Source organism: the organism of the source record quoted next, unplaced genomic scaffold (genome assembly GCF_019419815.1).
Source record: "Pyrus x bretschneideri cultivar Hongxiangsu unplaced genomic scaffold, Pyrus_bretschneideri_v1 Contig9, whole genome shotgun sequence".
Classification (NCBI taxonomy): domain Eukaryota; kingdom Viridiplantae; phylum Streptophyta; class Magnoliopsida; order Rosales; family Rosaceae; genus Pyrus; species Pyrus x bretschneideri.
The window spans coordinates 4,228,236-4,300,324 of NW_025999831.1; the positions used below are offsets into that span (position 1 = coordinate 4,228,236).

A 72,089-nucleotide genomic window follows, 5' to 3' on the forward strand; every position below is an offset into this window, starting at 1 on the left:
TTAGGATCACCGGGCCAATCAGCATCAATGTATGCTTTTAAATGAAGGGAACCAGGTGTAAAACATAAACCGAAATCCATAGAACCCTTAAGATATCTCAGTATACGTTTAACTGTAGTGAAGTGTGATTCAAGAGGTTGGTGCATAAATTGACAAACTTGGTTCATTGAGAAGGCTATATTGGGCCTAGTAAAAGTGAGGTAATGCAGAGCACCTACAAGACTTTTGTAAGTTGTAGCTGAAATAAGATGACTGCCATGGTTCAAAAGTTTTTGATTAGGATGGCAAGGAGTAAGACACGGTTTGCAATCGTCCATATGAGCCTTCTGTAACAACTCCTTCACATACTTATGTTGATGAACAAAAAGACCCTTTGCCTGATATTCAATTTGTAACCCAAGAAAGAAATGTAAAATACCAAGATCTTTCATATCAAACTCTTTGGTCAACTAGGATATCACAGACTGAACAGCTACATCATTATCACCAGTTAAAATGATACCATCCACGTAGAGAAGAACAACAACAATGAAGTTACCAGTAGACTTGACAAAGAAAGATGGATCTGCATAGGATGTCTTGAATCCTAACCAAAGAAGAAACTTAGAAAGTCTTTCATTCCAAGCCCTTGGAGCTTGTTTGAGACCATACAAAGACCTTTCGAGCTTGCAAACATACTTAGGATGCATTTGGTCAACAAAACCTTGAGGCTGAGACATATATACCTCTTCATCAACAAATCCATGCAAAAAAGCATTCTTGACATCTAATTGCTTGAGTTTCTAACCAAAAGAAGCAACCAATGCTAAAATCAACCGAACTATAGTAGGTTTCACAACTGGACTAAAGGTCTCATAATAGTCTAAACCGGCTTCTTGAGAAAAACCTTTGGCTACCAATCGAGCCTCATATCGTGCCACTGACCCATCTGAATTTTTCTTGAGTTTATAAATCCACTTACATCCAACACAATTTTTGTTTGCAGGTAAAGGAACAAGTTTCCATGTATAATGTTGTAAAAGAGCATTCATTTCTTCCTTCATAGCAGCTTGCCACTGCACAGACTTAGAAACAGCTTGAAAAGTAGATGGTTCTTGGAGAGACACTGAATCAGAGCACTATTGAGCAATATAAGCTTTCTTTTGTAAATGCCAGACTTAGACCTAGTCTGCATTGGATGACAGTGAAGTATCACAGATTGAAGATCAGCAACCTGAGAAGTAGTAACATCTGAATTGTCCTCAGTATGTATCACTGAATGAACCAAAGACTCCCTTATTGCAAAAACAACTAAATCACAAGTGCTAGAACCATTTAATGAAGAATAGACAAGGTCACATTGTTGAGTTGATGAAGGACTGGACTGAGTAACATAGGAACCAGAAGCAATGAAAGATGGACCCACAATAGGATAAGGAATTGGAATAGAAGTAATGGGAGTAAATTTGGTAGGATGACCAACTAAAGAAGATTGTTTAGTTGTAGGTGAAGTGGGCTGAGATGCAACAGAAAATCCAGGAAACTTTTGTTCATCAAACATTACATGTCTTAACACAATAAGTTTATGGGTGTGGATATCGTAACATATGTATCCTTTATGCTAAGATGCATACCCAAGAACAAGCACTTAGTAGTTTTGGGTTCCAACTTAATGGATCTATATGGTTTCATAGATGGATAACAAGTATACCCAAACACTCTGAGATAATGAAGTGTAGGTGAGGATTTGTATAAAACTTTAAATGGAAAGTTCACGTGCAATATAGCAGTTGGCATCCTATTAATAAGAAAAATTGCAGTGGCACAAGCATGGAACCAAAACTAAGAAGGAAGAAAAGCTTGTTGAAAGAGAGTGATGGCAGTTTCTATAATATGTCTATTCTTTCTCTTAACCAACCCATTTTGTTCAGGGGTATATGGACAAGACTTTTGATGAACAATACCCTTGTCTTTTAAAAAACTTTGAAATTGATGACTGATATATTCCCCAACCCCATCACTTTGGAATATTTTAACTTTGGCATCAAATATATTGGATATGAAAGCCAAGAATTGAACAAATGTATGAAAAACAGCTGCTTTATTCATCAATGGAAAAATCCAAGTGTACCTCGTACATTCATCTATGAAGGATACATAATACTTAAATCCTTCTATGGACATATTAGGTGATGGACCCCAAACATATGTGTGAATGACTTCAAAAGGAACAACAAATTTTGAAGCAACACTAGGCAGTTTAGTGAACTTTCCTTGCAAACATACAACACAGATTTTGGATGGTGAAGTACTAGGTACAGACACATTACATTTATTTAAAATAGTTGACACAACGAGATTAGTTGGATGACCTAATCTAGAATGCCATAACTCCAAAGAGACTTTCTGACCAAGAAAAGCAGCAGGGAAGGAAGCTGGAGAAGAAATGAACGTTAAGGGTTTAAAAATGAGAAGAGGATATACAACATTATTAGTCAGTCATTTGTAGAGGATTTGCCCTATGACCTTGTCCTGTATACAAATGGAAAATTCATCAACAATATAGCAACATTTGTTATCTTGACATAACTGATACATTGAACATAAATGTTGTGATAATTGAGGCACGTGCAACATAGATTTAAGATGAACTTATGTTGTGATGTAGAAATACAAGAATTGCCAATATTTGCAATGACTAAACCTTTACCACCAGCGCCAGTGACAGTCTCAGATAATGGATAGGGAACTGCTTCTTGTAAATTTGAGAGATTAGAGGTCATGTGATTGGTAGCACCAGAATCGACCAACCAAAACTCTTGTTGAGGTGCTGAAGAAGATGCCACAGTCCTGGCATTCATAACAACAGGTGGTGATGGATGCTGATAAGAAGTGCTAGGTTGTTGTGGATGTGATGCATAAGTTTGTGGAGAAGTAAACGGTTGAGAAGAAGGCATCACAGAAGACTGATAGTATTGAGGATAGTTATAAGACTGCGGTGAACACTAAGTAGAAGCATTTTTCCGATCAAAGCAAGTGGCAGCAATATGGCCAACCCTGTTGCAGATTTGACAACCCCATTGAAAATAGTTCGAAGCAGAATGACCCTTTTGATCACATATTTGACATATTTAAGGACACAAAATAAGACCCAGTTAACCCAAATTGTGACTGGAGAGGAGTCTGAGAATTAGGGTAAAATTTCTTCCCTTTCCCTTTGGATTTGTAATTATTGACTCAAAAATTGTTATAGGAACCAGAGGTATGTTGAGTAGCATAAGCAACTGGTGCGGGAAACATCTGAGGATATGAAAAAGCTTACAGGTTTTGCATGGATTGCATAGGTTGCAGGGGTGATAGATTTGCATAGGAGGCATAGACTGCATAGGTGATAGGAATGGCATAGACTGCATTGGATACTGAGTAAAGCTAGAAGGAGGCATAACAGATGATCCAGAAGAAGAACCTAATTCATACACCAAACCAGACCCATATGCCAACATTGCAGTCATTAATGGAATTTGTTTGATAGCTTCATCTAGAGTAGATTCTTCAGCCTTCAACTAAGAGCGCAATTTAGTCAAAGATACCAAATTCTCTCTGCCCCTTATAATAGCCTTAATGGTATTGTATTCAGATGGAAGTCTTCTTAATGCAACAATGACAATATCCTCATCTGATATAGTAACACTAACTGCAACCAATTGATCCCTGAAATCTTTGATGTGCTGCAAGTATTGATCAATGGTTTCGGGTCATTTTTTAATATTCTGTAGATTAATCTTCATTTGAACAATACTAGTACGATTGGTACTAGCAAACCGCTGACGCAAATTAATCCACATCTCTTTAGAGCTTTGACAGCCAATTATACAGGATAATGCAGAGGAAGACAAGGTTGCAGCAATAAGAGTCATCAAAGCCTTGTCATGAATTTTCCATACTTTGTATGCATCAGAAATCGTTGGAATCGTATCCACAATCCCATCTTCAGAATCAGTCTCACCAAATTTCTCTGGACATGGAATACTGCCATCAATGAAACCCATAATTCCATTTCCTTCCAACAAGTCCATTTGAAAATTCCAAGTAACATAATTGGTGTCATCTAATTTCACAGTTACAGTGTTCCCCACACTTGGAATGAAGGACGAAATCGATGATTGAGTTAGCGCCAACAAAGTAGGATTCACCATTGTAAAAATCAAATTGATAAAGTGCGAAGCAATCGAGAATCAACAAAGAAATACAATAGTGAACGGACACAATCAAGAAATTCAATCAAGAACAACAATCAACAAATACTCGCAAGGTAGAACCAATAGCAATCCCCAATCAACAACTGTGAGAATCCACAGCTCTAAGCAAGTAATCAACAAATAGACAAGATGTAGAAAGAAAACACCTTGCAATCAACGAAACTTGGAGCGACGAAAGCAAGTCACAGCAAGCATCGACTTTGACGAAAAATCCCCAAATTGGTTAGGGTTTCAACCACCGACTGCAAACAGAAAACTTAATCACCGACAGAAATCACCAACGAACAGGAACGACGACGTCACAACCAAAGAACATAGGTAGCGGAAGCACAAGGATCTTCAACCGATGGCGGTGGCCATGGTCGACTCTGATACCATGTCAACTCTTCAAGCAATCTTACACTCTAAGTAATCTCGAAAGATGAGAGAGAAGTTAGAGAGAGAAAAATCTATGAAAAAATGCTTTGATATTTCATTAACTGTGTATTGTGATAATTACACTTAGGTATTTATAGTTTACACATTATAACACCACTTCACTAATCTAAAAACACATGGCACTATCCTAGTCATCCATTCCATCATATAATCTATCAACCATAAGTTCATAACCAAAATTTCTTTTTCTTCTCACTCTTTATATTCTTATGGAGGATGGAGAGTCCTATTCTTGTGGACAATGAACTCTTTGTTGTTCTACATAGCTTTTAGAGTACAACGGTGTTTCACAAATATGAATTTTGAGCTATCTGTTATCCGAGTTCCAAATTCAACCTTTCTTTTTGGAATCATTCAAGTATGCAACATATATACCTAATGTATCTGTTTCAGTTTATCAAACTGTGGATATAGTCTTAAGGGGATGACTCGTTGAAGATGTAAAGTCTTGTGATGGAAATCTTACAAAATAAAATACAATTTATGCTTTTGACCAACAAAAAAAAAAAAAAAAAAAAAAAAAACAATTTATGCTGAGTACTGGTTCCTCGACTAATTGAGTGGAGACATTTTGTATAAAACTCCACACCCTGTTTACATATTTTTACCTAAGTTTTCTTTGTCATTTATACGTTTTTTATTTTCACAAGTTTCTGCAATTTTAAGTACAGTTGTAAATTGAGCAAATATATAGGCAACAAGGTTGATCCAATCATGCAAATTTGAAGCCTTTTTTTTTTTTTTTTTATCCTAGACAGTATTTGTGACCATAAAGAATGACAATTCTTTGCAGTTGAAGCCGTTGTACAAACCGTTCATTTTAACAGAAGGGTTAAAAACTCAAATATTTTTTCTATTATCATGAAGTGTGGGGTTGATATTAGGAAGAATCTGTATGGAAATATTGTACCAGTGGAGGCTCCACTATGTTCCCTGGAATTGCTGATAGGATGAGCAAAGTTATTACAGCCTTGGCTCTAAGTAGCACCAACAGATTTTGTATTACAGAAAGGCTTCTTCTATTTAAGCAGTTGCGGAATTTCCTTTTGTATTCATTTTCAAATTCGATTCATGTCAACTCCTCTGTGTTATGAGGCAACACGAGCATGCAGGCGAGCAAATTATGATTAATATTCATTTTTTTCGTTACTGATTTAGTTTGGTTGAAATAAAAAAATCCCCTTCACTATGCCTCATCTTATAGCTTACCCCTTCACTAGGTTACCTTTCAATGTGTCCGAGTTTGTTTCTCAATTTCCTTTACAACTTTTACATTCTGATGTGTGGTGTTCTCCAATTATTTCTAATGAAAGTTTTCGTTATTACTTGTTGTTTGTGGATGATTATTCGTGATATTCTTGGATATTTCCCATGAAAAAAAAATCGAAAGTCTTTCAAATATTTTTCAAGTTTAAGGCTAAAGTTGAAAACATATTTAATTGCTCAATTAAAACCCTTCAATGTGATGAAGATGGTGAATATAAAAGTCATGCTTTTCAAAACTTTCTTGCCATTCATGGGATTTCACAACGTTTTTCTTGTCCCAAACACCCTAAACAAAATGGATTGGCAGAACGAAAACACCGACACATTGTTGAAACTAGCATTGTTATGCTTTCTCGGTCTCATATTTCTAACAAGTTTTGGTTTGGTGCATGCTTAACTGCTACATACTTGATAAATTGTTTGCCAACTTGTGTTTTGTCAAACACATCACCTTTTTAAAAATTGTTTCAACAAAAACCTGATTATGACGTGTTAAAAGTTTTTTGAATACAGTATCTTCTTTTGTTATCACAAAAACTTTCTTACCATGAGTAACGATTGATAAAACACACTCATTGGTTGCCATTGCTTACTAAATAAGCAACATCACGTCTTTCTGCAAATTTACAAAAGACCCCCAGACTTTTGGTGTCTTATTGTTCTCAAAGGACTTGGCTATTAGTCTTGACCATTCACGATTTATGGCAAACCCAGTTTTGTGGTTTCCATTAGACATAGTTTCCATTCATACGGAACTATCTTGTACAACTCAAAGGTCATATTAACTCACTTAAAACTTTGAGATAGTTCACTATGGCCTTGAAGCCTTCGCGCATCTGCCTAATAGGGATTAACAGCATCAATTATATAGATGAAATTCCTTTCTGCAAAAAGAACTTTTCCAAGAACTGCTACGAGTTGGCAGAACCACATCTAACATCCAATCTAAACCCAATACACCACAATGGCCGTTCTGCACTTATTGCAGATGATACAAATTTTTAAACTAGAAAATTTCACTTGGTAACAAGCAATTCTCTTCTAGAAAGAGTCAACGTCAAACATGGATTTTAGATGGATCTCCATGATATGCCTAACATAAGTAAAATCTTACTTGTAGGGATATGCTTGTGCCTATGCAGTGTCAACGAACAGTCATATCGTTTCATCTATCTATGTGCGAACATAACCGATTCACACAAAGATAACTCAGATTACATGAAGATCTTTAAGCATAAAAGCATACAAAGAATATTATATCATGGCATTTTCATCATTCCTAATTATGCGATTAGTGACATGTTTGCAATATATCTTTCAGTATCTCAATTAATTACTTATGAATGAACAGTCGTACATATAACATATTATAAATCATGCCGACAAATTCTTGGCCACATACTAATATAAACAGATGATTAATGCACATTGAATTCAAACAATTCCTCTTCTTTTTTTTTCAGAAGAAATTGAAAACACCACAATTAGTTATTTAAAACTTACTGCACATTTGTATATAATTGATCATGTTTCACATAAACATGTATCTAGAATCATACTTCAGTGATCTAGATTAATGCATAAACTAACTTTATAACACTACTACAAAAGGGGGCTATAGTGTCGGAGGGTGGTGTCGCTTTAATCTAATATAATAGCGGATTAGGCAGTTGCGACACTAACTGAACATGACGTCGGATTTACTGTCGCTTATAAGCGTTATTAAATGTTTATGTCGCTTTTAAACCGACGTAAACATATATTTTAATAATTTTTAAATATTAGTGTCGCTTTTAAACCGACGTAAACATTATTTTAATAATTTTTAAATACTAGTGTCGCTTTTAAGCGACATAAAGTGTGTATATATATATATATTAAATTATATATATATTAAATTAAATTTTATACCCCTAAAAACTATAATAATTATATATATATATTAAATTAAATTTTAAAAAATTGGTGATCATTGGATTGGCTTAAATATACATACGATTCAATTTCTTAAGTGTTATACATACAAAATAAATAAATTTAAATCTACTTAATATATATATATACACACACACACACCATTGAACTTGATTGGATACGAATTCTATGAAACTAATTTCGACAGTTATAAACGAAAAATCACGATTTAACGGTTATTTTAACTCCGATTTTGATGATTTTTTACAGCTACACTCCTGACCCTATATGAATACAATGAATGGATTCGATCTTCAAATTAAAATATTTACACAAGTGGATACCACAAAATCTTATGTTATACTTAATGAAAGTATAAATAAACTCTAAGTGTTAGTCAATCTATTGTTTTGATGGGATACAAATTCTCCGAAACTAATTTCAACGATCCCAACCGTCAAACTTGTTTGCATATGCTTCGAGATCACATCAGCAAAAAATCACAAAAAACAAACATTCAGAGATCAAGTAACGGGACAAAGCTTTTCGACGGTTATAAACGAAAAATCACGATTTAACGGTTATTTTAACTCCGATTTTGATGATTTTTTACAGCTACATTCCTTGACCCTATATGAATAGAATGAATGAATTCGATCTTCAATTTAAAATATTTACACAAGTGGATACCACAAAATCTTATGTTATACTTAATGAAAGTATAAATAAACTCTAAGTGTTAGTCAATCTATTGTTTTGATGGGATACGAATTCTCCGAAACTAATTTCAACGATCCCAACCGTCAAACTTGTTTGCATATGGTTCGAGATCACGTCAGCAAAAAATCACAAAAAACAAATATTCAGAGATCAAGTAACGGGACAAAGCTTTTCGACGGTTATAAATGAAAAATCACGATTTAACGGTTATTTTAACTCCGATTTTGATGATTTTTTACAGCTACACTCCTTAACCCTATATGAATACAATGAATGAATTCGATCTTCAAATTAAAATATTTACACAAGTAGATACCACAAAATCTTATGTTATACTTAATGAAAGTATAAATAAACGCTAAGTGTTAGTCAATCTATTGTTTTGATGGGATACGAATTCTCCGAAACTAATTTCAACGATCCCAACCGTCAAACTTGTTTGCATATGCTTCAAGATCACATCAGCAAAAAATCACAAAAAACAAACATTCAGAGATCAAGTAACGGGACAAAGCTTTTCGACGGTTATAAACGAAAAATCACGATTTAACGGTTATTTTAACTCCGATTTTGATGATTTTTTACAGCTACATTCCTTGACCCTATATGAATAGAATGAATGAATTCAATCTTCAATTTAAAATATTTACACAAGTGGATACCACAAAATCTTATGTTATACTTAATGAAAGTATAAATAAACTCTAAGTGTTAGTCAATCTATTGTTTTGATGGGATACGAATTCTCCGAAACTAATTTCAACGATCCCAACCGTCAAACTTGTTTGCATATGCTTCAAGATCACATCAGCAAAAAATCACAAAAAACAAACATTCAGAGATCAAGTAACGGGACAAAGCTTTTCGACGGTTATAAACGAAAAATCACGATTTAACGGTTATTTTAACTCCGATTTTGATAATTTTTTACAGCTACATTCCTTGACCCTATATGAATAGAATGAATGAATTCGATCTTCAATTTAAAATATTTACACAAGTGGATACCACAAAATCTTATGTTATACTTAATGAAAGTATAAATAAACTCTAAGTGTTAGTCAATCTATTGTTTTGATGGGATACGAATTCTCCGAAACTAAGTTCAACGATCCCAACCGTCAAACTTGTTTGCATATGCTTCGAGATCACGTCAGCAAAAAATCACAAAAAACAAACATTCAGAGATCAAGTAACGGGACAAAGCTTTTCGACGGTTATAAACGAAAAATCACGATTTAACGGTTATTTTAACTCCGATTTTGATGATTTTTTACAGCTACATTCCTTGACCCTATATGAATAGAATGAATGAATTCGATCTTCAATTTAAAATATTTACACAAGTGGATACCACAAAATCTTATGTTATACTTAATGAAAGTATAAATAAACTCTAAGTGTTAGTCAATCTATTGTTTTGATGGGATACGAATTCTCCGAAACTAATTTCAACGATCCCAACCGTCAAACTTGTTTGCATATACTTCAAGATCACATCAGCAAAAAATCACAAAAAACAAACATTCAGAGATCAAGTAACGGGACAAAGCTTTTCGACGGTTATAAACGAAAAATCACGATTTAACGGTTATTTTAACTCCGATTTTGATAATTTTTTATAGCTACATTCCTTGACCCTATATGAATAGAATGAATGAATTCGATCTTCAATTTAAAATATTTACACAAGTGAATACCACAAAATCTTATGTTATACTTAATGAAAGTATAAATAAACTCTAAGTGTTAGTCAATCTATTGTTTTGATGGGATACGAATTCTCCAAAACTAATTTCAACGATCCCAACCGTCAAACTTGTTTGCATATGCTTCGAGATCACGTCAGCAAAAAATCACAAAAAACAAACATTCAGAGATCAAGTAACGGGACAAAGCTTTTCGACGGTTATAAACGAAAAATCATGATTTGACGGTTATTTTAACTCCGATTTTGATGATTTTTTACAGCTACACTCCTTGACCCTATATGAATAGAATGAATGAATTCGATCTTCAATTTAAAATATTTACACAAGTGGATACCACAAAATCTTATGTTATACTTAATGAAAGTATAAATAAACTCTAAGTGTTAGTCAATCTATTGTTTTGATGGGATACGAATTCTCCGAAACTAATTTCAACGATCCCAACCGTCAAACTTGTTTGCATATGCTTCGAGATCACGTCAGCAAAAAATCACAAAAAACAAACATTCAGAGATCAAGTAACGGGACAAAGCTTTTCGACGGTTATAAACGAAAAATCACGATTTAACGGTTATTTTAACTCCGATTTTAATGATTTTTTACAGCTACACTCCTTGACCCTATATGAATACAATGAATGAATTCGATCTTCAAATTAAAATATTTACACAAGTAGATACCACAAAATCTTATGTTATACTTAATGAAAGTATAAATAAACTCTAAGTATTAGTCAATCTATTGTTTTGATGGGATACGAATTCTTCGAAACTAATTTCAACGATCCCAACCGTCAAACTTGTTTGCATATGCTTCAAGATCACATCAGCAAAAAATCACAAAAAACAAACATTCAGAGATCAAGTAACGGGACAAAGCTTTTCGACGGTTATAAACGAAAAATCACGATTTAACGGTTATTTTAACTCCGATTTTGATGATTTTTTACAGCTACATTCCTTAACCCTATATGAATAGAATGAATGAATTCGATCTTCAATTTAAAATATTTACACAAGTGGATACCACAAAATCTTATGTTATACTTAATGAAAGTATAAATAAACTCTTAAGTGTTAGTCAATCTATTGTTTTGATGGGATACGAATTCTCCGAAACTAATTTCAACGATCCCAACCGTCAAACTTGTTTGCATATGCTTCAAGATCACATCAGCAAAAAATCACAAAAAACAAACATTCAGAGATCAAGTAACGGGACAAAGCTTTTCGACGGTTATAAACGAAAAATCACGATTTAATGGTTATTTTAACTCCGATTTTGATGATTTTTTACAGCTACATTCCTTGACCCTATATGAATAGAATGAATGAATTCGATCTTCAATTTAAATTATTATTTTTAAATATTTTGAAACCCAGTGTCGCTTTTAAGCGACATATTGATTTAAATTAGTTTTTCGTTTTATAACCATCGAAAAGTTCCATAGAATTTGTATCCCATCAAGTTCAATGATGTGTGTATATATATATATATATTTATTAAGTAGATTTAAATTTATTTATTTTGTATGTATAACACTTAAAGAAATTGAATGGTATGTATATTGAAACTGATCCAACGGTCACCAATTTTTAAAATTTAATTTAATATATATATATATAATTATTATAGTTTTTAGGGGTATAAAATTGTTACATTAATATATATAATTATTATAGTATTTTTTAGGGTTATAAAATTAATATATATAAAATTATAGTATTTGAAATATTAGGCGGGAAATTTCCCGCTTGTTTGAATGGATGGAGAGACTTAGTGTCGGTTTTAACCGACGCTAGTGTCATTAAAGCGACGCTATGTGAATTTCAAAAAGTGTGTCAGAAGTTGGCGTCGGTTAAAAGCGACGCTAGTTTCATTAAAGCGACACTAGTTTCATTAAAGCGACGCAAGTTTCATTAAAGCGACGCTATGTGAATTTCAAAAAGTGTCAGAAGTTTGTGTCGGTTTAAAGCGACGCTAGTTTCATTAAAGTGACGCGAGTTTCATTAAACCGACGCTATGTGAATTTCAAAAAAAGTGTCAGACGTTTGCGTCGGTTTTAACGGACGCAAACTAAGTACCCATATTTAAACCCCTCTCTTTCCCATTTCAACCGTGCTTTCATTTCTCCCCCAATTTCAGACTTTCTTCTTCTCCTTCCCCATTTCATCTGTGCGTCCCCTTCTTCCTCCTTTTCATTTTTTCCTCAACTCCTTCCCCGTTTGCTTTGGATCACCAGTTTGAAGATCAACATTCTGAAGAACTCCAATTCGAGGAGGAAGAGCTTGAAGGTGGTTCATTTTTAAATTATTATGATTATTAATTTTAGTTTCTATTTTGTATTCTAAATAGTTTTATGCTTAAATTGAAATTTTATTTTTGTTTCTTGGTTTTTAATTGTTTTTTTTGTATTTATGCATGTTGGATCTGAAGAGCAAGGACACTGGAAATCGCAGATCCATAATTTTTTAAAGGTATAAAACCTGAGTTTAATCTATAGAGATTAGAGCCTTAATGTTGAAGTAGTAAAGTATTGGAGCACTGATCTGATGGCACGCATGGCAGCATGGAGTTGCTAGTATTACATATGGCACTATGGAGCTACAAAATATGTGGTCTTCGACAAAGGCAAGCACAGGAAAGCATGGAGGATGAATTTTTGTAAATTATATGGAATGTTAGATGTAAAACATTTGTATATTATGGCACTATTTTTCTTTTGAATTATTTTTATTATTGTTTGTTTTGGCCTAAAATTGAAATTTATTATTTCGATTATATAATTTTTTTGAGTTATAATTATTTGAGAACAAATACAGAAACAGATTTCGACTTTTTTTTTAATTATTATTATCAAAGGTGGTGTCGCTTTAAATCGTCACTAGTTTGCATATTTTATTTATTTAATTGTTCTCTAACGTCGCTTTAAACCGTCACTAGTTTGCATATTTTATTTAGTTAATTGTTGACTAGCGTCGCTTTAAACCGACGTTAACATCAGCGTCGCTTTAAACCGACGCTGCGTAGTGGCGGATTAAGCGAACAAAGCGACGCTGAAGCCCTTTAGTGACGGTAGCAATGGCGTCGCTATTCCAATCCGACATTGCAGTGTTTTATGTCGGATTTTTGCCAAATTTCCGACAGAAATCGGGGTTTCTTGTCGGTTTTTGGTCCGCCGGTGATAGCCTATATTGTAGTAGTGTAATGCCAAAGTATGTAAGAAATGCATTATCCTCGCGACCTGCATATTTGCATGCCAATTCAATGAACAACTGATGGACAATTCTACACGTACCTCTTACGGTGCGTAAGTGTCAAATTTCAAGGACACCAAAAGGCTTTTGGGACGCCTCCTTTGTTTGAATCCGATCATTCAAACAAAAAGGCATGAATCGAACTCCAATTATATCCATGTCCTTTATACTGTTATCTTCATCAATATAATGAAGTCTCACAATTTGATATCTTCCGTCAATCATTGTATTTAAGGTGACAATTTTTTCAATTATGCCACCATGAAATATATAACAGTCAATCTTCCACAACGATCATCATGTACAATGATTTGAAGATCATTTCCAACTTGTTTGAATTTTTCTTCACTGCTTTACGTATACTGCATATACATCTTACAGCCCATAATCTTTCGAATCACATTTTCTAACAATTGCATATAAAAGAAATCTTTTCATATATGTAAGTTGAACCAGAGTGTATATAGAAAACAACTAAAACTAATGAAAGTACGAATTCGTTTACATTCAATCCGAATAAAATAAAGAATACATTTAAACAACTTGGGAACTCTTTTCTGCTTGGAACATCGATTCATTTAAACGGCGGTAGATAAAATGCGAAACCCAAGCCACCAACATAAGAAGCGCGGAAGCAGCCGCACCGACCATCACAAGATTAAGAACCGGGAGCGGTCGTGTGATTTTTGAGCTTGGTGACATTGCTTTAGCATTAGAAGGAGAACCTGATGGTGAGGATGGAGAAGGAGAGGGGCTTGGACTAACTACTGGATCTTCTATTTCGAGGGCATTGATCTTGATTTTAATCTTTTGGCCGGCTTTGCAGTGACCAGGTTCACCACAAATAACATAGTACGTGCCGGGTTTATCAAAAGTTAAGGCGGTAAAGGTACCGTAATGAGATAGGGGAAGTGATGGAATACAATAGTCATAATCTGCTTGAGTGACTATCATCACAAAGTCATATTCATGTTTGTAATTAAATATGAACTCATCGCCCACATAGAATTTTTTCAATGAAGCCCACTCGTTGTAATCAACTGCGCCACTGTCAGTCCACCCTTCTAAATCGCCGCCAACCGTGTAAACAGTAGCGGAACAAGCACCACAGAAAATCATCATGATGATCAAACTCACGGCAACAGTGTTTCTTAGAGCCATGACTAAAACAGTAAACAATAAACAAGCAATTAGGAAAGCAGAAAGCAAAGCGAGTGAATGAATGAAATTTAGATGAAAGGCAATAATGCGTGAGCATGCGTATATATAGATAGATAGATATAGTTAGTGTCCCAAACGGAAAATGTTTCCCAAATCCAGTTGGAAAACGGTTTATAAAATCAGACAAGTAGTAGGAATTCTATATAGGAATAATATTGCCCAAGCTTAACTAATAATCGAATTCCAATTTTCTGCCGTTTTGTCCGCTGCTTTTGCTTCCGACTTCTGCTTGTTTCCATGTATGATGAAACATTTTATTTTAGGCTTATTAATCGAAATGCTCTCTGAAACTGTCATTGAGTCTCAGTTCTGTACCCCCTGAAACTAACATTTTCAACTCTTTTGTCTCACGTTATCCACTTCCATTAATGAATTGTTAAATTTAAGGGTATTTTAGACATTTTAGTTTTTACACATTTACCTCTAGTCTACGCACTAAACAAGTCCCAATTTTTTATTTTTGACAACTCTAATTCAAATGCATAAATTTTGGGCATTTTTTAAAATAAATTATTTAATCAATAGAAAAATTCCGAGCAACAAAATCATTGTATTAACCAAATAAGGGTTACATTTGTTCGTGTAGTTATTTCACTTGCAAGACATCCATGTATTGGCTCAAAACTTTGCAATTGAAAACTATTCATTACAACAAAATTATTATACCATTAAGCTATCCTATCCAAAATACATCCCAAACCAAAAAACAAAAAATCAATTAAAGCAAATGTGCACAGTTTGAACAAGCTCATATGCCTAGTGGAATCAGTGCTCAACAATGTGAATTTTTTTGTTTCAAACTGTGCACATTTGCTTTTTGGATAGGATAGCTTAATGGTATAATGATTTTGTTGTAATGAATATTTTTCAATTGCAAAGTTTCGAGCCAATCCATAGATATCTTGCAAGTGAAATGACTTTAAACAAATGTAACCCTTATTTTGGTTGATACAATGATTTTGTTGCTCGGAATTTTTCTATAGATTGAATAATTTATTTTTTAAAATCCCCAAAATTTATGCGTTTGAATTAGAGTTATCAAAAATAAAATCGAGACTTGTTTAGTATGGCGACTAGAGGTAAATAAATGTGTAAAAACTTAAATATAAAAAATACCCTTAAATTTAATAGTCCAATAGCGGAAGTGGATAACGTGAGACAAAAAAGTTGAAAACATCAGTTTTAAGGGGCAAAGTGAGACAAAACCTGTTTCAGAGGATAAACTGAGACTTAATGATGGTTTCAGGAGGCATTTCGTCTAATAAGCCTTTATTTTATTATAAATCACAGTGAAGAAGCGAAAATCAAACTTATGCCTTTGGATTCATGATGCAAATTTAGTGCATTAAAAGATTCCAATTTCTCATTAGCATTTGGAATCTTTGATGCTGTCTTTTTTATGACATGGCTAAAGACAAGACTTATTGACTTTGTGCTTGATTGTCGATAAAAGCATCGCTGCCTCAGTGTCACTAGCCCTCTCTTTGTGACAAGAGAGATACAAAGAGGGGTAGTGACACCGGATAGAGAAACATTTATCCCACTAGTGAGGCCTCGAGTCACCAACTTTGAGCCGCCAACAGAACCATGGTGGGTGTAGTTGTTATTACAATTAATTTTGAGGAAATCTGAAAGTGATAGGTTTACCGAATAATGGTAGACAACAAAGCATGCGATGAAGATGTCTTCACTTGCAACCCAAGTAATCATTCTTTCTGATAAAGCAAACAAGAACACAACAAATTGAAAGATTTCAAAGTAATGGTCTGCATTATAAAACAATATAGCTCCAGAATTCCGCATATCAAATTTACACCATTGGTTTTCCAGCAACTTGTTCATAAAGATACAACCATCAAAGGGCGAACAAGCGTTGCAGTACTTCGCTGGCTTCACATTCTTAAAACGCTTACAGTAACTGAAAAGGCGTAAAAAGAACAGATTTATTAAATCGAAACACATTGCACAGCTTTCGGGTGTATACAGACTCCAACTTACGAACCTCGAAAAAAATCTGAAGCTTGTCCATAGACTTGCCTAGGGTGCATAGTTTTATGGAAACAAATCAGTTTATATAAAAGAAAAACTGGAAGAAAACAACCCAATGTTAGAAAAACGTTGGAGAATAAAACTTGCTGAACCTGGTTTCTTAAAACCAGACCCAGCCAATCGAGTTACGGGGTGTTATACTGACTTCACATCATATCAGTCCTTGAACATGTTAAAACTCGAGGGTCCAACAGTGTCAATGAACCCTCTTATGGAAAGATCAGGCGCGGGTTGGTTCTTCCCCAGTAAATCGTGATCTATAAAAATGACAACAATTGTAATGTCATCGTGAAAGAACCGCCGAACTCCCTTTCCAACCTTCTTAAGGTCGTCATATCTCATCTCCCTTTTCCTAGCTGCCTCGCTCAAAGCTGTTTTGAGAAGCCTTTTTGCAATTCCCTGACATTTTTTAAAACAACAGAAGAAAGAACGATTGGGATCTTGATAATAAAAGCAAAAAACAAAAAGACGAAAGAGTTATTAGAAGGGAAAAAAAAACATACTGCTCGAGGATTATTATGTACAATCTCCACAGCTTCCTGATTTGTCATGTGCTCCCATAGCCCATCGGATGCAAATATTACAAATTTATCATTGGGCTGTAGAACCCTAGCACATACAGATGGTTCTGCTGTTAGCACAGGCCGGCCAAGGGGCTCAGGTAGGTGAAATCTCGGAAACGTAGGATCAAGAGAAAATTCTGGCCTCTTTAAGTATGCATCACCGATAGATCTAGACACCTGACAGCAAGCAAGTAAAGAGAAATTTAAGTAATTACTAATAACTTGTCAACGATGTTATCTAACTGGCAAATAAAATTTGTAGTTAGTACCTAACACAGGAACTGAATGCTGAATGTGCATACCGGTTGATTTTAAGCAACCGCTACTGTGGGGGAGTGAAAATGTTAAACATGCGTGTAATGAAGAAATACAACACAAAAACCTAGTCCTGCAGCATCTACGACATACCTGACTGATGCAACTACAAACACTGATTCTACTCAGACCGAAAAGTAACGAAAGAAATGTATGCAGTTGTGTTTGCTAACAGACACACATCTTGACAGGGCATGTGCAGATACTAAAGCAATCCTTAAGCATTCTGAACATTTATGTTAAGGTGATTACAGAATTCGTAAGTCAGAAATCACAAACTGACTCGTTATAGAAAGTGGGTATCATTAACAGAAGGAAGTTGAGAAAAGTACAGAATATATCTCCAAAAACTAGAAATAAGACCAGATTTAGAAAGTAGGTACCAGGACAATACAAAAAAGTAAAACATACGTAATTACACAAGTATGCAATAGCTTTATAAACTATAATTCTATCCAAAAATTGATGACAGCAGGCAATAACAGATGAAGAAAAAAAGGGATCGTGCATATTTATACACACACACACACACACACACACATATAATTATATATGCAACAAATAACGTGACATGACAAAACCAAGCATGTCAGTTAAAGAGAGACGGAAAGTGAGTAAACCTGTATGATGCCTTTGATACGCCAAACGCCATGCTTCATAACAACAATATGTGAATCATCTGGATGCAAGGACCTGAGTTCTTGTCTAACCTCCTCCATGCTTGCATTGTGCTCCCTATTTAGCTGTTCAGCAGCTATCTTATTCGATCTACCTATAGAACCAATTACTGCTCGAGAGTCTCCTAGATTAGCAACAAACAATGTTCCCCTCCAGATAACTCCAACCAGACAACAAGACCCAATTGCTGCCATTAATGGCTTTATTCCACAAGTCCTACGCACAAGAGTAAGGAACCCATCCTCCGTCGAAGAAAAGGCACTTCTAAGGATATCTTCAGATATGGTTCCCTTTTCTCGAGCATGTCCTGTAACAAAAACATTTAAATAAGTTGCAATTTGAAAAATCCAAAAGTACATGGTGTACAGAACAACTGCAAATGGAGGGGGAAGCATAGAATACGAAAAATAAGCAGTATTGCAACAGAAGCACGGCAAGCGCCCGTGTTCTTAAACTATCCTCCTCTTCCACTTCCCCAATCACATATAGCTAAAAGGCTCTCTATTGGCATATAAAGAAGGGCCTTTGACTCCAGTGTGGAAGGGAAAAGACAATGCATCAAAGAAACAAAAATTTCAAATTTCACAGAATTGTACATTCAACTCTACTCGAACTATGCAGAACAAAAAAGATAAACATAACTCAACCTCCGATTCTCTCTTCTGATTTTTTTTTTTTTAGCATAGATAAATTAAACCTTTCAAATAACAGCGCTGTGTATATTTCAGCATCATCAAGACAAACTCCACTGACAAAAATTTACCCAGTAGAGAAAAATCCAAGACTCTGCTTTAAACCAATTGACCATCAAACAAACATACAATTCACATTTAAGTTTAAAAGAAACAACAACATCAAAGACAACACCTTTCAAAAACACACAAATCCCAAACAATCCATCAAAACACACAACTCCAACAATCCCAAGAAAAAGCAGACACTACGCCCGCAAAGTTGACTAAAGCAGTGTGCTCGGCTCACCACAAAAGCTCAAATCCCGGCAGTTTAGATTAAATTAGAATATCGCTCAAATCAAAACAGGAAAATAAAAACCCAAGAAACGAAAAGAATCCAAAAACCAAGAAAATAGGGGCTCTGGCTCACTCACTCATGAGATGAAGAAAGAGATGGTCATTAATGAAGCGAGAAGCATCAGGTCCACCGTGTCCGTCATAAACACCAACAAAGGTGGCGTCTCGGCCGGTCTCCACCTGGCTGTGATCCTCAATAACTTCATTGGCCTGCACGACAGCGAACGAGAATTCTCCATAGCTGTGCCTGTCGAGGCTTCTGCACCACAGCAAAGGGTCCTCCAACGACGAGTCGTCCACCTCATCCTTGTTCATACGGGCATATCTCCGCAATGGCTTCCAACACGTACACGCTATCCTTGTCAGCCACGAAAACATCCCTCATTTCCCAACAACAACCCCGACAACTGCTACTTTCCTCTGTAATCCGACAACCCTTTCGTGGATTTCAGGTGCTCTTTGAGAAAATTAAAGATTTGGGTCGCTTGTTTTTGAATGAAGTTTCAAAATTTGGGAAGATTTTGGAGGATTGGCAAAATCCAAAAGGAGTTGTGATTTTTGAGACAAAAGGTTCAAGGGGTCTGTGGGTTTTTCTGAGTCTTCCTCTGTCCTTCTCTCTGTGCGTTTAGAGAGAGAAAGAGGAGGGAGGGAGAGAGAGAGAGAGAGGGGTTTTGCAGAGCAACAAGGACTGCGTGGAAGGGAAGGGGAAAGTTGACGAAAGAAAGCGTGTGAGAAGCGCTCTATTCTGCTTTGTTTTTTCGAAATGGTGTTTGTAAATTGACGGAAATGTCACTGGTGTGATGACGAAAGCGGATTTGGCAAAACATTGTTTTCAAATTGTTTTTGTTTCTTTTTTTTCTTTTTCTTTTTTTAAGAATTCAAAATATTTTCTTTTGTGGGGCCTCACCTCTCACTTTATACATGTCACTATCACCAAATTGTCTTTTTCTCTAAATTTCTCGTTTTATTTAATTCTTGAACAATTTCAAAAAATGTAAATTAAAAAATGATCGAAGGCTTTTTAGTGATGATGACATCATTTTTGTAATTTTAATATGAATTAAATGTAACTGTGAAAATAAAAGTATTTTATAAGGAGCTAAGATCATCTCGGAGTAAGATTTTCTTCTCTTCTATTTACATCCTCTTTCCTCCCATCTTCTCACAGATTATTTTTTGTTTTCTTCTAGCTATTAAAAAATGAACCAAAAACATTGACGTGACTTAACTGTAACTGTTCAAATAGGAGGAGATGGAAAGGGAGAGAGATTAGGATGGGAGAAAATCATACTCCGACCATCTCCAACTTTTGGGTTAAAACATAAACTTTTTAACCTAGAAAATCTATGTTTTAACTCAGAGGCAATTTTTCTGTTCCCAACCTGAATTAAATTTTTAGCCCGAGATTATTTAAAATGAATTTAAGCTTTTTTTTAATTAACTTTTTTTTATTAAAAAATATGTAGATTATCCTCATTTAATTTTATAGACATTTTAACTTAAAAATATTTAGTTTCTGATGAATATTGAAAAATACTAAATTGACACCATGAAATTCATGGAACACTAGAAATAATTCTTTTAAGTATTTTAATCATTAGATTTAAATTTGGATTGTTATGTTTTTTTACCGTTAGATTTTATCATATTAGATCTCAGCAGTTGGATTTAATGAATATATAAATATAAAATTAAAAATTAAATAAATTAAATTTGGACCGTTGGATCAACCAACGTCCAATTAACCACAACTGTTTGATGAAGGAAAGAGTCGTTGGGCTCGGACTGGTGAATGATACACCTATGTGCCTTGGACCCCTGCATTGCCAGCTCCTTGAGAGTTGGGGTGTTAGGCGCGTCAAATTTGTCGTGGCTTGGTTTCTGGTGGGCGCGTCTAGTCACACTAGTGGGCCAACCCACTAACCCTTGCTAAATCCTGGTTGAAAAGTGCCCAAAAAAATGAGTTTTAACCCAAAACTCATTTTTGCATCAAGGGTTTAGAGCAAGTTGGGTGAGTTTATAACCTAAAATTTAAGTTTTACTTCAAGGGTTGGAGTAGGTCTAAGAGGGCTAGTAGCTCAAGATATAATGCTTATATAACCAAACAAAATTACGCTAGTTAGTTGGAGCAGTATAACGCCTCCTTACACCCAAATTCTAAGTTGGAATTAAAGCAATCAATATTGCTTTGTCAAAACAGAACTTCCTTAACGAAAACAATTACTTTATATGTATTTGTAGCCTTAATTTTTATCATGAATATTTATGTCAAACTAAAGATCTAGTTTTGAACTATTAAAAAAGTTTTTATTTCACTTTCTCCTCATGCTTAACACTTACATAGCATGTACACAATCGCTCATATGATTAAAAAGAGGATAATTGATTAGCCAATGCAGATTTCAAAAGTGTGATTTTCTCTTTTAGCTATAATATTATAAAAAGAAAAATTAATGAAAAAGATTTGAAAACTTTGAGTTTAACGATAAGAACAAAATAAAGAGTAAAATGAATAGTATCAGGTTTGATTTTTTAGTGTAAAAATATGATTTTTCGTTAAATTGAACAATATTGTAGGCTTTTCGTTAAAACTCCTCCCTATTATAAATGGGGTGAAGCAAATTGTGCGTTGACCTTAAATAATGACAAAGTCTATGCCTCCTCTTCCCCTGAAATTGAGATTGTATGAAGCTTCCTTTTAGCATCATAAAACCTTTAGATTCCTACAAATTACAATATCCATCCCATGTGGCATGTGCAACTCTCTTTTCTTTTTCTTTATGGCTTATGAAATTTATGAATAATCTCTACTAATTAATAAAACACTCATTGTCAACCAAAAAATTTTATAAAATTATCAATTTAACCTTCTAATTAAAACAGAACATGAACATGAAATATGAGGCAAAAATGTAATTTCACACAAATAAATTTTGATTTTTTTTTCAAAACCTCACCTACATATAATCATAACATATCTGTAATTAAAAAAATTAAAAAATTAAAAAAAAAACCCCCACTCCCACATTATCTATCACTCTCTTCCTCTCTCCTTCTATTTCAAAAACAAAAATAAAAAATCTTCTCACACACAAATGTGTGCCCATATACTAGTAATAATAATAATAAGCACTACAACTTATCTTCCCCAGTTATATCCAACTATTTAAAATTAGTCACGATTATTTATTTATTTAATTTACAATATATAAATATATATATATATATATATATATATATATATATTTGAGTAGACTTTTTGGACAAAATATTCGATCATAATCATGATATGAGATCCAACCCTAGAGAACACGTGTGAGTGATCTGGGTAGGTGTAACCATGAATTGTAAGGTCATCTCCAACCAAGAGTTGGCCAGATGACTCGTTTTAGCCCTTTGGCCCTCCAAGATTCTCCAAGATATTAATATTTTAATGAACAGTACAGAGCCATATTTGCCTTCATCTCCAACCGAGAGCCAGAGGGCTAGAGGGCTCGTTTTAGCCCTGCCACAAAAAATTGTCTCCAACCGAGGGCCAAACATAATTTATTATTTAAATTTAAAAACTACAACAACTTAAATTCAAATCCAACAACTTAAATTTAAAAACTACAACGAAAACTGGTCCAAAAAACCAAAACAATTAGAATTTAAATTTAATGAATGGTTTAGGTATTTATAAGAAAAAAAAAATTAGAATTTTTAAGAATTTAAAAAAAAAAATGGCCCAAAAAATCAAAAAAAAAAAAAAAAATTTGAATACAACGGCTAGTTGACTAGCCATTGTATCCAAATTTTTTTTTTTAAACAATCCTGTCAGTTATAACCAACAGAAAAGCTATATTTTCTGGCCAGCCAAGCAACCAGCCCTCCAGCCCCTAGCCCTCTCTGATTCTTTGAGATCCTCTCAGATTCCACAGCCCTCTGGCCTAGCCCTCTGTTAAAGACGGTTTTCGGATTATTTTCAGCCTTCTGATCCTCTAGACCCTTCGATTAGAGATGACCTAAAGATTATCAGGAAACCAACCTTTGCCCTTTTTTCAGGAAACCAACCTTTGTCTTTTTTTATGAACGGAGGAAATGCAGCGGAGGTAGGAGGAGGGAGGGACGGCATGTTGCTTTCCAAGAAATTAATAGAAAATTAAAGGCTCTCCATAACACATGCAGCATGTGAGTAACCGTGGCTTTTTCGTTTCTGTCACAGCTTTCACTATTCAGGTTGCCTTCTCTCTCTCTCTCTCTCTCTCTCTCTCTCTCTCTCTTTGTGATAATCTAGAAAGATGATGAATCCACTACAACACACACAGAGGGGCATTCATGGGATGATGGTACAGTTGGAGATTGAAGATGTCGTTGTTGCCACGGATGGGATCAGATTTGACTCCATGAATCCCATCAGACGATTGTGCTGTCCTTATGGTCAACATCACATGTACAAGTGCTGCTCTTTTATTTGGCCAACAAATTGGGTTAGAAACTCCATTTCTTCTATATGGATAAGAGGAGGTGGAGAATTTTTATTAGTAGAGGGTGGACACGTTTCGGTTTAAATATTCGTCTTATTAGGTATAATTCGGATTTTGGGTTGAAAATTAGACCGAACCGATTGTGTTAGGAAACTAAAACTTCATACCAAACTAATAAAATTCGTGATAAAAAAAGCATCTTTATACTAATATACAATGAATTTGAACCACGCATTTGAAAAATGGACGATCAGATTAATACTAAGAGGGTGTTTGTTCGTTGAGCTAGACAATGTCATTGATCAAACGCTTGTGCCTGTTGTAATGCTTTTCCATGAAAACCTTTGAAGCTCCTTCAATGGCCATTCTCCATGTCTGCACATAACATCATGACAAACACAAAAAAGCATCAATATAAGTTGACTTTTCATTCCCACTTGTAAATTGTAACAATATAAAAGTTCACAAGTTTTTATCAATGAAAAAAAAATAAGTCCGACTATAATGTTAAGTCTCATTCAGCAGTACGAGTTTTATGTAAGATATAACCGCTACAAAATTTTTAGATCCCTATATGCAAGATTTAACTATTTTACCCTCCCCCCTCCTCTCCCCTTAATAAAAATGGAGATAGGCAGGTTGGTTAGTTAGCTGGCAAATTGGACCAAGCTAGTGACAGCTTTACTAACAGGTCCAACAGGCTGCACCACAGAGTTGCCGTAAAACCCTAAACCCTAATGAACAATCTACAGATGATGGGGTTGGGGGTGGGTGGTGGGTGGTGGGTGGGTGGGGAGAGATGTTGGACCCTGCTCTACTAATGCTTTCTATATGCCTCAGATCACACAAGGACTGATGCACTGTTTTCGGGTTTAGGGTTTACAATTTAGGACAAAAGAACTAAAGCGGTATTAGATTTTTTTTTTCACAAGCGATATTGGAGAAAAGGACAATCAATGCAGGACCTCATAATCTCGTATCTATGTGTGAGTATAAGCATTTACTTTTTCATCCAATGTACCGAGTACGAAACTCCCTTCCTAACTATCGCTGGTATCAAAACACATTTTATGTAATGTAATAAATACAAAAATAACAAAAATCTAACCTTGTGAATTGTGCCAAAGAGGGACTTGTTCCTGATATCCCTAGCCCTGAGGTGTGAAGCCCTGCCGCCATGAATCCCAATTTTCCTAAACAACGCCTTGCTTTTAGTCCCAGCAGGAAGCAGAGACCTCCTCTCCACCAACCCACTCTTCCCACTCAACGGGCTCTCACACTGCTGATCCCCATCCCCGTTCACCCGGCTTCTTCTTTTCCGACGCTTTGACACCCTCACCGCCAGCTGTTTCCTCGCAGGAACCTCAGCCTCGTCCCCGGAATCCGCAAATTTCCTCAGCAGCTCGTCGGAAGACTTCTTGGTCACATGTTGAACGCTTGCAGATGCAGCAGCAGTAGTAGTATTACAAGTAGGAGTTGGAGCAGTGATAGCTTCCATTGTAAATTTGTAAAACGAGAGAGATATTGTGAGAAAGATAGTACGTAAAATTGCAATGTGGAAGCTTTATAATTTATATGTACGTGTTATTAGTGCTAATACTGTATTTGTAGAAATTGGACCGTTGGGGTTAGGACTTGGAGGAATTATTTGAATAATTGGGGGAGTGGGGGAAATATAGCCGTTACAAGGGAGACAAAGAGGAGCCTGGAGGTGCAGTGTATTATGATTTGCGAGCATGTGATTATGTTTTGGAGTACCAAAAATTCCAATTTGGCATCATTGTATATGGTTTAGGGTTCCCACGTTCAATCCTGACACAAATTTTGCAGAAGATGTGGTGGCGAAAAAGTTGGATCTGGAGTTTTTGGGCCAAGTAACGGTAATAATAATGGATTGGTGAGGAATTGGACCATAAGCCCACTATAAAAATCATCTTTTTTGCTCATAATAAAAAAAGATCATCTTTAAGAAGAGGATTGTTTAGCGATTCTTATGTGTTGAACACATCGAAGTTTATGGTAACAAGCAATATTCTCAGGATTTCGTCAACTTGTTTGATTCATATAGATGACTAAACAATCTCTAAATCAAATAATTTTTTTTTTCTAGAGATGGATTTGTAGATGATGATAACGGAAATAACCAATTTGAATTATGAAGTTTTCACAGTAAAATAATGTCACTTTGTCATGTAACAAGGAATTATTCGTTACATGTAACGAAAAAGTAAACGGGTAGTGAAGTCATTTGCATAATGAAGTGAGAGAAGTAACTAAGGAAATCTAATGCCTAATTGAAAATAAATACAATAAATATTAAGAAATTTTAACAAAACACTTATGGTACTGTTCACTTTTAACGAAAAACCATAATTTTACCTTTTCTTGGCACTATTCACTACACCTTTATTTGTTCTTTTTCATTAAAATTAAAGTTTTTTTTTAGACTTTCGTTAGTTTTCCTTGAATATTACACTTTGTAGAACATATATAATGATATTCTACAAGCAAATGTTACAATAAGAAACAAATATACTGGCCCCGCCAGATTCCATCCATTCGGATTTCTTTTCAATGGATCTCCACAAATGCTGTTAGAGGATGTCTTCAGAAGCCTGAAATTATGAATTTTGAATTTTAATTGAGAATATTTCAGTGAGCGTCTTAAGGTTGGTTTTCTGGGCATGCACTTCCAAATGTTCAAGAAATTCCATGCAACAGTACAGACTTCTTTTAGCGCACCTAAAATATTCCAGAACTTCAAATACTGATAGCGTCAACATAATATAGTCAAGCATGTTGGATTAGTTAAAAATACATCGAAACGAGTTTTGAGTCATCAATGCACCTATGAGATTACTTCTAGTTATTTTCAACTAAAAATCAATTAGCATGTGTATCGTAAAGATGAAGGATCGTGCCGTAAAGCGTCATAATTTCATGTTATTTCAGAATTTGTATCACTTGATCTTATAGAAAGAGCCAGTTGTCTTCTTTCTAATCTAAAATGGGAGTTTTATAAAACCTACTTCTACATCTCCTTGATTATCCTCTGTAAAGAGAAAATTGACTGGAGGCAAATTACGAAGAAGTAAGAACTGTCATTGATAAACCTTGTACCTTGTTGTTATGAGCTGAACTGAGTCCCGAAACTGAGTGTATGGCATTCATGATTCCCCAAGTTTAGCTGTATAATTGGGAAACACCAACATAATACGCATGAATGCAAGAAATTATTTAACAGACGAGACATGAAAACTCGTCTAACTTCACGATGACATCAAAATTTACTCCTCAAGAAGTTTTCAGCATAATCGAATATCAAACAGCTTACCACAACAGCAACTCCCGTCTCACAGAATTTAGGTATGCTAATGAGTCTGACCATCGGACCTTCAGATCCTGCAATTGGAAGTTTGTAGACTATTCAAGTGATGAAAAGAAATAAATAATTCATTTTTGGCATGAAAAGTATTTAGTAAATGATTACCGAAGTTACAAGAAAATAACCTTACTAAGCGACTATCATATTTATCCTGATTACCAACAAAGTAAACGTGAGGACAACTCTCGATCAGGAACGGATCCCTATCTGTGAAAGGATAGCACCCTGAAACATAATGATAACAAGAGAAACTCAAACATAAACCCATGGGATGACCAAAATTACAAATGACTGTCCTATTTATTTTCATTGTTTAGTCTCAAATTGGAGACGAAGTTCAGCCAAGCTGAATTCCAAGCCAAACAACCAATTTAACATAACAAATTGATTCGGGTGACCAATAAAACTACACAGGCAAAAGATATAATTCATACCAAGAGTATTAGGTGCTGTTGGTGCCAGATGCCTCCACCTCAATGTCCTTTCAATAAAATCAAGTTTATCCGTTGCTTCTGAATACTTATCAAGGTCATCTATATTTTGCCCCGATGTTCCAAGAAACCTGAAAGCCACAATAACAGTATGTCAAAAGTAATTACCTAATAAGTAATACCAAAACAAAAATTTTGATCGACAATGCGAAAAGTCAAATTAGATCTACAATTTTACCTGACATCATCAAGATCAAATGATATCCAAAGACAAACCTGCAGCAATCTAGCACAAGTATATTTAATTAAGCAGTGTAGTTCATGATAGGAGCACAGATGAGGTATATTCACTAGTTATATGATTAAACAAACCTGAGTCAACAAAATATCCAGCTCCTTAATTGGCTCAGACAGCCTTGATTGATCCTTTGATGCTAAATTCTAGCAACAATGGACAAAACGACAATTAGAAAGAGAATTACTAAGTTTTTCTGTAGCATATAAACCTATCAGGCATCTCGATTGAAAATTTAAGAAACTATACAACAAAAGGTTTAGGCTTTCCATTTTATTATTTCAACAAAGATTAAAAAACTTCAAAACTATGTTCTTAGGCTTTTCAGTTTATAAGAAATCATTAAGCAATATATTCATCCTATTAACAGAAAGATCTAAATGGTTTACCTGTCCATTAAGAAGTCCACGAGGAACCTCAATAGAATTTCCAGCAATTACAACATGATCTGTGCTGCAATACCTTGTACCTATTTAATGTTCTACGAAGTTAGTATGTTAAGACAGTTTTACATATAATGCACAGCACACGATAATGAAGGATAAGACGGCATGAAACTTCTCATCTCCTAAATGTCCTGTTATATGATCAACAAGAAGCTGAAACTGGAGATACAAAAACAACATATTTGCCTTCTCCTGTGTGAAACAAAATAAAATTAGTATAAAATGGTTGAGGTAAAGATAATTGTAAAAGAACAAGAATACTAGAGGAAAATGAGAAACTAAATACAAGACATTGTAGCTCCTCCTTAAACAATATTTTTTTATAGCCAATATTGTCTAACATACTTTTGCATAAATTCGACCTTTTTTCAAATGTACATTTCTCACCAAATTCATAATCCTAGCATTAATGTGTCTTTCAATCCCTACAACAGTTTGTAGTATTCAACTTGCATGAACTGATTTTGATTCCAAAGTTATTAGACCCTTCTATAAAATTATTAAATATAAGATGAAGGTCTATAGAAAAAAATAGGAGAGAACAAACATTTCTGCAAAGAAGAAAAATTGCAAAGTAATAGAAAGGGAGAAAACTCAGATTATACTTGATTTAAGTGGCAACTCTATCTGGGGTGGTAATCCAGCTCCAAGAACATCTAGGACTAGGAAGTCACCGGCATCAGTCTCCTTTCCATGTAAACCAACAATAGTCCCTATCAACATGTTAACGTAGAATGAGCATGTGATGCACAAGCCAAGCCAGAAATTAAGAAATTAGGGTATTTCTAGTTTCTTATGCAGTTTACACATGTACTGTTCATGTCTTTTAAGTCTCTCTATGTTACAAAATTAATGCATCAAGTGTCATAAATTAGTCTTTAAATTAGTCTTTAAAATTTCAAACTATATTTATGTAGATCTTTCCATATTCATGTACCAATTAGCCTACAGAAAGGGCTAATTTAAAAAACAAAAAGGGGATAGATACATCTTTGGCGGGAATGACTACAATACACCTTTGGTGTGATGCCAAATGCCGGAGTGAGCCCGGATGTCTTCTGTGTTCCTAGCTATTCCTATTGTCCTACATCAACATGCTTCAAACATATTGATTCATAGTAGAATGTTAAGCAATTTGGACTCTTCCCGGTCAAAATGAAACAGTTCGAATAAATATTTTAATTTGACAAAGACCTGTTACATACACAGAAAGTGAAAGCACATTCCCAGAAAGCTTAACTCTTCCACTTTCATCTTCGAAAATCAGATGGTCATCTGGGTGCACAAAATTATGAGGCTTGACAAGTGGTGTCACAGTTCTCTGTAAAATTTACAATATTATAAACAGTAAATGAGAAAACCTCAGAAATTAATAATTAACATTGCGCAAGTACACTACCGTCTTAGAGTATTCATCAAGAACACAAGGCTTGAGTTTCATGCGCTTGTAGAGGGTTCCAACAATGATGCATTCCTTGTCCCTTTCCAATCCCAAAACTCTGCAAACTACAAACCATACAGAACACCCTATTATTTCAGATTGCCATTTTACCCGAAAACCAAATCACTAATACTTCACATTTTCACATAAATGAATGAAAAATCCCAACAGCTAGCCGAAGAAAAATCCTGCCTTCATTCTAATCCAATGACATGTAAGAAAAGTTGAACCCCATTCTTCCTATCAAAATCCTAACTTTCTGCAAGCCCCGAACCCCTATTTCAATACGAAGACATTTGATATGCAGATATCATAAAAAATAATAAATAACATGACAATCAATGCAAAAAATTTAAACTTTAAATGAATTATAGAAAACCAATTATCTTCCACGGGTAGCCAACTCAAAGACAAACTTACGGGTACCGTGCCATCAACTCCGTCAAGAACGAAATTTAACAGGAAAACCGAAATCTAAAATTCAGCAAATGTTGAATAAATACAGAAAATTGAGAACCTGGCAAATGGGGTTTCCAGTTAGGGACAAGGGAATAGAGGAGGGTCCTCATCATATGGAGGCGGGCGAAGTATATTTGGCTGTACTGTTGACCCCTGTACATTTCCTTTTGAATCTCAAACCTCTCGTCCTGCAATTAACACAAAATCACGAAGTAAATAAAAACCCAATAAAAAATCGAAATTATGAAATAATTCATACTAATTGCTACAAAAAAATTCAGCTGTGGCTCGTAATTCGGGAAAGGTTACTGAGAAACCCTAGAAAAAGAACTGAACTTTCCGATTGAGCATGAAAATTTTTCTACTTTCCCTTCTTTTCTCGTGTGTTATCTCGGTAAACAAACAAGTTGATCTGGGAAGTACAATTTCTAGAGAGAGAGAAACGGGGGGAGGGAGAGAGTACGGACCAGCAATTTGTAGGTGGAATGCTTTCTGTGGAGGTTCTTCTCCGAATCGATTTTCATGGCTTCCATGGCGGGAAAATAAGCAGCAGCAGCAGCAGAGAATTTCACTGGGCTCGCTCTTCGAGGTGGCTCAGTTACTCTTACTAAGTAGTGCTTTTAAATGGCCTAATACAAAACTGATCAATTTCAATAAAATTTTAATGTCCTCTTGAATTTCAAGTAGGGGATGTAGCTCACATGGTAGAGCGCTCGCTTTGCATGCGAGAGGTACGGGGTTCGATACCCCGCATCTCCATTCTCTTTTAACATACTTTATTATTATATTTTGATGCTAATAAGAAAACAATTTTTTTGGGTAGGTTCATTATAATACTTTTGATACTTTATTTAGGTGTTTATAATAACTAAATGTCTAAATTCTAGTTTTATTCAAAACTTATAGAGAACACTACAAATTCGTCGAGAAGATTGCATAACTTATATGACTACATTGTTATTTGTTTGTACCATATTATATTAGCTTTGTAACCATCAAATGCGAGTCAACTAGGAATTCTCAGTAAGAATCCTTGCTTAGGCACCCTTACTTCCTCCAACTTGGAACCAACTTGCTCAAGGACAGGTGGTAACACTACAACAACGTTCCTAAAATTTCACATCGAGCATGGACAAGAGTAGGGAACTCTCCTCACCTATAAAAGACCTCTCCCACATTAAGGACTCTTGGCTCTTAGGACCCCTAATCCAGGCTTAGTCCTCTACTTATGTTTAAATCCTTGTATTATTTAAATAATATATTATTAATGAAAACTTCTTTAACCCGTGAATGTAGCTCAACTGAGGATAAACCACGTAGGTATTGTGTTAAATTCTGTACCCTTATCTTTTTACATATCATCATTACGTAGTGACATAAATACTCTCGCATAGGTTACTTTAACACATTTATGTTGACTCAAAATACACCCAATTTGTTCATCAACACGATTAAATTATTTCTCAAACTAAATTACATATTAATAAATACGTATAAATAATTTCCTATATAATATTGTGGTGAAAAAATTGAAAGTAAATTGACATCATTTTTCTCACTGGAGCACATATATGACATCACTATTACCTTATTTTTCCAATGACGAAAGTACCCCTCTCTCAGACACCCGAGCTTTCCCACTTCCCTCGCAGCCGTCAACCACCCACCTGTCTCTCCTCTCTTCCGACGATTCAAAACCAGTACACTTCTACTCTCTCAGCTCTCTCCCTAGGGTTTCTCTCTCTCTCTCCAATGGCGTCGGTGCAGAGCCACCTCTCTGCGTTTTCTTCCATAGCCTCGTGCTATTCGACTTCGTCTTCTTCGCCGTCGTCGGCCTTCTCTTCCACCGCCACCACTGCACTGGTTTCGGTCGGTAGGTCGCCGCAGCGTCGTCTGAAATTCAACGGAGACGGGAGAATTCGCCTCCAGCGGTCCGTATGCCGAGCGATGGTTCAGCAGGCCGTTCCAGGAGCTCCTGCTGCCTATGCTAAGGAAATGGAGAGGCTTTCCGCTAAAGAATCGCTTCTTCTCGCCGTGAGTCTTTGCAATTTTAATCTTCTTTTTTTTCATATATAATCTGTTAATTAGGAGAGAAGTCGTTAGCTCTTTGCACTAATTGGTTGTTTAGGAAGTGGTAATGTAGGAATAATGGCAAATCTAAGGCACTGTTTTGTTGCTATTTTTAGATTATACTCCTAAGCACAAAATTTGCTTTCTCCATAGCTGAAAAAGCACCTTTCGAAATTCAAATTACAAAAGTGCTAAAAGTATTAAAATTTAAATTGTTCGAATCCTGACAATATAGCTCCATTCAATATATCTGGAAATTATATATTTTGATTTCGCAAAGTTTTGGACTTGTTAATGCATTAGTGCAAATGTCTTGTTGTAGAACTTTTCAAGTTATCAATCAAACTCTTAAAAGTTAAAGTAGAGCTCCGCTTGTGCACTTGGGACGTTACAATTATTGCAAACCTATTTCTCGATTCAATAGAAGTCCAAAGAGGTGAGGTAAATAGGCTCCAATCCCAAATAACGAGACATAAGTAAAAAAGCCATACGATTTACATGTTTCTAGCGACTCACATGGCATCATCAAATGATACAAGTCTTGGGTTAATGTGGAAACCTTGTGTTTCAGTTTAAGGATGCTGGGGGTTTTGAGGCTTTAGTCACTGGGAAGACAACAGACATGGAGCGGATTGATGTGAATGAGAGGATAACTGCTTTGGAGCGGGTCAATCCAACACCACGTCCTACAACGTGAGCGCATATCTGAACAGTGCATTACCACATTTTTTTCTTTTTGGTTTGGATGAGATGGTCACTTGTTTGTTCAGCTACCCAGGTCGCCTTTTTTGGAAGGTCGATGGAACTTCGAGTGGTTTGGATCTGGAAGCCCAGGTTTTTTTGCTGCCAGATTTTTGTTTGAGTAAGTGCTGCACACGTTTATCTATTTCATTGTTTGATTGGTTCAGAAGACTTTCTTAGTTTTGGTATATAATTAGTTTGAAGTTTGAATTAAAAGGTAGCATACTGTGTTGGTGCAATTAAGCAATTTCTCTACTGGTGCAGGAGGTTTCCTTCAACTTTGGCTAGTTTGACAAAAATGCAGGTGGTCATCAAGGATGGGAATGCAATGATTACGGCAAAATTGAAAGTGTTCAACTCGGTATTTATTTTTTCTTTAAAAGTTACCAGACCTTTGTGTACTTTCAATTATATGATGAAGCACTCAGGATAAATACTGCACGTGTCACATATCCATGTCAATTCACAGCTCTAGCACAATTTTAAGGACATTGAACTTACATGAGTCATATTTATGCTGTAACAACAGTGTATGTTTAGGGAAAGTTGGTCGTGTTTGCATCAGAACCTTGGATTGCATGTGCAATTTGTTTAGGTACAACATCACAAGACCAGCCGGTAGATCTGTGTAACTAAAGTTTGCAACTTCTTTTCATCCTTTTTCCTGGAAAGTTAGGAAAAGTAGCAATTTTGGCAATTCTTTCCATCTAATTAAATTCGTGTTATATGATTGGTAGATACAAATGAAAGTGAGAAAGGAAGAGAGAAAGAAGTACAAGTTTTAGTCTGCTAGTATTTTCTAAGATAAGAAATAGTCAGTACATACTTTTGATTTAGGCATGATCTTACATATCATTTCTTCTATTTGTCTGTTCTATTTGAATTTTGATGTAATATTTCTTCTGAGCATTCACTATGCAACTCGAGCTGGTGCTGTGCAGATAGAAAGCAAATTTACTTTGTCAACCAAGTTAACTGTGGAGGGACCAGTTCGAATGAAAGAGGAATATGTTGAGGGGATTCTTGAGACACCAAAAGTTATTGAAGAGACAATACCAGACCAGCTAAAAGGTGCACTTGGTCAGGCCGTAAACACAGTGCAACAACTTCCTCTGGTTATTAGGGATGCCTTTTCCAGTGGGCTGAAAGTTCCTTTAAGTAAGCGTGATGCTTTTCTTAGCCAGTTATTTTCTTTATCTTAATTGCATGGTTGAATCTCGAGCTCCAGTAAACTCCTTTAAACGTGTTGTCTGAATAATATCTGCTATGTTGTTGGCTTGTAATACACAATGAAACAGTACTTGTATATGAAATCATGGATAACCAACTATTGGGATAGAAGATACTTGTGAATTTCTTGTATGAAATTTGACGCACTCCAATCAACTCCTTTAAATGCATGGTCCAAAGAATATGTGCTTTTTGTGGTTAGGTACTATTTAAGAAGACAGTATATGAACGTTTGAAACTGACTATTTGGGATAAAGATGCTTGGGAGTTCTTTTTGCCTATGAATCCTAGCCCTCCCTGCATGTTAATTTTAGCATGTGCGACTACGTTATAAACTTATAAGTACATAAGGTTCTCTACCTACCATTTGCAACACTATTGTGCTGTATTTGGCATTGCAGTTAATCAGCTGTTATGTCTCCCTTCTGTAAATCCAAGGGTACCAATAGTCTTCCTTGGGGTACTAGTTGACACTTGGTCAAAATCATGTGTCTACCACAAAATTTCTGAAAATGGTGTTGCCGTTAGGTTAGGCGAGCTATAACATTTTCCCTTGGACGATGAGCTATAACATTTAAATATACAAGAAGTTATAAATTCAGAATTGAGATTCTTGTTAATCTTTCCTTTTATAATAGAAGTTTTCCCTTTATTTCCCTGTTAATTGATTTAGATGGGGTTAAGAGAGCTATAACATTTGCTTTCCTTGGACGATGAGCTTCTTTTTCTTCCCTCTCAAAATGATTAATACCTAAGTCTCAAGGGGCACAGTCATCGATGGTATATGGTAGTGCTATGATATCTTGAAGGAGACTTTTTATTTGTAAATGTAAGTCTCTCTGTTACACTCTGTCGGTTAGAATGTTTTTTTTGTTGGTTGTCCTAAATACTAAAGTGCTCTAATGCACGGCCCATAACCAGATTCTTTTGATTGAGATTCAAACATTGTGGCATCAACTACTGCAGATATTTTATTTTGTCCAGTGAACACTTTTACCACTCAGATGCATCTCATTTTGCATGCAGTTTCCAAATTTTTTCTTCTTTCCCCTCTTCCTTTTTCCTTCTTTGCATGCTTGATCTGTTTGCAACCTAGAATCTAGAATGTTTAGGGGCTGTTTGGTATCCTTCTTGGATCCAATTTTTAGTTTTCAAAACTGATGAATGTAGCTAAATTACTTAGTACTTATGAGTTTCAAAAACCAAAAAAATGGGATCCAATAACCCTCGTTCAATTTTGTAGTAGCTTATGTCGCACCTTGCTAATGCTCAATCCAATAACCCTCATCCAATTTTTCCTTATCTCATCTTTTAAGCCTCTATACTAACCTAGTTCTATATAAAGTGTTTATGTACTCTTGTGTTATTTGTATTAGTATGTGCCGCTCCCTGCTAATGCTCCATCCAATATGATAAAATAAAGTATTTCCCGTACTAATTTATCTCTATGTTCACCCAGTCCTCATTATAAATCCATACTAATCATTTACTTTGTGCCTGCAGCTGGATCTTTCGAGAGACTCTTCATGATCTCCTATCTTGATACCGAGATACTTGTAAGCATTATACTGAGTATTAATTTTGTGATTCAGCTTCAATTTGTTTCACATGTGATTTACTTCGCAAAAAGTATGACCCCCTATCTCACTATGATTAACAGAATTGCATAACTACAAAATAATTAATCTTCTTAGTTTGACATATCAAAACTCGGTGGATTTAAAACAGATGATCAGTTTTTGTTTTAAGTATTTTAAAATATAGCTAAATTAATGTTAAAATATCTCGCATGGGGAAGTTAATTTATAGAGGAAGATAGAGTTATTTCCCTTTTCTTGGTGGCAACTGGAATAAATTTACTAAAGAATTGAGACTCCTCTAAGCTTTCTAAAAGTATTTAATCTGGTTCATTTTCATGTGTGTACTGGAAAGTTTTCTACATTTTAAAATACATTTGTAAAGAGTGTGCAACTTGTAGATGCATGAATCATGATGTATGCTTTTTCTTTTGGTAAAATATGTATGACGTATTCAGAATCATCTGTTATCACTAGATAGCGACCTTGGCTATTCCATTAGCCCGTTGATCGTACATGAATATTATTATCAAAGTCAATGGCAATCCCTTTTTCTGAGCCTTATTATTGTGTTTCGTGATTACATTAGATTTAATAAGATATGAAAGAAGTTTAAATTTGCTCCCTTTACCCTTGACCATTTTGCTAACCTTGGAATTTAAGTGTGGTTTAGAATTAGTTTTAGTTGTAATGATGAATTTTAGAGGTTTTACCTCTGAAATTTCAACTCTTTTCACTGTTTTTATGTGGACGGTCTCTGGATATTGCTATATTATCAATCTTACTTAGCATGTAAGACTTTCTGACTTTTAAGAGTCTACATCGACAGAGTTGAATACTATTTCCCCAAACCCTCACGCACAAGTTTAGGGGAGTCAAATTTAGACATTTGAATTTTGAGCGATTTACCTCATCCAACTGCTTTGCTCATACGGTTTATTGTCGATGCACCAAGTGAGAGGAGTGATGCATAGGTTAGGGGCTATTAGCGGTACACTGTTCATTACTTATAATTGTAGGTGGTAAAATATCTGGTATGAGTAATGGATATGCATTAGAAACTTTTTCCCTCGTCATCACCATAGAAGATCGTTTTAATGTTCGATATATTGAAGTCGCTGTGTAGCGCGATATACCTTATCACGTTTTAAATTCTGCAACTGGGTTTGATACAGATAATACGAGATGCTGCTGGAGTTCCTGAAGTGCTTACCAGGCTGGAAGAAGGCATCATAGAGTATGAAAGCTAAAGGGTGCTTTATGTAAGGGAACTCAATTTTTCTATTTTTTTTTCCTGCATATTTCAAGTAAAACAACTTCTATACTTTACCACTTCCTCTCTTAGTATTTCCTTGTTACCTCCTGAAATTCTTCCAAATAATCGGCGATGAGGTATTAAAATTAGGGGCAATGTTTATATCTTTGTAAAGTACTAAAATTGAAGTGAATGGACCAAACGTTGAGTCTGGTTTGGTTTGTTGTCCCCTGCAAGTCTCAGCATTTTTAATGTGTCTTAATTATTCTTGTGATTAATTAGGGATTAAAACTGGAAAAGAAGAGGGATAATATTTTTAAATTAGAGGTTTGTCAAGTGTAAAATTGTTTGACTAAGATGTGCTATCTGCTGCCGTGCTAATTTGAAATCAAGAGGTTCGCAGCCTCTCAAGCTTGACCTTACATTAACTGGAAGGGCATTCCAATTTTTTATTCAGGAAATGAATTTCACGCACTCTGCATGTTTCTTAGGAGGGTGTAGTCAAACTAAGATTTTAAAGGATTTTAAAAGTGATAGATTTGATATGATTTAAGAAGATTAAAGACTCCTACAAAATTCATATGGATTTTAAAGAATTTGAATGGATTGTGGTGGATTGTGGTGGAAGGATTTGAAATCCTAGGGGGTGAGGTTGGATTTTTTTTTAGTATTGGTTATATATACTTTTGGCTCTCAAATCCCACAAAGTTCACTACTTATTGAAATCCTCCAAAATCTTAATGTTTTGAATACGCTTAGAATTGGATGGATTTTAAAATCCTTTAAAATATTTTAATTGACTACACCTAGATTTTAAAGGATTCTAAAATCCTTTAATTGACTACACCTAGATTTGAATAGATTCTAAAATCCTTTAAAATCTTTTAATTGACTAAATTAGGATTTTAAAGTCTTTTAAAATCCTATCAAATCCAAGTTTGACTATACCCCCTTAATTCACCATTGAATGATTTGATCCTGTTATTCGAAACTCTACTTGTCTCTTAATTCAAAATAGAGTTATCATTTATTATTTTATAAAATAAAAAATACTAATGTTTTAATACGAATTGTCTTGGTTATTCAGTCTAGGGGTGGAGATGCACTTGGACAGTTATTGTTCATTTAAGGGGATTGAGTTGCCTATTGCCCACGGGGCCTTCCTACACTGAAAGTGCTCTTAGGGTTGGGAGCCTCCCTCTCCACGCTACTTTGGCCTCAATTTTTCATAATTGTCTCCTTCCGGACTCTATCAAACACATCGACCGGAAGAACATAGATAAAATTAGACGGTAACAAAAACGTAAAAACATATTTTATGGATAGTGGGAATGGAACACAATATTCCGGCGTAACAGTAAATGTTCTTTACTACTTGAGAGATGTCAATAAGTTTGTTGCTTAAGTATTTAAGAGCATTTATTTTTATACACGAGACCCTACACCTCCCTTATAAACTTGGCAGAGGGAGGAATCAAACAAAAAAGGGAGGAATTATAACTACTTTGCAGAGGGAGGAAATGAACACAACACATATTGTCGTAAGGACTCTCTAACTACTTACAAACTATGGAAATTAATATGTATTATGGCATGGATGAGTACGGGACGAATGTACATTAAGACCAAGGTGGTCTTAGGACTACACGGAGTCTAGAAAATACATATATGAAGGTCTTTTGAGAACTCTACGATTGCTTGGTATGGGTTTTTTTGTCCCTATAAGATGTTTGATGTAATGTCTGCTAGGCATATCTTGACAGGTTGTGCACACGAAATTTTTTCTCGAGATCACTCATCAAATTGCTTTGGCATATGCAGTATTTTTTGACTTGTTCATGATATAGTTTGACTGACGACAACAAGTACATCAAGTATTAGACGAAATACGTTAATGTATAAGTTTAAATTTCTTTTTCCGAGCTTCACGCTTGATCAAATCCAAGAATACTTGTACTTTAATACCAGCGAAAATTCAAATCATGAATATACCACTTAAATAAGTCATTATCTTAGAGGTGTACGGTCGTTGTAAGATGATACTTTTGGTGGTTTGAGTAATCCCAGTCGCACTGGACATCTTAATTATTTAGATTCAATAAATAATATATTTAATATGTCACAATTTGCAAATAAAAAATTCACCAAAAATGCTAACTTTTTCCAGTATGAGGATAACGGTAGAAGAGATTAATTTTTTAAATCAAATTTATACATTTGTAATATTATTTTTTTTTAACAAACGATATTATCAACATTAAGAAAGACGGTGGACTTAAACTCACAATGGGCTAACAATAATGTTGTTCAAGTTTGTTTTTGGTTATAATTGAATCTAAGATCTCTTGCTTACAAGTGAAGAGGAATACTTCTAGCCAGTAGTACTAAATTACAACTCTTTAAAATTGGGTTTTTTTTTTTCCTTATAATTTAAGAAGTAATTTTATAGGTAGCTCTTGGTGATGGTACAAACTGGTATTTATTCTAGGGATGTAATTTAATGATTCGCTCTCTTTCAAAGATTATTCATGCACAAAACCAGTTATGTGAGTACTTCCGTTTAACCAATTGTTTTTTTAAAGGGGGACAACACTGGTGGCGAACTATGATCATTCACCTTTTTCAGACCTACAGAAGATTAGTTGAGAATTGTACCCTAATCATGACCATGATCAAGCAGATTTATAACTTACAAAATATATCCAAAACCTCCTGTTTTTTTCCTTTAGGGAACTACTATACGCATTTTTCCATGAGATCAGTTGTCGTGATTTACTTGTTTAGCCATTTGACAATTTGCATTTTCGTATTAACTTTATCTAACCAAGTGTGTTATTTTTTACATTTATAGACAATCAAACTACATAAAATATTAATGAGTTTTTGTAAGAACAACCTTTAAAATAGAACCTAAAATATAAAAGAAAATGAATGAAAATGACTTGAAAACTTTGAGTTTTAACGATAAGGGCAAAATAAAGGGTAAAGTGAATAGTACCAGGATTGATTTTTTAGTGTAAAAATATGATTTTTCGTTAAAATGAACAGTACCGGGAACTTTTCGTTAAAGTTCCCAAAATATAAATGGTCCCTATCAAAGAACTTTAGTCTGGAGTAACCGTAAGAAGGAAGCCCCTTTGTAAAGTAAGGACATTGTTGACAAAGAGTAGCTTGATATATAAATATATATCCACATACGTATAAACATATATTGTCCGTACACATGAGATATTATATACAATAGTGTTACAAAATAGACATAAAACATAAATAATCATTCATCACTACTCTTACACTAATTTATATAAGCGCTTCATGTTTAAATTATTAAAACTACAAATTTGTTGCTTTTAAAGATTTAAGTAAAAAAATTCCTATCATTTTGGTGCCACTTGTCTCATAAAATTTTTTTTTTCTAAATTTTTCACGTTAAAAAAAACTATTTACTTATTTAGAGAAACTAACCATCCTATAATCTAGCTTTTTTCAGTCACACTAAAAAAAACCATGAACAATATAAATATATCATTCATAAACAAATATAAATGTACCACTATAATCGAACAATTAAAATTGTGTCTGAAACAAAACATAACAAAAATGGAAATAAATGTACAGATCAACAATTGTGTATAAAACCAAACGCACTAAAGTTGAAATTAAACGTACCAATCAACAATGTGAATAGAAGAAAACATACCAATTACTATATTATATTATCAAAACGTATCAACACGACTTAATTAAATTGAAAGAAAATATTAACACCCATGTATTTGAAAAACTTACCCACTAGATATAGTTGAATCTTTAAATTAAGGAAGGGACTATAAATATAGCAATTAATTAATTAATATTATTGAGGGAGTTTTTGAAATAAAAATTAATTTAATATGAATTGAAAAGCCCTTTCATCAAAATGAAAGCACTTTAATATAAAGTTAGAAACTAACAAATGTTTAATCAGCCACTTAGTAATATAATTTAGTGGTATTTCTCTTCACTTATAAGTGAGAGGTCTTACGTTCGTTTCTCACCAAAGACGAATTTGAACCATATTATTGCTAGCCCATAGTGAGACTAAACTCACTCCCTCTCTTTTAGTGTAGATAATATTGTATGTTCATAAAATAAAATAAAAATGTTTAATCAAGAAAAATTTTGAGAGAATTTTCTTTGATTTTTCCTCTAGACGGTTAGGGTTTTAACAAATCAATCAAGTGGGTTATGTGGGTTATGCACAAGAAATGTGTTTAATTTCGTATTGGGCAATAAAAAAATTGGAAGTTTCTCCGAAGGACTAACCATAACTTAACTTAGGAGTGTATCTGCACTTAATTTCCAAGAGACGGCTTGTGCTAATTAATCAGGAAAAAATAATTAATTGCAACAATACTCTTGCAAGAAAAGTAATACATTTATATATCAAACACCCTATAGTTTTCAGCACGTTGTTTTTAATAATTCTGGTTGCCAAACCCTAATCATCCACCTAGACGAACAGGTGGTCCCACATACATAAGACAAGTAGCAAATCCCACATCCAAAAAACAACGAGACAAAATAATAAAAAAAACCAAAGCTAAATGTTAATTATTCGATTCAAAAACAAATAAATAATTTATAAGTAATATCATAAATTTCTGCTTCTTCCAAATGAATGCAACTGGAAATATCTCTGCAGAAAAACAGATGATATCTCAAAAGCAAACGTTATTTACACAAGAAATAGAGAGAGATCAAAGCATCATAAAAATTGGAAAATTAAAAGACAGACGGATAGACAAAGTAATTTCACTAGAATTAAGTTAAAACCCTCTAAAATCCCAAGAAAATTAAACAAAATATTTCAGACTACTCTGATCAAAACCATACATCTTTTTTTCTTTTTCTTTTTTTGGGGTGAGAATTCCACAGAAAATATTGATTTTTTGACCTTCTAGACAAGTTGGGTTCCTTCAAAACCATGCAGGAGGTGAGAATTTGGAGCATCCAAAGTGGGCGGCAAAGGAAGCTCACCACCAAATTCCTGAATAAACCCCTCCAAGTCTGCAAATCTCTCAAGAAACCCACCAGAGTTTTCTGCATTCCACATCAGCCCTTCTGCTCCCTTAACCCTGTCTCTCGATTGGTCCACAAATCCCCTGCACCCATCTCTCATCTTGTCAGCCATGATCAATGCATTCTTTTTGCTGGGTTTGGGTTCTTCTCTGCTAGGTATACTTGTTGGGTTTTTCTTGTTGTTCCTCCTGTTGCTGCAGCCGCCGTTTTCCGATGGTTTTCCAGTGAGTCTCTGAACCAGCTCCCTGAAGTTTGCCACGTCAGTCTTGATGATCTCTGGGGCAAATATGTGAATAATTCGGATTTTGGGCTTGAATTTTGATATTATCTGTGAGTCTCTGTGGATTGCTGGAAAGTTTGAGCAGAAAGTATGCTTCTTGGTTAGTGTTTGAGCCTCCTCCATGGGAAATGCCGAGAGAGAGAGAGAGAGAGAGAGGTTGGGAGAGATGGGGGAATTGAGGAAGTTGGTGTAAATATATAAATGGAGGGGTGGTTAATAATTAATTAGTTTAAATTAGGAGGACAAAATGGGAAAAAAATAAGAAATGAGAGGGGAGAAAAAAGGCTGGCTTTGGGAGGGAGGGGTTGGATGAATCCTCTTGTGGCAAAATGTTAAAGAGTCAATAGAGTATTCAATTGAACTCAATGGTCCCCTATCTCCCAATTGGGATTTTATAATAATTTTGTTTGTGTATATTAATGTTATGTTTTGTGGAAGATGTGTAAACTTGTATAATGTATTTTAATTTTTTATCATACTTGACATGCCCAAAAACATCCCCTATATTTTCCATTCAACTAGTAACTAATTAGCCAATTGCAAAATTGTAAGGTTGAATCATGCCAACGATGGTTGATTCATTTGCTAATGATGTGCTTGTGGTTAACCTCCAATCAAGTTCGATTCCCGTTGCCAGCAGTTCTCATTGGCGCGCGATCTATAATTTTCAACGTAAATCCATACAAGTGGCAGCTAGCAGTTAGGTGCCACGCGTAAGTCCTTCTGACTTGATGTTGTGAGTTTGTCCTGACGTTGGTGGTGAGAGTAGCAAATCTGCCCCTAAACTTTTTCTTACCAAAAAATTAAGGTTGAATCACTTAATACGTTATTTAGACATACAAAATTAACACACTTTCATAAAATTCGGATTCAATATTAAATTTTTAGATAAAAAATTAGACACTTATGCTATTTTAGTCATCTGAATTAGGAGTAAGAATAATCCAGTTTGGTTTAGTTCAATTCGAGATTGAGGTAAGAAATCAAGCTCCAAATTCAATACCTTTTTATTTATTTTTATTCTTTTAATTTTTTTTAACACAAAATTATATCATTTTTTGTGTTTCATTTTGTAAAACTTGCGTTTACATACACTTATCAAATTCGATAGCCATGTGAAACGAGACTCAAATTTCTACGTGAAAGTCGAAACAAACATAAAGTATTTTTACTTCTTATAATCTTATGAAACCAAAACTATCAACCTAACAATCTTAATTACAAATTTCAACCACCCAACATTGCATATTCATTTATTCTAAAACTTTCAATTCTCAAACATCATAATAACATTCAACATTCCATCAAAGTAAACAGTCTAACAAGACTAGCTATGAAGATCCAAGTGCCACAAAATAATAAAATTAAACTAGTCGGTTTGGTTTGTTTTAGGAAATTTTGAATAAGTCAAACCGAATCAAATTAAACTAAGTATATATCTTATATCACCATATCGAAGTATTAGTGGCCAAAGTTTATATACAGATTACTTTTATGTGGAAAAGTTGAGGTTGGGGTTGAAATGGTATCTACCATTCACTTATCCTCTCTCCATATCCATATGGATAAATTGGTAATTATGTCATTATGCATGAATATGGATCACAACACAAAACCGTGTAGGTTGAAGAAAAACAATGTCATGGGTTCATGGCTTACACACAAATGTACGGCAGCGGTACCTAATCCCGCGTTTACAATTCTGGGCCAATGCTCCCAAGACCTAAAACTTGCTATAAGAAGTGAACAACCATATTTTTTTAGGTTATATATAGCAATCATATTAAATTGTATACAATCCAGCAAAGCATGCTGGAATAGTTGAGTGCATGATGCATGTTAGCCGGGTAGAATCGAAGAAAATAGTTTAATTAGCTGTGTATATATACAGTTTTTCTATGCTGCAGTTAGTTCACTTGCGGAACAATAACAATATATTATCTGCCATATATTGACAACTTTAACTTCACAATATTCATAGTATCAACTATCACTAACAATATCGAACACATATCCGCATTTTCTTTAAACGTGGTTAATTGTAATCTAAGAAATATATCTCTCTCTAGATATAAGAAATTTCAAGTAGAATAATATAATACATTTCCCATTAACTTTATAGCATCTCCAATAGATGTTGAAAACAACCAAATCTCTATTTTAAAGAGTCAAAAATAAAAATAAATAAATAAATAAATAAAAATTTGCCTCCAAGAGATGTTGTAAAAGAGTATAAAAAGATAAGTAAAAAAACTCAACGGTGGACAGCAAGGTGAAAAAGGAAGTAAGAGAAGGTTACTTTAGAAAATGAGAATGTTGAGTTTGACTTGTTAATAATAAAATATTCAAATTTTGTTAAAAATTAAAATATAGAATGTTGTCAGAAATAAAAAGTTAAACTGAGTAACTAAAATAGTTTTTTGATATTGTTCACTTGCAGATGATGTCACTACAAGTGGTATTAGATGAGAGCACGTAAGCACAGATCAAGAGTTCAAATCATGCATGTAACTAAGGAAAGTAAAGATCATATTAATTTTAAGCTACCTCATCCAAAAGTTTGACAATAATTAAACTAGTTAATTTGGAGACGATATCTATTTTGATAAGGGCAACACCAGCTATTTCCATCGTGTTCAAATCAATCTACACACAACCCATATATATATATATATATATATATATATATATTTGTAACCATATTTAATATTACAATATATAATATATTAATTAACTTAATCTCACTACACAAAGAGAGATATGTTCAATGTTATATATTATAAAACCGTAGTAACGTGAACGTTTGTTAAATGTTGGTCCAAGTTGAGTACTCTAACAATGGAAGATTATTTACGTGAGAGAATCATGTCTTTCATAGTTATGTATATAAAAGCAAACTTGTACGGATGCGTGAGGTATATGTCACTTGCTAACTTGCAAAACCGACTTGGATGTGGATATATGTCTCTTTTACCATTAATTTGTCTATTTTGTTTCACCTCATAGCTACACAGAATAGTACCATGGCCGGTTCTAAGTATTATCACTACTCACTTATGGAGCTTTCGATCACAAATTAACATATATGCAAAACCCAAACAAACTCATTTTTTAACTCTCTCTCAATTACGAGGTATCCATTTCATTATATATATATATATATATATATATATATATATATATATTGAGTACGCGAGTCATATTACGATAAATTATATATTCTGATTTTACTAAAGTGAACCGAAATTCCTGCTGACAACGGTTGAATAATGCTACTAGCTAGAAGGTGATGAATGCCATATAAAGAAAATGTTTAGGTGAGAATTTGGCTCGGTACCGTGGTCACATGGCATATGACTGCTTGCAGAATAATTGGTGCAACCGCCATGAGGCTTTTGGCTTAAACTTTTTGACCTTTTTACACCATCATGCATGCAGGAAAGGAAGTCACGCTAATGAGAACGCAACCCTAAAATGGATAGTGATGATTAGTCATTTGCAAGCTACCCAGAGCAGCTTACCATTTTTTACTTGTATAGGTGGGGCTATTTTCCAACAGAATTTAGTGGGGCAAATTTCTAATGAAGTAGTGTGCCTGAACTCCACTGTGGTGCATCCCAAATTCGAAACTCTCTATTCCTTTAAATTACTGTAATAGTTCGAACTTTCTCCCTCTTCTTAATAATAATAATTGAAAAAAAAACGCTGTATTTTATTCAATTAAAGAAAATATTTGTGCATATACACATTGGTTGCGGGCTTTCAATCTGTGCTCTATACGCAAAATAACATTGTCACATAAAACCGACACTAAACACAAACCTTCACGTTTTTAAACCAAAATACACAGTTTTTGAGTTTATATATGGATGAAGAAGAAATTAAGAATTTGTGGCATTAGAATAAAAAATAAGAAATTAAGAATTTTATTAGAGCTTTATATTTTTTTCGGGTGAAAAGCATTATAAATAATTGGCTTATTTTTAGCTATGTCTCCTACAACTTTATTTTGATCTCATTTTTTCTCCTTTAACTAAAAAATATCGCTTTACTCATTGAAACTCAAAATTCGTTTCACTTTGACTTGTGAGCTCTCTCCTGTCCCTAAAATTTATATGTTGCCTCCTGAAACATATGTGGGACCTAACACCCAATAAGACTATGTCACATGTGCAATCAAATTTGGTTATAAATCATTGTTATGTGTTATAACATTCAACAATCAAATAATATTAAGTTTAAAAGAAATTAAAGAGATGAAAAAGATAAAAAAGAAATTGATTAATATGGCGCCCCCAAATCAAACCATGTAAGAAATTAACAGATCGAAGGCACTGTGTAGCGAATTTTGAGTTTTATAGGGTCGACTTTCATGTTTTAGGTGGCAAAATGAAACCAAAATCGTTACAATGACAAAGTGAGGCGAACTTTGAGTTTTAGAGAGTAAACGACTTTTGAGTTATAAAAAGCAAAATGAGATGAAAATCGAGTCCAGGGGCATAACTAAAAATAAACCTAAATAATTTGGCAGCCGGCAAATAAAACACATTTATGAAAAACTAGCATATGCCTGTATATTGTCTGTAAATATTTTTTATTTCTGTTTTTAAAATGAGAAGGAGATAGGAGAGAGAATGTGGGTTGGAAGTGGGAAGAGAGATTTTTGTTTGTTATTTTTTATTTTTTTATATTAGATATATGTTAAAATCACTTAAGGTTTTAATAAAAAAAACAACGAAATTTAATTTTGTGAATTACATTATTGCTCTTTTTTTTATGATACAAGATTAAATAGTATTTTTATTTTTTTTGTTAACAAAAAGAATTATATTAATAAATAGTTTAGCTATATTTGATATTTAAGTGTACTGGTAAAGATCTTCCGTTATGATTCAGAGTATCATAACCGTCGGATGTGCACGTGATGAACTGACTTTCGTGATGATGGTGTTTGCATCATCTGAGAACACGAGTCTCGTGCGTGCCGGCTTGGGCCGGCCCGCGGCCCAGCTCATATGCATGATATGGTACACTCACAGCGAAGACTCAATCTCAATTACCACGTGGCGACGTGCCTGCCGTGGCTGTTTCCCAAGCGGGAGCCAATCCAACGAGTAAGTGCGAGGCCACTCTTTTGAATTTTGACATTTTTTTTTCGAACTTTAATAAGCAGTTTTAGTACCATTCAATTTAACGAAAAATTATATTTTTATATTAAAAAATTAATTCTGATACTATTTACTTTACCTTTTATTTTATTATTATCGTTAAAACTAAAAGTTTTAAAACAATTTTTATTAGTTTTTTTTTTTTTTTTTTTCGTGTTTTTTAAAATTTTGGCATCCTCATTCATTAGGTTAAAATAAGGACTTGGGTTGCACGATCGACTACTCTCTTCTCTGCGAGGCTTAGCTGGATGATCCTGTTCGTCAATCGTATCAAATTTTTCCCAACATACGTTCTGCATGCAAAGCGAATACAGGAATAGTCAAGTTGAGGACCGAATTTAAAAAGGTGCAAGGTTAAAAAAATGTAGACAACTAAATTTTTTAGATAGTAATAATATTGAAGTCATTCATAAGTTCAATACAAACAAGTTATAATTATTTCCGACATTGTTTCATGTTATGGGTTTAAAAAAAAAAAGGGAAACGCAACACTGCTGCACCGGAACAGCAACAACCTAGTATAGGGACCGAAATCTTGGTCTTAGGAACGAATTCAGGGAACTGGAGGTGGGGCTGAACCTCCTTACGCCTTTGTGGCTTCGCCACTGCCCGCATGCTTACATTTCCTTACCCAATCTCTCCCCCCCTTTCAAATCTTAAATTGCATTGATTTATCAACCAAAAACATAGCTTTATCCTTTACATGATGATGTCGTCATTTCGATAAATCTACATATGGTTATGTGCATTTAAAAAAAATTGTATGCTTCTCTGCTGACAATACGTGACGCGCTTTTAAAATGGTAGTAACACTCACCATCTAATTAGGGCTCTAATCTATTAAATTATGACCAATAGCATCCTATATACCTTATATTCTAGGTAACCGACTTATTTGTGGCTATATATAACATGTTCCTTCTCCACCAAGAACCATACCGTGGCCGTTTGGCAGATGACAATGATTGTGGAACATAACCTTATTCAAATTTTCACAAACATATGTACAACCTTAAGTATGTATGCATGCATGCAGTGAAATAAAGAAAACAACATATATGGAGGTCACATGTCTCATGTCTGTACGCGTGTGTGTGTGTGTCTATATATACAATTGAAGCAAGGGCAATGATGACTAGGGTTGAATGAACTATTAATTGAAGAATTGGAAATTTGATGTGGAGGATAACAAGGATTAAATATGCCATGAAACAACCTGCTATAAATGAATAAGAAGAATTGAACAAATTATTGATCTTTGTTTACCTTGAATTTGAGGTACGCAATGAATTGAAATTGATTTACTGACGATTGAGTCAGCAAATAAGAAAATGATTGATTTACTGTATATGTATAAATTCAATTTGAAATATAAGAGTTCTTCCATGTGCTCATGAGTTTGAATCTCACATCCACATGCCTGATTTCATCTTACTGCGTGGATTCTGAGAGTGCAATACTATTACTGCACTGTTAATTTTCTTATTTCCGCCAATATTATATGGAAAATGATGATCACACTGTTTTTCTTTGTTACACTTTCTTGATTAATTCTGTTGGTTGTTTTTATTTAATTTTTCTAATTGAATGGCTATAAATACAAAAAGGTACACATGTAGACAGAAAAAGGTGTATATAGTAGTTATCTTTTTCTATACAATGTATATAGTAACTTCTGGGACTAGAGACTTCCTACCAAGGTAATTTGATAGAAGCCCTCGGTTTTTAATTAAAATTAGCCGGCTCCAATGATCTGTAAGAGAATGAACAGCTAAACGATCTTCAAATTTAATGGCTAAACAATGCATATGAATGACCAAAAGATCTTCAAATTGAATGAAATTTTACAAATGTGATATTTAGATGATGAAAAAAATGAACGGTTTCGATTATGATGTTCATACACTAAAGTTACTCAGACCCTTATATATAGCTATTGCCTATTGGCCTGCGACTTCAAATTTTCAAGCAAAAGTTACATATGTTCCGAAAATATTTCTACAATTTGGGAAGGTATATTGTTTTTGCTCTTTTAAATCACAAGTAGCATTAAAGAGCCATATGCATGCAATATAATGTCACAATTTCCTTTTTCAATGTTATATAGGAGGATATTATGTATTTTTCAGAAGTATATATGTTGGCAGACAAACATATTGCTTAATGATGTTCTAATTTTTTTTTTATAAAAATAATCTCTGAATGATGTTTTAAAAAATAAATGATTCAAATTAATCGTCGAACATTACGGATTGAGCTTCTTAAAAATGTGTAACATAAATTGTGTAAAATGAGTGTGCCATGAATCTTCCCCCGCCCCATATGTCTTCTAATTATTTTACCTTGTTTCTTTTTATGTGCCGTGTGTCAATAGTCGTCGACTACTTGAGTAAAGAAGTATTGCATTCACACAGTAAACCTTTTGCATGTCTGCTGTTATCAGTCGCTTTCATGGTCGATTTGTGGTCCTGCAGGATTTCACTCCTCTGATTACCCAAATGTTGTCGTCGAGGCAAATCCTTCACATGCATGGCAGCATCTCTCCTGTGAAAGGCGGTCCTTGAGATTTCCCTGTACGAAATTTATAAAAATGACCATTTTTAAAGTGTTTTCTGAAAAAAAATAAAAAAAACGTAAGATAATATGTTAATGTTCGAAAAATAACTAAAATCAAAATAAATTTTAGGACTTACTAATTGTAAGTTTACAAATGTTATTAAATAATAAGTTTAAGAGCTACAAATATATTCTTCACTAAATATATAAATTTAAAAAATAATAATAAAAAACAGTTCAATCTTAAGTAACCAAACAAGAACAAAGGCTTCAAAAACTCTAACTTTAAAGTTTCACTTGAATATATAACATTTTTATATAATAATAAAATTGAAAAATAAATCATTTTAAGGGTGTTATTACCAAATATCTTATTGTGCACTCCAAAGTTGTATATTTGGAAATAAAGAAATTTATACTTATAAGGATTACATAATGAGATTCTATAGTGCTAATAAAAGCAAATTTTTAATATACATCATTATTACATACAAAAATTAAATAACAATAATTTTTTAGGGCCCCTCTGAATTTGGGCCCTGTGTGATTGTACAATTCACTTCCCGGACCATCTCTAGTTATGCAAATGCAATTACCTTTGATGTATATAGAATATGCTACCAACTTAATTATATGGCTTAGTTAGGAAGTGATTATAACTCTGTAAAAATAGGATATGTATATATATAGGACTCATTGAGATTTAGATTTGATGTTAACAATTTGATTCAATTTTATATTGGGATACTTTTTTTAATACTTCTTTTTAAGGAGGACAACTGGTAGTAAGCCACAGTTATCCACCCCTTACGAGCCCGGAGAAACTATGGGGAATTTCACTCTACCCGTGGCCACAGTCAAGCAGACTCATATATTTGGATACTTTTGAAGATATTATGTAGGCTTAGGGTTTTCTTTTAAGAATTTGATTCATAATTAGATCTTTATATACACAACTCTTGTAATTCAGTAGATGAGAATGAAGGGTTGACAATATGTAGTCGTTTTATTATGCAGTCATCTTAGCGATCTGAAGTATTCTTTGTTCTTTTAGAGCAAGTCCACATGTTTTAGGAGGGCAAGGGCAACAAAATTGTTCTTACTTTCACTTTGAACAGTAATTGCTCTTGTGCAAGTCCACACGCTTGTAAAGGGCGAGGGCAAGCACTATTCATAAATAAATATTTTTAATGTTTTATGGTTGTAATTTGCTCTATATATATATATATATATAAGATTGTCTAATTTCAATAAAATATGTCATATTATTGTTCTAAGGAATGAGGAAGGGCAACTAGGGGTAGACAAACGGGTCCTAGACCCGCGGGTCGGGGCAGATATCTACAATTTGGGGCGGGTAAGGGGCGGGTCCTAAATTTCGAAACACAAAACGGGGCTGGGCGGTTCTAGAAATAAGAGGGAACAAGCTCCCTGCCCGGCTTGTTTCTAGCATAGAATAATTATATTGGAATTTTTTCTTCATCTCAATCTTCTCATATACTCAAACTCAGACAGAAAGAGTCATTCGTTTTCCTTTTTCCAGTTAATTCACGACTCGATCTTTCCCCCGACTCGCTCTCATTGTCCCAGCTTCGTCCACCGCCGTCATCATCAGCTTTGTCCGCTGCCATCATCATCAGACCTCGATCCAGGGAAACGAAAATCCTCTCTCCTCTTTTTTCTTTCAATTTATAGCAAAATTCTTTGTTTTATGTGGCTTTAATTTTTGAATGCATGCAACGAATTGGGATGGAGAATGCAATCATGGTCGATGATCTAGAGCTCCTTGATTTCTAATGTAACCTTAAACCTCTGCTGTTGTGTCTCTCTCTCACTCGCTCTCTCGAAATCAATCTCTCTATCGAACTTGAATAGACGAACAACTCGAAATGACGAATCAATCATCTCCTTCGTCTGACTCGAACTTATATTTGCAGTGCAGCCGAGCTCTGCTGACAGTCATTTTCAATTTTAAGGTATTATGTTTTAGGGATTTAGGATTTAAAATTAAATTAGGGTTTTCTAGATTTAGAGATTTAGTAAGGTTCTGAAATCTTGGCCTCTATTATGTTCTAATTTCTAATCATTTGCTCAAATGATTTGGGTGGAAGGGGTGGAAATCTGGGATTAAGCATTAACTGGTATCAATTTGGGAATTTAACCATTGTTAAAATGAGATAATGGTATCTTTGAGAACTCTAATTTCAATGATTTGGTATTATATTAATATGTGCTGATGTGCACAATTTGTGCTTTAATACTTATGTAAGTGTAATCTGTGCTGCAGTGCAGCGGAGGCTGTAGCCCCATTTTATTAAATGATGTATTTTTGAGGAAAAAAAAAGAGTTCGACCCGTGGACATGCAAACAGGCCTGGAAAGGTCCGGTTCCAAAACAAAAAATCTCTATACCCGGACCGCCTGCCCCGTTACAATTTAAACTGGGTAGGGTCCGGTTCCTTCAAAATTGGGCCTGGCCCATGCCCACCCCTAGCAGGTGCTTTTAATCTAGATGGCGCCACTGTAGTTGTCGTGGAAGCCGTTGCTTTAAGGGAAGGCCTTTTGCACGCCAGGCGTAAAGGTTTTATGAACTTAATGGTGGAAGAGGACTCCAGGCTTGTGATTTAGGCGGTGCTAGGCGTTTGGGATACTCCTTGGCACCTTGAGCTAATTGTGGATGATATTAGATGGTTGGCCTCTGAATTTTTTTGCATAAGGTGGAACCACATCTTCAGGGAAGCAAACTTTGTGGCTGACGCTTTAGCTCACTGTAGACATCGAAATTTCAGTAAAACAAATGTTCACCAATGCATTAAAGTTTTGACGTGTCAAGGCATACATGGCATACGCCACGTGTTGTACAAATTATACACGTGGCGTGTGACTCAACAAAATAGGGAGAAATACCCTTGAAGGATTAAACAAGTTTTTCTTCTCATTTTGGGCAATGACAAGGCAAGTACATTTCAATCCATTGAGGATCAAAACAAGTTTTTCTTCTCATGTTGGGCAATGACAAGGCAAGCATACTTCAATCCATTACGGATCAAAGCAAGTTTTTTCTCATTTGGGCAATGACAAAGCATACACATTTCAAGTTTAAAATGGTGTTAAGTGGGAAATTAAGCCATAAGTTACACCACTTCAAGTTTAAAATGGTATTAAGTGGGAAATTAGGCCATAAATTACACCACTTCAAGTTTTAAATGGTATTAAGTGGGAAATTAGGCAATAAGTTACACCACTTCAATTTCAATATTGCATTAAGTGGGAAAATTAGGCAATGGTGCTTGGAAAAGAAAAAAATATTTTGTGGTGGTGATTCATTCTCAAAGCCTATAAATAGGCTTCTCCATCAAGGTATCAAGCATCAACCAATTCACAAATACATTTCTCCACACACCAAAACCTTGAAGCCTTAGAGTTCTAAAGCTCTCAAGAAAATCCCGAAGGATCAAGAAAGCACTCTTTGTTCTTCATCAAATCCTCCTTCAAGATCAAGCCCCAACGGCCCTTGAAGAACTTCCACCAATTCAAGATCAAGCCCCGACGGCCCTTGAAGAAAGTGTTCATCCGTTCATCAACTGTTCATCCTTAGATCAAGCCCCGACGGCCCTTTGGATCAACAACTCATCCACAAACCTACACCCTACGAAGATAGAATCAGAGGACCAAATTTGAGAGAGATCGTAACCCCAAAATCATCAAACAAAATATTATTTTGTACACGTATTCTTGTTTCTTGTTTCAAGGAACTTTCGTGTTCACAAATTTGGCACGCCCGGTGGGACCTCTCAACCTCTCATCTCTATCCTCAAATCATCGAAAAAAACGCAAATGGCATCAAGAAAGGATCAAGCTGTTCCTGCAATCAAAGCAAAGAACAAGAACATCATCGCCGCAAGTGGTGGTATTTCGGGCATCACAACCCGAAGTAAAGCAAGAGCTCTTTTTGCCGCGGCTTCCGCCCCTGCATTAACTCTGTCAAAGGAACAAGAGCACCTGAGGTACGAGCCTGTGATCACCCTAGCCTCGCTAAGGGCATCAAGGGGAGAAAGCCCGAGGAAATACTCAGAGTCCCTACTCTCCGACGCTGATTCGAGCGGTAGTACAACCATGCAAGTCATGACCACTGGAGCAACTTCAATCGAGGAGCAGCTAGCTCAGATGAATGAAGCAATCGCAAAGCTCACACGGACTGTGGAAGAGAAGGACTTGCAGATTGCCGCACTTGTCAGCCAACTAGATGCGCTGCCCGACGTGAAAGTCGACCCAGATGTTGGCCTATTAAAGAAAGAAGACGACGAAGAAGAGGAGCCACCAGCGGAGAAAGTTGAAGAGAAGCCGAAGCTAGACCAAGCAACGGTATTCATGGGATCTCTCTCTATCCAGCAGCTACAGGAGTTGATCGCAAACACTATCAAGACACAGTACGAAGGAAGCTCACATGACTCCGTACTGTACTCAAAGCCTTACTCCAAGAAGATTGATGCTTTGAAAATGCCAAGGGGTTATCAGCCCCCAAAGTTCATGCAGTTTGATGGAAAAGGCAACCCGAAGCAACATGTCGCCCATTTCATTGAAACTTGCAACAATGCTGGGACAGAGGGAGACTACCTCGTCAAACAGTTCGTGCGTTCGCTGAAAAGTAACGCTTTTGACTGGTACACTGACCTCGAACCTGAGTCTATCAACAGTTGGGACCAGCTAGAAAGGGAATTTCTCAACCGTTTCTACAGCACTCGTCGTACTGTAAGCATGCTAGAGCTGACCAGTACGAAACAGTGGAGAGATGAACCTGTCGTCGACTACATAAATAGATGGCGCTCCTTAAGTCTGGATTGCAAAGATCGGCTTTCTGAAACCTCTGCCATTGAGATGTGCGTTCAAGGCATGCACTGGGGGTTACATTACATCCTCCAAGGCATAAAACCAAGAACATTCGAAGAGCTAGCAACTCGCTCCCACGACATGGAGCTGAGTATCGCTAATCACGGGAAAAAGGAGCCGATTACTAACTTCAATAAGGATAAAGTATTCGCCCCAAATATAGACAAGACTGGGAAGAAACTCGCTAAGGAAGCTTTCACCGTCAACACTACCCCCGTCAAGACCTCCTCAGCGCCCATCAAGATCTCCTCCAAGAAGAAAGGGAAGGAGATAAAGACAAGTGAGCCTTCTCGCACCCAAGACAGATACAAGAGCACTTTGAGAGAGTTGGAACAGAAAACGTACCCTTTTCCTGACTCTGACATGGCTGCCATGTTAGATGACTTGCTGGAAAAAAAGGTGATTGAGCTACCCGAATGCAAGCGTCCTGAAGAAATGAATCGCACAAACGATCCTAGGTACTGCAAGTACCATCGTATCGTGAGCCATCCTGTTGGCAAGTGCTTCGTTCTTAAAGAACTCATCATGAAGCTAGCACAACAAGGGCAAATTGAGCTCGACCTTGAAGACACGGCCGCAACGCATACCACTACAATTGCGTTTGGATCGTTTAATCCTGTGCCTCTCCAAACGACACCTGACCGTTCCCGTGAATGCTCAAGTTGCACGGCACCTCCTACACAACCATCACTGGAGAGAAGCGACCAAGATGCACATGCTGATGATGAAGAAGGATGGATATTGGTAACCTACAAAAAGACAAGGAAACCAAGACCACGAGTCATACAGCCAAAGGTGGAACAAAGAAGAAATCACCACGGCCGCAACAATGCGAAGCCTAAAAGAAGCATAAAGCATGATAAGACAACATATGCTGGGGAACCTATGGAGCAGGAGCCACGCATTCCCGTTTCCTTGCGTGAATACTTCCCGAATGACTTTTTCCAACAGTGCACTACTGTGGCCTGTCACATGGTTGAAGTAGAAATAGAAAAGCCCTCAAAAGGCAAAGCTATCGCCACTGAGGTAGAAAAGACCCTCACACCCGAAGAAGGTCTACCAACACACTTTAGCATCGAGGAAGCGCTACCATTGCCAAAAAAGATACGAAGAGCACTAGCAGCAGTCCTGGCAGGTCCCGGCGACCACGAAGTGCGAGAAAGTAACGACGAAGGCTCGAAGCTTCAGCCACATGAATGTGCCACATGTTGTGCCACCCATGACACAATTAACTTCACTGACGAAGACCTACTGCTGGGATCAAAGCCTCACAACCGTCCTCTCTTCGTCTCAGGGTACGTAAGGGAATACAAAGTCAACCGCATGCTTGTGGATGGTGGGTCGGCCATAAACATCATGCCGAAATCAACAATGACCATAATCGGCATCAAGGTGAATGAGCTATCCCTGAGCCGTCTGCTGATCCAGGGTTTTAACCAAGGAGGACAAAGAGCGATGGGCACGATCCGAGTAGAGATGACCATTGGTGAGCTCAAATCAAGCACGATATTCCACGTGATTGATGCAAGAACTTCCTACAGCTTGCTCTTAGGAAGACCTTGGATCCACGCAAATGGGGTAGTGCCGTCCACCCTTCACCAATGCCTAAAATTTTACCGAGAAGGAGTGAAGGTGATCCAAGGTGACACTAAGCCATTCACCGAAGCCGAATCACACTTTGCAGACGCCAAGTTCTACATGGACGAAGACATGGTACCCGAAGCTCTTCCGGAAGAGATTAAATCCACGGGCAAAGCAGCACCTAAAAAGCAGGAGTGGCAAGCCATGCCTAAAAAGCAAAAAGAGCAGGCCGTGCCATCTTCAAGCAAAGATGATGACGAGTTTGCTAAACCTGCAACAACCAAAGGGAGTAGGATGCCGTCAGAAGGACCAAACGCACCCATATTCCGGTATATCCCGATGTCAAGAAGAAAGAATGGTCAATCTCCATTCGAAACTGGAACAAGAAAAGTCGACACACAGTGGCACACGGATAATGTGAAGTTGCTCAAGACGAATGCAGTTTTGCCTCTGACACAGTTAGGGGGTGCTAAGGCCGCAAGACTACCACAAGGCTTCATAAAAGCTCTACCAAAGAAGGTGGAATCAAGCTTTCTTCCAACCAAGAGGACCGAGGAAGGATTCGACCCAAACGCCTACAAACTCATGTCAAATGCCGGGTACGACTTCGCTTCTTCTGAGGCGGCTGGAAAGAAAGTTTCAAACACTGTCAATGACAAAGAACGTAACCTCACCAAAACTCAAAAGAAGTTGAAGGAGCATGGTTACGGAGTTGACAACAACAAAGCCGGACTTGGCTTCACACCAAATGCACCCGTGAAGATTTCAAGCAAAGTGAAGAAAGCTAGCGCTCAACACATCAGCGTGAGCATTGAACAAGACCAAAAAGAGCCTAAACCCGCCCCTCGGACGTCGGTCTTCGATAGGATGAGCCATTCAAGCTCCAGAATTTCAGTGCTTAATCGCATTGGTAATCAAGGCCGAACCTCTGTCTTCAAGAGGCTTAGCCCGCCAACATCCCAAAGCTCTGTTTTTAAAAGGTTGTTAAAGCCTAAGAAACAAAGCAACACAACCATCTATCCTCTGCGACGATCAGCTTCGGAAAGATTTGAAAATAATGAGAAGCCTTTTGGGAAGAGGAAGACAACACCAAAGGAAGAAAGGTTCAATGGGTTAGCAGAAAAAGGCGACGTTCGAAGCTTGATTCCTTCAAGGATGAAGCGCCAAGCAATCCTAGAGGTCGACACAAAAGGACCACTGAAGGTAAGGAGGCGCATCATCATCCACACTGGCAAATCTTCATGCCAACAAACCCAAGAGAACGGCACTGAAGATGAAATCCCTAAGAAAGATGTCACTTCTGGCTCTTTCGACTCAAAGTCTTCACCTCGACTGTTGGGGGCATGCTCCAAGTCAAGTGAAATTGAAGGATGGACTCATGTCACTCCGAAGAAACTGCACGAGAAACATATGTCTTCTCCACAAGTGCACCAATCGGAAAGGGGGCAAAGCAGCTACCGTCAACCTTCAAAGCTACATGAAAATGTTGAGGATGATGAAATTACAACACAAAGATCGCTCATGCGGGATCTTTTCTTCCTCGAAGACGTCTTCAATTACTCGATCAAGGCTCCTTGCTATGAAGATTGTGAGGAAAGCAGTTCGAAGGTCGCTTCGACGAAATTGGACAAGCAGCAACCATCTTGTCCACAAGTTTACCAGTCGAAAATAGGGCAAAACAGCTCTTGTCAACCTCCAGAACAATGTGAAAGTGCTGGAGATAATGAAATTTCGACACAAAGATCGTCCATCCCCATCACAATGTGCGACCTCTTCCCAGAAGACTTCTTCAATTACTCGGTCAAGGCTCCTTCCTATGAAGATTGCAAGGAACGCCTCTCCCAGAACACCAGACAATCTTTATGCCAACAAGCCCGAGAAGACAGCACTGAAGAGGAGATCCAAGATGTTTTCCACATCACGGTTCAAGAAGGTGAAGAAGACGAAATCCCCGAGGAAGATGTCACTGCTGCACCACCACAGCTCGAAGATGGGGGGCAAGCCACGGTCGATGATCTCAAGGAACTCAACTTAGGTACAGGCAAGGAACCAAAACCTATCTTCGTAAGTGCATTATTAAGTACAGATGAGATAGAGGAGTATTATCAGCTGTTGTTAGAGTACAAAGACGTCTTTGCCTGGACTTACAAAGAAATGCCCGGCCTGGACCCTATCATCGCTGTTCATCATCTTGCGGTCAGGCCTGGAACACGACCGATAAAGCAAACTCAAAGACGCTATCGATCTGAGCTTATCCCACAAATCGAGGTCGAGATCGACAAGCTAATCGAAGCAGGCTTTATTCGAGAAGTGCAATACCCCAAATGGATCTCCAACATCGTCATTGTCCTTAAGAAATCAGGACAAATACGTGTTTGCGTAGACTTCCGGGACCTCAACGATGCTTGCCCAAAGGACGACTTCCCCTTGCCAATCATTGAAATCATGGTGGATGCAACCACTGGCCATGAGGCATTATCATTCATGGATGGCTCTTCTGGGTACAATCAAATTCGCATGGCCCTCGAAGACGAGGAACTAACAGCCTTTCGTACTCCAAAAGGTATCTACTGCTACAAGGTGATGCCCTTTGGTCTAAAGAACGCTGGAGCTACGTATCAACGCGCAATGCAGAAAATCTTCAATGACATGCTACACAAAAACGTAGAATGTTACGTAGATGATGTGGTGGTTAAGACGAAGAAAAGATCAGACCACTTGAAGGATCTGCGAATAGTGTTCGAAAGGTTGCGAAAATACAACCTCAAGATGAACCCGTTAAAATGTGCGTTTGGCGTCACCTCTGGAAAATTCCTCGGCTTCATCGTCAAGCACCGTGGTATTGAAGTAGACCAATCAAAGATCAAGGCCATTCAAAGCATGCCCGAGCCAAGAAACCTGCACGAGCTGAAAAGTCTACAAGGACGGCTAGCCTTCATCAGACGCTTCATCTCCAACCTCGCAGGGCGTTGTCAACCGTTTAGTCACCTTATGAAGAAAGATGTTCCATTCGTATGGGACAAAGCATGCCATAATGCTTTTGAAAGCATAAAGAAATATTTGTCAAGTCCACCTGTCCTGGGGGCACCTGTGCCCGGGAAACCACTCATATTGTATATTGCTGCTCAGGAAAGTTCAATCGGAGCACTCTTGGCGCAAAAGAATGAATCCCAAAAAGAAGGAGCACTTTACTACCTCAGTCGAACTCTCACCGGCGCTGAGTTGAACTATTCCCCAATAGAAAAGATGTGCCTCGCTTTGGTGTTTGCCATTCAGAAACTCAGACATTACATGCATGCTTACACCATCCACTTGGTTGCTAAAGCCGACCCTGTCAAATACGTTATGACTAAGCCAGTCTTGACAAGGCGACTCGCTAAATGGGCTTTGCTTCTTAATCAATATGAGATCATCTACGTCCCAGCTAAAGCCGTCAAGGGACAAGCGCTAGCAGACTTCCTTGCCGATCATCCAATCCCGGCTGATTGGAAAATCTCAGACGACTTGCCTGACGAGGAGGTGTTCTACATCGACATCTTCCCAACATGGACGATGTTCTTCGACGGATCCGCACGAGCAGACGGAGCGGGGGCAGGAGTAGTATTCATGTCGCCACAAAAGCAAATACTACCTTACTCCTTCCAACTGAATGAGCTATGCTCCAACAATGTTGCTGAGTACCAAGCATTGATCATCGGGCTCCAAATGGCGATCAACATGGAAATCACAGCTCTTGAGGTATATGGCGATTCCAAGCTCATAATCAATCAACTCTTAACTGAATATGAGGTGAGGAAAGATGATCTCGTCCCATACTTCCGGTTAGCGACCCAACTGCTACAAAAGTTCGAAGCTGTGACACTGGAACATGTGCCAAGAAAGGAAAATCAAATGGCAGACGCTCTCGCCAATCTAGCCTCGAGTATGACACTAAGAAAAGATGAAGTTGCAGACGTGCCAGTTTGCCAAAGATGGGTGATTCCGCTCGTTAATGAAATGTCACTAGATGATACAAATGTCATCTCAGTACTTCCAGTTGATGCTGAAGAGTGGAGACAGCCGCTGATCGACTACTTAGAGCACGGAAAGCTTCCTGATGATCTCAGACACCGTTCCGAAATACGTCGACGAGCACCTCGCTTCCTTTACTACAAAGGAACACTCTATCGACGCTCTTTTGAAGGAGTGCTCCTGAGATGCCTAGGTGAGGAAGAAGTTAATCTAGCCATGGAAGAAGCACATTCAGGTGTGTGTGGGGCACATCAGTCTGGACCAAAGCTACATTTCCGGCTTAAAAGAATGGGTTACTACTGGCCGAGCATGGTGAAGGACTGCCTGGAACACGCCAAAAGGTGCCAAGCCTGCCAATTCCACGCCAACTTCATACATCAACCGCCTGAACCATTACACCCTACAGTTGCTTCATGGCCGTTCGACGCATGGGGATTGGACGTTGTAGGACCAATTACGCCAAAGTCATCTGCAGGGGAAGCTTACATCCTAGCTGCAACAGATTACTTCTCCAAGTGGGCTGAAGCCATCCCTTTAAGGGAAGTAAAAAAGGAAACTGTTGTTCGTTTCATCAAGGAGCATATCATCCACCGATATGGGGTGCCTCGCTACATTATCACTGACAACGGAAAGCAGTTCTCCAACCGACTCGTGGACGAGCTTTGTGACAAATACAAGTTCAAGCAGCACAAGTCTTCCATGTATCATGCTCCGGCCAACGGCCTCGCGAAAGCATTCAACAAGACGCTGTGCAACCTCCTGAAAAAGGTAATCGGCCGAACAAAGAGAGATTGGCATGAAAGAATAAGTGAAGCACTTTGGGCATATAGGACTACACATAGGACTCCTACCCAAGCTACACCTTATTCTCTCGTATATGGCGTAGAAGCTGTTCTACCGCTCGAAAGTCAAATTCCCTCACTAAGGATGGCTATACAAGAAGGCTTGACTGATGAAGAAAATGCAAAGTTACGCCTTCAGGAGTTGGAAGCGCTGGATGAGAGAAGGCTCGAAGCTCAACAACACTTGGAATGCTACCAAGCACGGTTATCCAAGGCATTCAACAAGAAAGTCCGCCCAAGGTCTTTCCAAGCCGGAGATCTCGTGCTGGCATTGCGTAGGCCTATCATTACAACTCATAAGACAAAAAGCAAGTTCACATCAAAGTGGGATGGACCCTACGTAATACAAGAGATCTACACCAATGGCGCCTACTTAATCATGGCAGAAGACGGGTTGAAGATCGGCCCCATCAACGGCAGATTTTTGAAGCGCTACTACCCCTAAAGCAAACGGCACCAAACGCTCCTGGCCCGCAAGAGCATAAACTGTGTACGGCAAAATCATCAAAAAAAAAAAAAACCATCACTCATTTGAACTACGTCATGACTTGATCCCTCCTCAACCAAGGGTATGTAGGCAACTTGAAACTTCAAAACTTCAAGTACAGTCACATCATCAAAATAAAAAAATAAAAAAAAAAGGAAAAAAAACACATCTTGGTGATGTATATGTTTTATCTGTATTTAGCACAATACATTGAATAAAATAAAGCATGTACATTGATCTCCGAGAAATTACAAGTGTGTACAAAAAAAAAAAAAAAAAAAAAAAAGAAAAAAAGATGAAGCTTTCACAAAGGATGTGTACGTGAAGCCCCACTACGTGGCAACACTCTCGGAGCAGGAGGCATCGGAGCAGAAGGCATCGGAGCAGAAGGCATCGGAGCAAGAGACATCGGAGATAGAGCATTCGAGGCCTCAATACTTGGCGGAACGCTCGATGACCCAGGAAAAATGTGCCTCTGGAAGAAAGACGCAAGCTTTTGACGGTCGCTTTGCATTCGACCTTGAGATTCTTGCATCTCATCAAGCTTCCTCTTCATGCCCGACGAATAGTTATTTGCAAGCACATGCAAACTTCTATTCTCGTACTTAAGCTGTTTAATCTCCTGCTTAAGATCTTTCACCTCTGCCATCAATGATTCCACTTGACGAGACCGAGCAAGCAGGCGTTGACCCATGTTGGACACAGAGCTCGCACACTGAACACTGAGAGCGAGGGACTCTTGAACGGCCAACTCATCGGACCGTCCTGAAAGCAGCCTACTATCTTTTGGTGTAAGTAGGTTCCTAGCTACTATTGTAGCTGTTGTTGCATTCTGCATCACTGAGTCTTCACCTGTAAGAGGACCGTTAGAAGATAAGAAAGACGGGCACCATACATTACCTTGACGCGGCGCAACCGGATCACTGCTGAGACTCAATTCTAAGCTAAGGTTCGATGGGTTAGCCATTTTTTCAAAGGTGTTAAAAGAGATGGGTGGATGGAGTTAAAACTCAAAAGGTCGGAGATGATTTTCAGGAATGAGCAACCTTCAAAGTGTGCATGTTAGAGGTGATCAATACCTCTATAAAATCGAAGAGGCGCTTGCTCAGAAATCAAAGAGACGTTGGTTCAGAAATCGAAGGGCCGCTTATTCAAAAAGTGAAGAGACATCGCTCTGCAAATCTCAAAAGCTGGGTTTTCCGGCGTAAGTTGGCGACGCTTTCTCAGCTTTTCAGAACACGGGTGCCACTTTGTCAAAAGATCACGTGGAGGTCATCATCGCAGCTACACATCTTTAGCCGACAAGCGCAAAGTTCGGTGGCGCTTTCTCTGCTTTTCAGAAAACGCGTGCAGCTTTGTCAAAAGAGGCGCTCGTTCAGAAATCGAAGAGGCGTCGTTCAGAAATCAAAGAGGCGTATTCAAAGATCGAAGAGTCGTCACTATTTCAAAAAGCCGGATTTGCGGGATCAAAAACGTTTGTCGACAAGGGTAAAAGAACAGTACCACCACTTGCTATTGGGAAATCCCTATATATGTCGACCTTCATCTTTTATGGCAAGGCAGACCTGCAAACAAAAAAAAAAAAATGCCCAACTCTTCCTCACCTCCGAGAGTACACTCCCAGCAAAGCATCTCAAAATGCTCAGTTTTCTTCCTCTCCGGGAATGCCCTTGCAAACAAATGACACCAAGGCAAAAGTATCTCATATCATCAAGGGCGAAAGCAAAGGTATCTCATATCATGCTTTTCCCCTATCTTTTCCTTTGCCCTTGTTCTCACCTGCCAAGACAAGGACAGAGAAAGCAATATGTCGGAACCTCCACTCAAACTTGCGCTGCCACCAAGAAGTGATGGTCCATTCAAATGCAAGGTTTGCATTCAACTCCTGCATCAGGAACAAATACTACAAGAGAAGATGCTAAACCTGCATAAGGAAATACCACTTCTGCAAAGGGGAGCAAGTAAGGCAAGTGAAAATGATACATTGAAGCATGTGGAGACAAGCTGCAACTGCATATGCTGAGCTATCCTCTAACCCTCTTCAATACGAATTGGAGAGATTGAACAAAGAAACAGAAAAAAAGGAGTAAGCTCAGACCTTCGGAGGAGACCAAAAGAATCCTGCTGCCCAGTTCAAGAGTAGCACAAAGGAAAATCAACGAGTGGAGGAGACCAAAATAATCCTGCACCCAGTTCAAGAGTAAGCCTGCGAAAAATCAACGATTGGAGGAAACCAGAAAATCTTCCAGTCGAACTCAAGATCAAGCCTCAATGGCCCTTGAAGAAATTTCCAGCCCAATTCAAGATCAAGCCTCGACGGCCCTTGGGTTGACATCTACATTAAGGGACTTCAAAACGCATCTTCTACACGTGTCAAGCACATGTCTACGACGCGCCTTGAAGTGGGGGCATTTGTAGACATCGAAATTTCAGTAAAACAAATGTTCACCAATGCATTAAAGTTTTGACGTGTCAAGGCATACATGGCATACGCCACGTGTTGTACAAATTATACACGTGGCGTGTGACTCAACAAAATAGGGAGAAATACCCTTGAAGGATTAAACAAGTTTTTCTTCTCATTTTGGGCAATGACAAGGCAAGTACATTTCAATCCATTGAGGATCAAAACAAGTTTTTCTTCTCATGTTGGGCAATGACAAGGCAAGCATACTTCAATCCATTACGGATCAAAGCAAGTTTTTTCTCATTTGGGCAATGACAAAGCATACACATTTCAAGTTTAAAATGGTGTTAAGTGGGAAATTAAGCCATAAGTTACCCCACTTCAAGTTTAAAATGGTATTAAGTGGGAAATTAGGCCATAAATTACACCACTTCAAGTTTTAAATGGTATTAAGTGGGAAATTAGGCAATAAGTTACACCACTTCAATTTCAATATTGCATTAAGTGGGAAAATTAGGCAATGGTGCTTGGAAAAGAAAAAAATATTTTGTGGTGGTGATTCATTCTCAAAGCCTATAAATAGGCTTCTCCATCAAGGTATCAAGCATCAACCAATTCACAAATACATTTCTCCACACACCAAAACCTTGAAGCCTTAGAGTTCTAAAGCTCTCAAGAAAATCCCGAAGGATCAAGAAAGCACTCTTTGTTCTTCATCAAATCCTCCTTCAAGATCAAGCCCCAACGGCCCTTGAAGAACTTCCACCAATTCAAGATCAAGCCCCGACGGCCCTTGAAGAAAGTGTTCATCCGTTCATCAACTGTTCATCCTTAGATCAAGCCCCGACGGCCCTTTGGATCAACAACTCATCCACAAACCTACACCCTACGAAGATAGAATCAGAGGACCAAATTTGAGAGAGATCGTAACCCCAAAATCATCAAACAAAATATTATTTTGTACACGTATTCTTGTTTCTTGTTTCAAGGAACTTTCGTGTTCACACTCACTTTGGCCTTACCTTATGAACCCATATTTTTGGGAGTATTGTTTACCGATTTGGGTTATGGAGACCTTTAAATTTGATTGTATGGGAAACGGTTGTATTCGTGGTTTCAAGTTTTAATAAATTTCTTTCTTGATCAAAAAAAAAAATATATATATATATATATATTTCAAGGTTTTATGAACTTAATGGTGGAAGAGGACTCCAGGCTTGTGATTTAGGCGGTGCTAGGCGTTTGGGATACTCCTTGGCACCTTAAGCTAATTGTGGATGATATTAGATGGTTGGCCTCTGAATTTTTTTGCATAAGGTGGAACCACATCTTCAGGGAAGCAAACTTTGTGGCTGACGCTTTAGCTCACTTTGGCCTTACCTTATGAACCCATATTTCTGGGAGTATTGTTTACCGATTTGGGTTATGGAGACCTTTAAATTTGATTGTATGGGAAACGGTTGTATTCGTGGTTTCAAGTTTTAATAAATTTCTTTCTTGATAAAAAAAAAAAAAATATATATATATATATATTTCATATACATGGAATAAATGAAGAAGATGGTTGGGTATTTATAGAAAAAAAAATTGTATAGTTTATGGTTTATTTATTTCATTTTTTACGGTAGAATAATCATGGTCGTTGAATTTCAAAATTATTTACATTAGATGCCCCAGATTGTGTCATGTGGCAGCTCCATAAAATATGAGTTTTTTTTTTTTACCATTGAAAATCCAGCAGTCCAAATCAAATGACTGTTGAAAATCAGACGGTTTACTTGGAGGAAAATGGAGCGATTTGGCTCTGGGCTATACAAGTGGTTAGGCCCACTCACTCAATTTCTGTAGCCAACAGGCGCAAGCCCAGGCAGAAGTTGCGGGGGCAGCAGAAAAGGCATAAGCCTTTAGCCCAATACCCTTCATTTTTTGCATAGGTGGACCACCTTTTTGGGGGCCAAAGATAATTCAACCCAATTGCTATATCAATTGAACGACCGGTGGACTTGCTCTTATGCAATAATAAGAATCAAAATTGCAATTAGTTTTCTCTTCTTTCACTTTCTTGGATTTGTAACCACAATTTGAAGAAATATGGAACAGTCATGTCTAGAAACTATTCTTAGTCCTTTCAAAAAAGAAAGGAAAAACATACTTTTTTAGTTCTTCACCATTAAAGTTCATAAACACCTATTTTTGAAAGGGTAATGCTAGGTAGATCAAATTTATAAATTAAATTTGCAAATCAAATGATGTAGCTGTAAATGATTGGACTATTACTTAAGTGTTGATTAACATGCTTGTTTCTTATTGGTGACACCGTAACACATAATTTAGTTTGCAAATTTGGCTTAGAAATTTATTCTCCCTAGTATTATTTTCTTTTGAAATAGCAAAAGCCGTTTCAGACAACGTTTAACGGTAACAGGCCTAGAATAGGACAAAGACTTATTGGGCTACCCGAACTAACCCATTCAATTCGTTTTCTGTTTTTACTTGTTGGGTGGGTCTGAAATTTGTTTCGATTTTATCTCAAATATACAAAGTCCACTTATCCACAAGCTTAGCTTGTTTATCATTTTTTGTCCTCCTTCATGGAAAGGAAGGAATTGAACTCGTGACTTCGGATGTAGAGAATAATCCGAAACAATTGGGTTACAAGCTTCTTGTACGTTTGTTTTATGTGAACACTAAAAAACTAGGAGATCTTTTACTCACTTGTTAAAAAATATGATAAATCATACATGTACCTTACTAGAATGTAGACCAAGAAGTCTTTAGCCACTTTCAATGAAGTAGAAACAATGAACATTAACGGGCAAAGATTGTTTGTGGCTCAGAAGAATCCGTGCGTTATCGTTTCAGTGTTTCCTTAGCCTCCGCTCCTTCACGGATTCATGATGGCAGATAATTTGGGATCACAAAAAAGGCAGATGTGAGTTAGTTTGCTGGTTAAAGCAGTGTATGTGTCCGCCTTTTCAGGCCAAGTCAGTCAACCATTTCGAATTCATACCAAAATGAATATCTTAAATCGACCAAAAAAAAAAATACTAATATTCTAAACTTAAAGACTCCTTTTTCATGGCCAATAAAAATCAACCGTGACAGTCTAATGTACTTTGGATTAGGCAAGCAGGTTTTGTTTTGGCTTAGGCTTAGGCTTTTAGATTAAGCACTTTGCACGCTTTCGGCTAACGAGAAAAGCCATCCTTCTGGGGCGGCCTAAATTTACTTTAGATTAGGCAAGGCAGGTTCGTTTTGGATTCGGCTTTTAGATTAAGCACTTTGCACGCATTGTGCTTAAAAGAAAAGCACATAACAGATAGCATCCTCTTGTGTTTTAACTTCAACGATAATTAGAGAAGCAAAAATTATTGAAAAAGCACTTATATTGATATAAAATTATTCTTGTAGACACCTTCAACATAAGCACTTCAAAGCTTATTATTGTACCAGAAGACACCTTTCTCGTCACCCTCGTCGGGCTCAACGTAGCTACACTCCTTCACCTCCCTGAACATTGCCTTGTGAACCGGAGTCCCGTCGAACTGATAGTACTCGCCAGCACTTCACAGCTTATTATTGTACCAGAAGACGCCTTTCTCGTCACCCTCGTCGGGCTCAACGTAGATACACTCCTTCACCTCCCTAAACATTGCCTTGTGAACCGGAGTCCCGTCGAACTGATAGTACTCGCCCAAGATCGGCTTGATCGCCTTGGTCGCCTCCATTGCGTGATAGTGCGGCATGGTTGAGAATAAATGGTGAGCAACGTGAGTGTCCGTGATGTTGTGGAAAACCTTGTTCAGGATTCCGTAGTCTCTGTCAACGGTGGCCAAAGCTCCCCTGAACCAGTCCCATTCGGAGGAATCATAGTGTGGCAGTGCGGGGTGAGTGTGCTGCAAGTATGTGATCAACACCAAATATCCGTTCACTACCATTAGAGGACCTCCGTAGAAGCATATAACCCAAGCAAGTCCCTTTGCAACAGCAAGACGGTAAAGCCCATAGAAGACAGCAAGGACACCAATATCAGACACAAATATCTGCAATCGTTCGCGATCAGAGAAGATCGGGCCATATGGATGATAGTGGCAAGCAAATCCCTTGTAGGGCCTTCCGGAAACATTGAATGCCAGATACAGAGGCCAGCCTAGAGTGAGTTGGACGGCGAGAGTGAGGAATCTGCCTGGTGGGTTGTTGAGATATTTTGCCCACCACCCTATTGCAGACTTTTGCTTGGGGACAAAGACTTCATCCCGCTCAAGGGAACCTGTGTTGGAATGGTGGCGGCGATGGCTATACTTCCATGAGAAGTATGGGACAAGAAGGCAAGAGTGGAGGATCAGACCAACAGTGTCATCCAGCCACTGGTAATCACTGAAAGCATGGTGACCGCACTCGTGTGCTATGACCCAAACACCGGTGCAAACACAGCCCTGAACATAAAAATAAATAGGCCACGCCAAGAAGGAGAGAGGTTGAGAGAGGTTCTGGATGTAGGTGGAAGCAATGTAGTAAAGGATAGAAACAATGGCGAGGTCGTAAAAGACATAGGAGAAGGAGCGGATGACAGAGCGCTGAAAACAATGAGGTGGGATGGCTTTCTTGACCTCGCCGAGGCTGAACGGAGGCTTAGCGTACGGAACTCGCTTGACGGTGTCAGCTTCAGCAATTTTACGCGCACGGGGTGCAGTCATATTTCCACCGGCCCCCATTATTCTGAAATCTGCAAAGATCAAAGAGGGAAACAGTTGAGGATAATGTAATTTCACATATTCCTCCTTATAAAACCATGACACCACAAAAGTTACATGAAAAAATAAGACCAACAAATCAAGATATTTGAAGCCCAACACGACAACCACTCAAATTTAGAGCGCAAAAGTAAACGGACCAAAACAAACGTTGACAGGCCAGAGGGACATCCAAAAAAATCCAACATATACAGCTATGGGAGCAATTACAACCCCAAACAAAATTTGACATAAGTTAGTGCCGCTTCCATTAACCAGTGGAAACCTACGGACAAAGGGTTTTCCATCCATAATTTAGTAAATACATTGTCCATTATTAGCAAAGACGGAGACGGAAATACCAACAAGTTGATACAATGATCCCTTGTTTAAGTGGGCATAAACTACTTGATTAAGTCGTAATTAGCAATTTGACTAGCAAATTAAGAGGAGCATAAAAATAAACCAAAACGACATCTTCATCCCTTTTCAGGTATATACCACACGAAAACGCATATTTCTTCCTCCTTAAACACCATCGCAACAAGGAATCAATTTCGAAAAGATGCCCTACAAAGCACTGTTAATAAAAGGGAAAATTTGACTACACTGTTAATAAAAGGGAAAATTTGACTACATTGTTACATTGTTTTATCAGTTTGAAGGTGATTAGGACCCACATTTTTAATTAATCAAAATCATAAGCACGAAAGCTGGTGGTGCGGCTGAAAGCGACCCTACATGCGCATAAACAAACACAACCCGCGAGCAAGTTGCAACGCACAAAACACTCGGCAGACTTCTCAGACCCACTCAATTTTACAGTAGACAAGGAATTCAGAGTGGCCCATCACGTGAAATGCACACACACATATATAAATTAATATTACTTTAAATTTAAAAAAAAAAATTCATAAACCCATCTATTCCCTCCACACATTCTTGTGCATATTTAACGGTTAAATTAAACAGATCAAAAGAAATTAATAAACATATAAATAAATTAAACAAATCAAAAGAAATTAATAAACAGAAAGGGGAGTGTAAAAATCAATTTCAAGGTAAAAATCTGTGTACAAAGTTTTTTTTGGTCAAACGATAAATTTTGTTAGATTAATCACGCATCAAGTTTGAACTCATGTCATCATACAAGAACTTAAAACTTTTCTGGCACTGTAGTAAATGGTCACTTGCATCTGTACAAAATTAAGTACATGAAAAATGCGGCAAAAGTATGGTTTAGGTCCCCAAAGTCGTGGCCGACCTTTAGACACGGTTGATTAAACAATAATTAACCACAAAATCCACTTTCTAAGCATGTTTCGCCTTACGAATAGGCTTTGATTTTGACAAATTATTCACCATTCTGCCGAACAATACCAACTTGTCAATTGCCAAAAGTGCACAGATATTTTTTGTTGCCAACCAATTTTAATTGCTAAAATAATATCGTTTTCCGAATTTTGTTCAAAAACTGTTACATTAAATCGAATTTCTCGTTGGGTTTTTCTTTTCTTCCGAATGGAAAACTACCCAAAAGCAAAAGCCAAAAAATACAAAAAAAATCTTATCAGAAAATGGGCATACATGCCGGCACTCAGTTGCAACAAACCATGTCAAACGCCGCGTTTCAAGACGAAACGAAGACGGAAGGGTTTAGAAATCGGCTGTGGAACGCGCGGTATCGAAGAGAGAATGAAAGACACCGACCACAGAGCACCAAAAACCGAATCCGGAGGAACAAATAATTATTTTTTTATCAGAAAATTAATTAACAATTAAAAATTCAGATATTTTATATTTATGCATTGAAAATTAAAAAAATTGAGATAACGACAAAAGCGAGGATCATGTGGCCGCCAAACAACACGACAAAGAGCCAGTCTATTTGGCACGGCTGCTCAGATTGGACTTCAAAATTAGAGAAAATAAAAAAAAATCAATGAAAATTAATATTCTTTAAACAAAAGTATTAGTTGCATTATATTCAAGCTCAAAATCCAAGCCGTCGATACCAGAATCGCGAGAGAAAAAAACAGTAAAAAAATTTCCCCCATTAACGGCTAGATCTAACGCAGATTACGCCATTGGAGCAGAAAAGGAAGCTCAAACATGCAGATTTCCAATCACATTCGATCACAAAACGCGAAATGCATGTAAAAAAAAAATCTGAGAAATTTAAACCGGAAGCAAAATGTATCGGAAAAAAAATAAAAAGAGAAAGTACCTGAAACGAGAAGCTCCTCCTTCTTTCACCTCCCTCTCTCTCTCTCTCTCTCTCTCTAACTTTCTCTCTCTACTGGGCTCAACGGCCTGTGTAGGATCAGAAATCTCCAGCCCTTTTGAAGTGCGCACGAGCCCTGAGGACACCACCATTTAAAGCTCAAAGGCTTCCCTCCTTCCCTGAATCCGTGGGCCCCGCCAATCTCGGAATCGGAACCACTGGTTTCGAGTTCGACTTTCCTACGTGCGCCCTTATGATTGGATCCTTTCTTGTTAAATTAACTGATTTCGCGAATGTAATCTTGGCCGTTGATTGTGATGAGGAAGCGAGTTGTCCAAAACACTGTGAACGGTTGTGATGATGGGACGTACCTACCTATGCAAGGTGAGAAATATCTAGGGAATATGTTCATCGAGAAATAAAATAAAATAAAATTTCTGACGAATCACGTGTGGGCGGGATCATTGTGGGGATGGTGAACTTTTGTAATCACGATAATACCCCCCTTTGAAGTTCCTGAAAGCAAAGCGGAAGATTTGAACGTCGTTTTGGACCGAGATCATAATTTAGAAAATAAAAACGCGGTCGCGTACCATTTACCAGCATTTAAAACCTACATTTGAAAAGAAGAATTCAATAACCGCATTGTCTC

At 36.7% G+C, this 72,089-nt stretch overlaps 6 protein-coding genes, 1 non-coding gene and 1 pseudogene across 8 annotated transcripts; 2 read left to right on the forward strand and 6 right to left on the reverse strand.

Moving 5' to 3' along the window:
- Positions 1 to 14,079: 14,079 nt before the first annotated feature.
- LOC103964877 (blue copper protein-like) lies at positions 14,080 to 14,706 on the reverse strand. Its single transcript, XM_009377866.3, has one exon. The coding sequence runs from the start codon at positions 14,704 to 14,706 to the stop codon at positions 14,080 to 14,082; it is 627 nt and encodes a 208-aa protein (XP_009376141.2).
- A 1,803-nt stretch (positions 14,707 to 16,509) lies between these two features.
- On the reverse strand, positions 16,510 to 20,173 carry LOC103964867 (probable protein phosphatase 2C 68). The gene is made up of 4 exons (XM_009377857.3): positions 19,480 to 20,173; positions 18,314 to 18,678; positions 17,319 to 17,555; positions 16,510 to 17,214 (listed from the first exon to the last, which is right to left on the reverse strand). Exons 1-4 carry the CDS (start codon positions 19,778 to 19,780, stop codon positions 16,972 to 16,974), a joined length of 1,146 nt encoding a protein of 381 aa, XP_009376132.2. The 5' UTR covers positions 19,781 to 20,173; the 3' UTR covers positions 16,510 to 16,971.
- Positions 20,174 to 24,052: 3,879 nt separating this feature from the next.
- LOC103964876 lies at positions 24,053 to 25,498 on the reverse strand. The gene is made up of 2 exons (XM_009377865.3): positions 24,977 to 25,498; positions 24,053 to 24,243 (listed from the first exon to the last, which is right to left on the reverse strand). Exons 1-2 carry the CDS (start codon positions 25,364 to 25,366, stop codon positions 24,154 to 24,156), a joined length of 480 nt encoding a protein of 159 aa, XP_009376140.2. The 5' UTR covers positions 25,367 to 25,498; the 3' UTR covers positions 24,053 to 24,153.
- A 756-nt stretch (positions 25,499 to 26,254) lies between these two features.
- On the reverse strand, positions 26,255 to 32,038 carry LOC103964866 (annotated as a pseudogene).
- On the forward strand, positions 31,012 to 31,084 carry TRNAA-UGC. The gene has a single exon. It is a non-coding gene; the product is annotated as a tRNA-Ala (tRNA).
- LOC103964865 (probable plastid-lipid-associated protein 13, chloroplastic) lies at positions 31,939 to 37,427 on the forward strand. The gene is made up of 7 exons (XM_009377854.3): positions 31,939 to 32,359; positions 32,967 to 33,088; positions 33,174 to 33,257; positions 33,401 to 33,497; positions 34,078 to 34,294; positions 35,870 to 35,922; positions 37,119 to 37,427. The coding sequence occupies exons 1-7, from the start codon at positions 32,078 to 32,080 to the stop codon at positions 37,191 to 37,193; spliced, it is 930 nt and encodes a 309-aa protein (XP_009376129.2). The 5' UTR covers positions 31,939 to 32,077; the 3' UTR covers positions 37,194 to 37,427.
- Positions 37,428 to 41,978: 4,551 nt separating this feature from the next.
- On the reverse strand, positions 41,979 to 42,735 carry LOC103964875 (VQ motif-containing protein 17-like). Its single transcript, XM_009377864.3, has one exon. The coding sequence runs from the start codon at positions 42,660 to 42,662 to the stop codon at positions 42,138 to 42,140; it is 525 nt and encodes a 174-aa protein (XP_009376139.2). The 5' UTR covers positions 42,663 to 42,735; the 3' UTR covers positions 41,979 to 42,137.
- A 25,113-nt stretch (positions 42,736 to 67,848) lies between these two features.
- LOC103964864 (delta(12)-fatty-acid desaturase FAD2-like) lies at positions 67,849 to 71,597 on the reverse strand. 2 transcript variants are annotated; one of them, XM_048576663.1, is made up of 2 exons: positions 71,441 to 71,597; positions 67,849 to 69,206 (listed from the first exon to the last, which is right to left on the reverse strand). In XM_048576663.1, the coding sequence occupies exon 2, from the start codon at positions 69,193 to 69,195 to the stop codon at positions 68,047 to 68,049; it is 1,149 nt and encodes a 382-aa protein (XP_048432620.1). In that variant the 5' UTR covers positions 69,196 to 69,206; positions 71,441 to 71,597; the 3' UTR covers positions 67,849 to 68,046. The 2 variants fall into 2 exon arrangements, with proteins under 2 accessions (XP_048432620.1, XP_048432619.1); XM_048576662.1 differs by lacking the exon at positions 71,441 to 71,597 and adding an exon at positions 69,375 to 69,540.
- Positions 71,598 to 72,089: the final 492 nt, after the last annotated feature.

Bases quoted from the DNA above. Each gene is read 5' to 3' on its own strand.
- LOC103964877 (XM_009377866.3), bottom strand. From the start codon at position 14,706: ATGGCTCTAAGAAACACTGTTGCCGTGAGTTTGATCATCATGATGATT.
- LOC103964867 (XM_009377857.3), bottom strand. From the start codon at position 19,780: ATGTTTTCGTGGCTGACAAGGATAGCGTGTACGTGTTGGAAGCCATTG. The intron at 18,679-19,479 runs GTGAGTGAGCCA...TTTTTGTTACAG, and splicing joins TCTCTTTCTTCATCTCATGA to GACATGCTCGAGAAAAGGGA. The intron at 17,556-18,313 runs GTTTACTCACTT...GCTTGCTGTCAG, and splicing joins GTATCAAAGGCATCATACAG to GTGTCTAGATCTATCGGTGA.
- LOC103964876 (XM_009377865.3), bottom strand. From the start codon at position 25,366: ATGGAAGCTATCACTGCTCCAACTCCTACTTGTAATACTACTACTGCT. The intron at 24,244-24,976 runs GTTAGATTTTTG...TGTTATGTGCAG, and splicing joins TCTTTGGCACAATTCACAAG to ACATGGAGAATGGCCATTGA.
- LOC103964865 (XM_009377854.3), top strand. From the start codon at position 32,078: ATGGCGTCGGTGCAGAGCCACCTCTCTGCGTTTTCTTCCATAGCCTCG. The intron at 32,360-32,966 runs GTGAGTCTTTGC...CTTGTGTTTCAG, and splicing joins AAGAATCGCTTCTTCTCGCC to TTTAAGGATGCTGGGGGTTT. The intron at 34,295-35,869 runs GTAAGCGTGATG...TTGTGCCTGCAG, and splicing joins TGGGCTGAAAGTTCCTTTAA to CTGGATCTTTCGAGAGACTC.
- LOC103964875 (XM_009377864.3), bottom strand. From the start codon at position 42,662: ATGGAGGAGGCTCAAACACTAACCAAGAAGCATACTTTCTGCTCAAAC.
- LOC103964864 (XM_048576662.1), bottom strand. From the start codon at position 69,525: ATGGATGGAAAACCCTTTGTCCGTAGGTTTCCACTGGTTAATGGAAGC. The intron at 69,207-69,374 runs GTCCGTTTACTT...TGATCTTTGCAG, and splicing joins GCCTGTCAACGTTTGTTTTG to ATTTCAGAATAATGGGGGCC.